The 72,089-nt window shown below is 42.6% G+C and overlaps 3 protein-coding genes and 1 pseudogene across 3 annotated transcripts in view; 3 read left to right on the forward strand and 1 right to left on the reverse strand.

Annotated features, from left to right (window-relative positions):
- The first annotated feature begins 14,311 nt into the window (after positions 1–14,311).
- Positions 14,312–56,211, forward strand: LOC123998226 (zinc finger protein 385D-like). Its single transcript, XM_046303261.1, is given in 9 exon segments — positions 14,312–14,786; positions 20,933–21,078; positions 37,964–38,071; positions 42,587–42,755; positions 51,730–52,080; positions 52,347–52,528; positions 53,751–53,852; positions 54,647–54,835; positions 54,837–56,211. Coding segments are annotated over 9 exon segments (1,326 nt in total). The 5' UTR covers positions 14,312–14,764; the 3' UTR covers positions 54,894–56,211.
- A 5,274-nt stretch (positions 56,212–61,485) lies between these two features.
- On the forward strand, positions 61,486–63,636 carry LOC123997294 (protein phosphatase 2C-like domain-containing protein 1). The gene is made up of 3 exons (XM_046301443.1): positions 61,486–61,496; positions 61,669–62,492; positions 62,631–63,636. The coding sequence occupies exons 1-3, from the start codon at positions 61,486–61,488 to the stop codon at positions 63,440–63,442; spliced, it is 1,647 nt and encodes a 548-aa protein (XP_046157399.1). The 3' UTR covers positions 63,443–63,636.
- A 1,094-nt stretch (positions 63,637–64,730) lies between these two features.
- Positions 64,731–72,089, reverse strand: part of LOC123997685 (ras-related protein Rab-5A-like) — a 7,590-nt gene continuing 231 nt past the window's right edge. The window contains exons 2-6 of the mRNA XM_046302157.1: positions 68,326–68,553; positions 67,942–68,093; positions 65,400–65,522; positions 65,167–65,260; positions 64,731–65,056 (exon numbers count right to left, since the gene is read on the reverse strand). Coding sequence (XP_046158113.1) covers positions 64,941–65,056; positions 65,167–65,260; positions 65,400–65,522; positions 67,942–68,093; positions 68,326–68,491 — 651 coding nt within the window. The 5' untranslated portion in view covers positions 68,492–68,553 and the 3' untranslated portion in view covers positions 64,731–64,940. The remainder of the gene's footprint in view (positions 65,057–65,166; positions 65,261–65,399; positions 65,523–67,941; positions 68,094–68,325; positions 68,554–72,089) is intronic.
- Positions 71,658–72,089, forward strand: part of LOC123997295 — an 18,006-nt pseudogene continuing 17,574 nt past the window's right edge.

Here is a 72,089-nt window from a genome sequence, read left to right on the forward strand (position 1 = left end):
GCTGTCATTGCTCAACTGTCGGTCCCGGTTCACCGCCGTTCACGCACCCTCCCAGATTCCATGATTCGCCTTCCCTGTGCTATCCTCCTTCACCCTGCCAGGGACGACACATCAGGATGTTTCCACACAGATATCTTGGTGATCGAGTTGGCGATGGAAAATAAGTTTGAATATCCAATAAAGTGCATCTTTCCTCGCTAACCTTGACAGAGGATGGGGGATGCGTCCATTTATCTTGCAGTGCCTTGGCGGGCCAGCACATTTATTAGGATTTACGTGTCACTCGCTGACAAGGTGCACATTCTTTCCGTGCATTATGGGCTGGATGATAGCGGTTTTATTTTATTGAGTTATATATTGTGTCGAATTTACGATTGGGACGAGGCCCACAGAGAAAACGACACAACTACAATGCCCAAGGGAGTGTATAAGGACGTGTAGAAAAATATCTGTTTTCCAGGGGGGTTCTTGTTTGGCCTGTATCATGTCAAATGTTATGAATAAATTCATGCCAATACCTGGACGTGTCAGAACAAATTCATTCTGAGTTAAATAATGTGCACTCACACTGGATTGAAATGGCTACTGTATGTTCACGCTATCTATGAATACAATAGTGACGGTATAGCACATTTAGTGATGAGCCGTGCAGCTATGGGATGTGACAATAACTCATCCTTTCTAAGGATATAAATGACCTCATGATTGAATGTTGCACTGGTGTCATCAGGTTAGACAAATAGGGTATAATATTGGGGTGTTGCATTAGTTCTACATTGGTGCACTCAAATCCAGGAATGATTCAAATGGATTAAATAAGCACAACAACCATTGTCTCGCATATTTTACACTAGAAAACCTTTACGGACCTGCCTGGAAAGTTTGTATTGGGCTAACAATATTGGGTGTCATCGATGACGTGTTTGACTGGAAAGACTGAATCCTTTAGTTTTGTACTTCCCTCAGCCAATCGGTGTTATGGACAAATATCAACAGTGGGAAATTCAAGATGGAGACCGATTGTGCAAAGTCCTACTCACATCACAGTTTTTCATGAGTAAGCAAAACTGGAATAAACGACTTGATTCTATTATAGTTCACTCTGGTTTCTGATGGGAGGAGAAGTGTAAAGAAGTGTTCCCTGCAGGAGAAGCTAGATAACTCATGCTTGGTTAGGTTCTTCTGATCAAATCCACAATGTCTCTTAAATTACTTGCCTGCACACTCAGCAACCTCCTCGGAATACCACTTGTACATTTCAGCTAAGATTCAACTCATTTCTGTGTGGCGCAAATCAAATCCATATTGACCCGGCGTCCTGAATGCTTGGTGAGCTGAGGAGGCTGCCAGTCAATAACCCCCACAGCTCAGATCGGTTTTAGCACCGAGACATCATCTGTCCGTCACCACACTACCCCTGTGATTCATAGCAGCTAAAACTCCCCACTCATGTCAGCAGCAATTAAGGTCTGGCTGTGTCAGCTGTAATAGAGAAAAATAGATGTTGAGATGAGATCCAATCACTTAAGGCGGGAGCTTTTTCTTGTAAGACACTTTCCCTGAGATGTCCTTCATGAAGCGACTGTCTGTGTCATTTGACACTGTCATGAGAATGACATAGCTTATGCTATAAGCAGCCATAAAACTGTAATCAGTGTGTGTAACAAATGATGTGGCATTGTTCTCCATTGCTGCAGTATGCAACTGATAACCATGATCAGGTGATTGGCTGTATCCCTAGCCAATCATAATTCATCATGGGCAACCACACACAGGACCCATCCAACCAATTTGTCCTGTTTGCAGTACTTGTCCTGAGTAATATAATGTAAATTTGATCATATTACTCCAGTGCTAGCCTCTCTACACTGCTGTTCAGGCTAGGGCTGATTTCAAGGTTTTACTGCTAACCTACAAAGCATTACATGGACTTGCTCCTACCTATCTCTCCGATTTGGTCCTGCCGTACATGCCCACACATACGCTACGGTCACAAGACCCATGCCTCCTTACTGTCCCTAGAATTTGTAAGAAAACAGCTTGAGGCAGGGATTTCTCCTATAGAGCTCCATTTTTATGGAATGGTCTGCCTATCCATGTGAGAGACGCAGACTCGGTTTCGACCTTTAAGTCTTTATTGAAGACTCATCTCTTCAGTAGGTCCTATGATTGACTGTCGTCTGGCCCAGGAGTGTGAAGGTGAACGGAAAGGCACTGGAGCAACGAACTGCCCTTGCCGTCTCTGCCTGGCCGGTTCCCCTCTCTCCACAGGGCTTCTCTGCTTCAAACCCTATTACTGGGGCTGAGTCACTGGCTTACTGGTGCTCTTCCATGCTGTCCCTAGGAGGGGTGCATCAGTGGGTTGAGTGACTGACATGATCTTCCTTTCCGGGTTGGCACCCCCCCCCCCGGGTTTGTGCCATGGGGGAGATCTTCAGGGCTCTACTCTGCCTTGTCTCAGGATAGTAAGTTGGTGGTTGAAGATATCTCTCTAGTGGTGTGGGGGCTGTGCTTTGGCAAAGTGGGTGGGGTTATATCCTGCCTGTTTGGCCCTGTCCAGGGGTATCGTCGGACGGGGCCACAATGTCTCCCGAACCCTCCTGTCTCTGCCGACAGTATTTATGCTGCAATAGTTTATGTGTCAGGGGGCTGGGGTCAATCTGTTATATCTGGAGTATTTCTCCTTTCTTATCCGGTGTCCTGTGTCCTGTGTGAATTTAAGGATGCTCTCTGAGGAGGACCTAAGCCCTGGGACCATGCCTCAGGACTACCTGGCCTCATGACTCCTAGCAGTCCCCAGTCCACCTGGTCGTGCTGCTGCTCCAGTTTCAGCTGTTCTGCCTGCGGCTATGGAACCCTGACCTGTTTACCGGACATGCTACCTTGTCCCAGACCTGCTGTTTTCAACTCTCTAGAGACAGCAGGTGCGGTAGAGAAACTCTGAATGATCAGCTATGAAAAGCTGAAACCAAAACTTTCGAAGGAGTTTTTCCTATCCACCGTGCTTCTACACCTGCATTGCTTGGTATTTGGGGTTTTAGTCTAGGTTTCTGTACAGCATTTGTGACATCAGCTGATGTAAGAAGGGCTATTTAAATCAATTTGATTTAAGTGTGTTTTTTGTTTGGATTTCTGTTTCTACCCAACATTTCAAATGTTGCTTTTTCTGGTCCTCATAAAGTCAATGTTCAAATAGCAAAGCCATCTTCCACAGCATGTACTGTGTCATTTATGCCGTTCTCTCTGCCCTAGATTTGCATGGGCTTCTAACAAGAGCTCCCAACTGGCTGGAATCAGACGATGTCAAGTCCACATCAGTATCCAATTAGCAGCTGTTAGCGCTTGGAACCTCTCATGTCGAGTTTGGCTCGGCTAAAAGTTCAGAACCATTGCTTTTCCTCATCCAGTGTCAGTGGAGAGGGGAGAAGAATGTTCCCCTGGTAGTCCAGCAGTGACAGAGCTGGCAGACGAAGCCAAGACGAGATTAAATTAGTGTGAAACGCCTGTTTTCAGAGATCACATCATCCCCAAACCTCTGGATGTTTGAGTCCCATGTTAAAAGGGAACAACAATATGTAAGATGTATTGTTTTGACGTGTTTCTCCTGACATAGACTTCACAACTATGTATAGTGTTGTACAGTGCCGTGAAAAAGTATTTGCCCCCTTTCTGATTTTCTCTATTTTTGCATATTTTTGATATTAGATTAAGGGAACCTGAGTTTACATATAACCTCCAAAAATGTATACTTTTATTTATGTAAATTAACAAAGTTATGCAACACCCAATTCCACTGGGTGAAAAAGTAATTTCCCCCTTACGCTCAATAACTGGTTGTGCCACCTTTAGCTGCATTGACTGCAACCAAATGCTTCCTGTAGTTGTCGATCAGTCGCTCACATCCCTATGGAGGAATTTTGGCCCACTCTTGCACAGAGAACTGCTGTAACTCAGCGACATTTGTGGGTTTTCAAGCACAAACTGCTCATTTCTAGTCCTGACACAACATCTCAATTGGGATTAGGTCCGGACATTGACTAGGCCATTCCTTTTAGACATTTTCATGTAGACTTGATTGTGTGTTGCTGCATGACCCAGCTGCGCTTCAGCTTCAGCTCACAGATGGATGGCCGAACATTCTCCTGTAGAATTCTCTGATACCGAGCAGAATTCTTGGCTCATTCAATCAAGGCAAGTCGTCCAGGTCCTGAGGCAGTAAAGCATCCCAAACCATCACACTATCACCACCATGCTTGACTGTTGGTATGAGGTTCTTTTCGTGGACTGCGGTGTTTTTAGTTTTCGCAGGTATAATTTTTGAAATGTTTTATTTCACCTTTATTTAACCAGGTAGGCTAGTTGAGAACAAGTTCTCATTTACAACTGCGACCTGGCCAAGATAAAGTGTCACGCTCTGACCATAGAGAGCTTTTTATTCTCTATGTTGGATAGGTCAGGGTGTGACTAGGGTGGGTCATCTAGGTAATTATATTTCTATGTTGGCCTGGTATGGTTCCCAATCAGAGGCAGCTGTTTATCGTTGTCTCTGATTGGGGATCATATTTAGGCAGCATTTTCCCCTTTGTGCTTTGTGGGATCTTGTCTAGGTATAGTTGCCTGCAAGCACTACTTTGAGCTTCACGTTTCGTTTTTTTGCTTTATTGTTTTTGTTCTTTGAGTTTCACTTCCAAATAAAAGGATGGAAACATACCACGCTGCATCTTGGTCCACTCCTTTTAACGATCGTGACATAAAGCAAAGCAGTGTGACAGAATCAACAACACAGAGTTACACATGGAATAAACAAGAACAGTCAATAACACAATAGAAAAAAAAGAAAGTCTATATACAGTTTGTGCAAATGGCATGAGAAGGTAAGGCAATAAATAGGCCATAGTAGCAAAGTAATTACAATTTAGCAGATTAACACTGGAGTGATAGATGGGTAAGATGATGATGAGCAGATGATGGAGTGTAAGTAGTTATACTGGTGTGCAAAAGAGCAGCAAAGTAAATAAAAACAATATGGGGATGAGGTAGGTAGATTGGGTGGGCTATTTACAGATGGACTATGTACAGCTGCAGAGATCGGTTAGCTGATCAGATAGCTGATGTTTAAAGTTAGTGAGGGAAATGTAAGTCTCCAGCTTCAGCGATTTTTGCAGTTCGTTCCAGTCACTAGAAGGAAATGCGGGCAAAGGAGGTGTTGGCTTTGGGGATGACCAGTGAGATATACCTGTTGGAGCGCGTGCTACAGGTGGGTGTTATTATCGTGACCAGTGAGCTGAGATAAGGCTGAGCTTTACCTAGCGGATGGGTCTGGCAACGAATATGTAGCGAGGGCCAGCTGACTAGAGCATACAGGTCGCAGTGGTGGGTGGTATAAGGGGCTTTGGTAACAAAACGGATGGCACTGTGATAGACTACATCCAATTTGCTGAGTAGAATTTTGGAAGCTATTTTGTAGATGACATCGCTGAAGTCAAGGATCGGTAGGATAGTCAGTTTTACTAGGGTAAGTTTGCCGGCGTGAGTGAGGGAGGCTTTGTTGCGAAATAGAAAGCCGAATCTAGATTTGATTTTGGATTGGAGATGTTTGATATGAGTCTGGAAGGAGAGGTTACAGTCTAGCCCGACACCTAGGTATTTGTAGTTGTCCACATATTCTAGATCAGAACCGTCCAGAGTAGTGATGCTAGTCAGGCGGGAGGGTGTGGGCAGCGAACGGTTGAAAACCATGCATTTTCTTTTACTAGCGTTTAAGAGCAGTTGGAGGCCATGGAAGGAGTCTGGTATGTTATTGAAGCTCGTTTGGAGGTTAGTTAACATAATGGGACCCCATGTGGTCCAAACGAGCAGTTCATGCTTGAAAGCTCACAAATGGTGGTGAGTTACAGCAATTCTGTATGCAAGAGTGGGACAATATTCCTCCACAACGACGTGAGAGACTGATCAACAACTACAGGAAGCATTTGGTTGGAGTCTTTGCAGCTTAAGCTGGCACAACCAGTTATTGAGTGTAAGGAGGGGAACTACTTCTTCACAGAGAGGCATTGGGTCTTGCATAACTTTGTTTATGAAATAAAGGAAATAAGTATGTCAATGTGGTGTTATTTGTTCACTCGGGTTGTCTTTATCAAATATTAGGTTTTGGTTGAAGGTCTGATAACATTCAGTTTCAAAAATATGCAAAAGTAGAGAAGATTAGAAAGGTGGAAAATACTTTTTCAGGGCACTATATGTCAACTGTCTTGTGCCTTTTACTGAGGAGTGGCTTCCGTCTGGCCACTCTACCATAAAGGTCTGATTGGTGGAGTGATGCAGAGATGGTTGTCCTTCTGGAAGGTTCTGCCATCTCCAAAGTGGAACTCTGGAGCTCTGTGAGAGTGACCATCGGGTTCTTGGTCACCTCCCTGACCAAGGCCCTTCTCCCCCGATTGCTCAGTTTGGCCGGGCGTCCAGCTCTTGGAAGAGTCTTGGTGGTTCCAAACTTCTTCCATTTAAGAATGACGGAGGCCACTGTGTTCTTGGGGACCTTCAATGCTGCAGACATGTTTTGGAACTTTTCCCCAGTTTTGTGCCTCGACACAATCCTGTCTCGGAGCTCTACGGACAATTTCTTCGGCCTCATGGCTTGGTTTTTGCTCTGACATGCACTGTCAACTGTGGGACCTTTATATAGACAGGTGTGTGCCTTTCCAAATCATGTCCAATCAATTGAATGTACCCCAGGTGGACTGCAATCAAGTTGTAATAAACATCTCAAGGATGATCAATGGAAACAGGATGCACCTGAGCTCAGTTTCGAGGCTCACAACAAAGGGTCTGAATACTTGAATACATTTGCGAACATTTCTTAAAACCTTTTTCCGCATTGTCATTATGGGGTATTTTGTGTAGATTGATGAGGACATTTTTTATTGAATACATTTTATAGTAAAGCTGTAACGTAACAAAATGTGGAAAAGGGGAAGGGGTCTGAATACTTTCCCAATGCATTGTATCTTGCTCTTTTCTGCACACACAATCATGCCTTTCCCCTTTGTATATTCCTCTGACAACATCACCCCCACTGTCTATTCATTTCCATGTCTCTCTATTTATCAAGTTTTCATTGGATTCAAACCAGTCAGATCTATTTGTAGTGGGAAACATTTGTCTGAGGGAATGTTATTTTTAGTGGCATGATAAGCTATTGACTGCAATGTGTGTGTTAGATTGCAGGACTTCCCTGTTCTCTGGAGATCAATACTTTCCTCATTTCTTTCCAACTACTCCTCTTACAAGCTGTAAAAGCAGATAAAGGAGAGAATAAAGGAAAAATAGAGAGAGAAAGAGGGGAACGGAGATAGTGAGAGAGAACAAGTACATTAAAGAATCTGGAATTGGTTTTGAATGCCAGAACATGTCTTGACTGTGTTCTGCCTGTGTTCTTGCCTGTGTTCTGCCTGTGTTCTGTTGGCTCTATGATGAGATAAAGTGTGGAGTGGGTGGATGAGGGTACTTTCCCCCGAACTCTATCTAACTATGTCCATCAGGGTACTTTATCCCAACAAAGTGATGTGCTTCAAATCACCCAACTGGGTACAGAGCTATAGTACACTCACCTGATGCAGAGGATGAGATGTGGTTGCTTTGTTCCTCACTGCTGAGAAACCTAGAATAAATTACTGGATGATAAATGAATTGATTGACAACTGAAGCATATTGATTAAATATGATTAGAAAAATAGTTAAAACATGTTGTGTGACAGTTTTGTTTAAATGGCCTCATACTGCTGTTGGGCTTGGCTGAGACTCAAATAGAAAATATGGAGCATATAGGGCCCAAACCATCTCTATTTTGTTAAAGGTGCTTCTGCATATTTGTAGGTGGTTATAAATGCTACTTTGCGAGCATTCTACCCTCTAGGTATGAATGGTATCTCCCTGCTGTACGCTATTGACCAGATGATGTAAAACACATGCTGGGGAAATGGTGGGAACCCAAGTTTTACTCCCAGAAGACACTGCAGGAGGGAAGCGGGCCAAATCGCCGTCCTCACACATGGAGGGATTGCACACAACTCGTGGTACCGTCTGCATGTAATGTTTCATTTCAGAAACAATGTGTAACTGTCAACTATCATCAGCGTAATACGTAGTTTACCTACCGAGCGTGTGGTTAAGTTAACATGGCCAATGGTGTTAAGTTTCCAGTGCTGTGGTTGATATTTTCTGTCTTTGAATGACTCATGTTCTTGAGAAAGAGTTTGACCTAGTACTGTTTCTACTTATTCTGCGGTTGTCATGACAGTTCTACTCTGTACCCACAACACAGTTCCAACAGCATGTTACAAAATCTTACATTACACCAAGTTTGTCAGTATAGACAGCATCTATTAATATTCACACGATGCCTAGCATACATTTTTGGGGGGGGTTTGACTAATGCTGAGACGAGGGCTTGAGTACCAAACAGTATGGCCTAATAAAGGACAGAACCAGAATGACATGCCTGAAAGGGCATTTCTCTCTGATGGGTTTATTCACTTGTAGTGTAAAGTACTTAAGTAAAAATACTTTACAGTACTACTTAAGTATTTTTGGGGGGTATCTGTACTTTACTTGACTATTTATATTTTTGACAACTTTTACTTGACATTCTTAATGAAAATCATTTTCTCTGACACCCAAAAGTACAGATGGTCCAATTCACGCACTTATCAAGAGAACATTCCAGTTCATCCCTACTGCCTCTGATCTAGCGAAATCACTAAACACAAATGCTTCGTTTGTAGATGATGTCTGTGTTGGAGTGTGCCCCTGGCTATCCATAAATAAAAAACTAAACAAGAAATGTGAAATGTATACCTTTACTTTGTGTTCTTAAGTATATTTTAACAATTACATTTGCTTTTGATACTAAATTAAATATATATAAAACAAAATAACTTTAGACTTTTACTGGGGGACTTCTACTTTCATTTGAGTCATTTTCTATGAATGTATCTTTACTTTAACTCAAGTATGACAATTGGGTACTTTTTTCACCACTGTCAAAATGTTTATGTGCACTGATCACCAGGCGTTTGAAAGGCGTCTGGCCACTGTTTCGTGAAACCATAGCCTTTATGCAACTCAACCCCCCCCCCCCTCGCACACATCTATATGTGAGTTGGCTTAATCATTAGAAATAAAATTACGGACTCATCTTTAAATCTGCGTGTTCCTCCAAAGCTCAGTTGTCCTGAGTCTGCACAACTCTGCCAGGACCTAGGATCAAGGGAGACACTCAAGTTTCTTAATACTATATCTCTTGACACTTTGAGGAAAATAATCATGGCCTCTAAACCTACAAGCTCCTTCAAGTTGGAATAGGGTCCAAACTACTGAAAGAGCTGCTTCCTGTGCTTGGCCCTCCTATGTCGAACATAATAAACGGCTCTCTATCCACCGGATGTGTACCAAACTCACTAAAAGTGGCAGTAATAAAGCCTCTCTTGAAAAAGTCCAACCTTGACCCAGAAAATCTAAAAAACTATCGGCCTATATCGAATCTCCCATTCCTCTCAAACATTTTAGAAAAAGCTGTTGCACAGCAACTCACTGCCTTCCTGAAGACAAACAATGTATACGAAATGCTTCAGTCTGGTTTTAGACCCCATCATAGCACTGAGACTGCACTTGTGAAAGTGGTAAATTCCATTACATCTGTCCTCGTGCTCCTAGACCAGTGTCCTAGACCTTAGTACCATCGATCACCACATTCTTTTGGAGAGATTGGAAACCCAAATTAGTCTACACGGACAAGTTCTGGCCTGGTTTAGATCTTATCTGTCGGAAAGATATCAGTTTGTCTCTGTGGATGATTTGTCCTCTGACAAATCAACTGTACATTTCGGTGTTCCTCAATGCTCCGTTTTAGGACCGCTATTGTTTTCACTATATATTTTACCTCTTGGTGATGTCATTCGGAAACATAATGTTAACTTTCACTGCTATGCGGATGACACACAGCTGTACATTTCGATGAAACATGGTGAAGCCCCTAAATTGCTTTCCCTGGAAGCCTGTGTTTCAGACACAAGGAAGTGGATGGCGGCAAATGTTCTACTTTTAAACTGACAATACAGAGATGCTAGTTCTAGGTCACAAGAAACAAAGATATCTTCTGTTGAATCTGACAATTAATCTTGATGGTTGTACAGTCCTCTCAAATAAAACTGTGAAGGACCTCAGCGGTAGAATGGACCCTGATCTCTATTTTGATGAACATATCAAGACTGTTTCAAGGACAGCATTTTTTCATCTACGTAACATTTAAAAAATCAGGAACTTTCTGTCCAAAAATGATGCAGAAAATGAATCCATGCTTTTGTCACTTCTAGGTTAGACTACTGCAATGCTCTACTTTCCGGCTACCCGGATAAAGCAATAAATAATTTCAGTTAGTGCTAAACATGGCTGCTAGAATCTTGACTAGAACCAAAATATTTGATCATATTACTCCAGTGCTAGTCTCTCTACACTGGCTTCCTGTTAAGCCTAGGGCTCATTTCAAGGTTTTTATGTCCTGCCGTACATACCTACACATACGCTACAGTCACAAGATGCAGGCCTCCTTACTGTCCCTAGAATTTCTAAGCAAACAGCTGGAGGCAGGGCTTTCTCCTACAGAGCTCAATTTTTATGGAATGGTCTGCCTATCCATGTGAGAGACGCAGATTCGGTCTCAATCTTTGTCTTTATTGAAGACTCATCTCTTCAGTAGGACCTATGATTGAGTGTTGTCTGGCCCAGGAGTGTGAAGGGGAATGGAAAGGTACTGGATCAACGAACCGCCCTTGCTGTCTCTGCCTGGCCGGTTCCCCTCCCTCCACTGGGATTCTCTGCCCCAAACCCTATTACAAGGGCTGAGTCACTGGATTACTGGTGCTCTTCCATGCCATCCCTAGCAGGGTTGAGTTACTGACTTGAGCTTCCTGTCCAGGTCGCCCCCCCCCCTCGTGTGCTGTGGGGGAGCTATTTGTGAGATATACTCGTTCTTGTCTCAAGATGGTAGGTTGGTGGTTGAAGATATCCCTCTGGTGGTGTGAGGGCTGTGCTTTGGCAAAGTGGGTGGGTTACATCCTGCCTGTTTGGCCCTGTCCGGGGGTATCGTCAGATGGGGCCACTGTGTCTCCCGACCCCTCCTGTCTCAGCCTCCAGTATTTATTCTGCAATAGTTTATGTGTCGGAGGGCTAGGGTCAATCTGTTATATCTGGAATATTTCTCCTGTCTTATCCAGTGTCCTGTGTGAATTTCAGTATGGTCTCTCTATTTCTCTCTCTCTTTTTCTCTCTTTCTTTCTTTCTTTTCTTTTTTTCTCTCTCTCTCTCTCTCTCTCTCTCTCTCTCTCTCTCTCTCTCTCTCTCCTCCGAGGACCTAAGCTCTAGGACCATGCCTCAGGACTACCTGGCCTGATGGCTCCTTGCTGTCCCCAGTCCACCTGGCCGTGCTGCTGCTCCAGTTTCAACTGTTCTGCCTGCGTCTATGGTACCCTGACCTATTCACCAGATATGCTACCTGTCCCAGACCTGCTGTTTTCAACTCGCTAGAGACAACAGGAGCGGTAGAGATACTCTGAATGATCGGCTATGAAAAGCCAACTGACATTGACTCCTGAGGTTTCTTCCTAAGTTCCATGCTTCTACACCTGCATTGCTTGCTGTTTTGGGTTTTAGACTGGGTTTCTGTACAGCACTTTGTGACATCAGCTGATGTAAGAAAGGCTTTATAAATACATTTGATTGAATTTGATTGATTGGGAGTGGTTAAGAGTGTCGGGCCATTAACCGAAAAGTCACTGGTTCGAATCACTGAGTCGACTAGGTGAAAAATCTGTCTGTGCCCTTGAGCAAGGCACTTATCCCAAGTCACTCTGGATAAGAGTTTCTGCTAAATTACAAATAAAACAAAAAATGTACTGTAGTGTTTTTGCGGACTGTACTTTACAATAGTATTTACTGTAATGTTTTTGCGGACATTACTGTAGTATTTACTATAGTGTTTTTGTTTTATTATCTTTGACATAGAAGTGGAGGCTTTCTCCTTCGGGAAACCTACTTGAGAAATACTAAAATAGCTTATTTTCCATAACCTGTAGGTAGGTAGGACTGGGGTCTGAATGGTTTGTTCAGAGCTTCTGCTATTTCTATAACCTGTAGGGAACAAAAATAATGTTGTATAGCCTCCCGGGTGGCGCAGTGGTTAAGGGCGCTGTACTGCAGCGCCAGCTGTGCCATCAGAGTCCCTGGGTTCGCGCTCTGTCTTAACCGGCCGCGACCGGGAGGTCCGTGGGGCGATGCACAATTGGCCTAGCATCGTCCGGGTTAGGGAGGGCTTGGTCGGTAGGGATGTCCTTGTCTCATCGCGCACCAGCGACTCCTGTGGCGGGCCGGGCGCAGTGCGCGCTAACCAAGGTTGCCAGGTGCACGGTGTACCCTCCGACACATTGGTGTGGCTGGCTTCCGGGTTGGATGTGTGCTGTGTTAAGAAGCAGTATGGCTGGTTGGGTTGTGTATCGCAGGACGCATGACTTTCAACCTTCGTCTCTCCCGAGCCTATACGGGAGTTGTAGCGATGAGACAACGAAATTGGGGAGAAAAAGGGGTAAAATTTTTAAAAATTATAAAGTAATAATAATAAGGTTGTATACTTGGCATGTAGGTTTCTCACTTATTGGTGTCATATGGGGGAAAGCAATGGGCAAGGTATATGCAAGTTAAATAATTTAGTATTTACTATGGTTAAAGTGTAGTGTTTTTGCAGATATTACTGTAGTATTTACTACAGTGTTTTTTGTGGATAATACTGTAGTATTTACTGTAGTTTTCTACCGTATACTAAAACAACAAGTACTACACATGATCGAGGGATATTACAGTGTGGTAGTATAGTATTCTACAGTACACTTACTACATTTTAATATGGAATTCTATTGTAAGTACTGTAATATTCTAGAGTAGGTACTGTAGTATTCTAGAGGAAAATGTAGTATTTGTTCATGTGGGTCTCTCTCTCTCTCTCCTGGCTCTTTCCCCTCCTCAGCCTCCCTCTCCCAGGTAGCAATTTAAAGGCTTTGAAAAGCCGGAGAGTCTGCCTGTTGATCAGATAGCCCCATAACTAATGGAAAGCGTCATGGAAGTGACAGCCAGATTAATGAAGTAACCCGGGCTGCACTTGCACGTGGTGCACTGGTGCTCCTCGGGCTGCGTCGCTGCTCTAACTGCTATTCATGGTGACAAATAATGCACCATCACTGACACCTGCGAGTCGAGGTTAAAAAATACATTCAACCAGCCACCACAGCCACTGCCAGTGAAAGAGAGAGAGAGAGAGAATGACCAAGAGAGGAGGGAGAGAAGGAGAGGCTGCCGTTTCAGATATGGAATAAACATATTTACTGGAAGTGGGCTCGGGGGTTGGGCGAGACAGAATGGGAATACAGGATTAATTGAAAACATCTGTGCGACGCGAGATGGCCGCCATAGCGGAGCCTGGGGGTATACGAGGAGAGAAATCGCAACACTTGAGAACATTGATTTCTTTTTGGGGTCTTGAGGAGACAGTTATGATGTCACTAATGGCTGGGCTGGCTATCTCGCGGTGTGTGTGGACAGACATCACTCTGATCAGGACTGTCTCATTTGTAGTCGATAGCGGTGGCCAGACTTTGGAGCGGTCAATGCTGCTGTCTGACCTTCAGAGGCATTACAGTGAACCAATCAAAGTGATTGTGTGAAAACAAAGCCAAGGGCGGTGGAGGTTAAGTGGGAAGGATGCTGACACACACACATATGCACAGGCGAACCCTTGTTGTGCATCACAAAACCTAGTTGGTATTTGTGGGTAACAGCGACCAGCCGTCTCTGTGTGGCCGGTGGCTGTCCCTTGTGCATGGTGCTGTTCTGTGTTGTGTTGTACCTGAGGAGCCACCAGAAAGAGACAGAGAAGAGCAGTGGAGCTCACACCACCAGCACTGATATCAGCCCAGCTCCGGGAGTCAGATTACAGAGAGAGAGAGAGAGAGAGAGAGAGAGAGAGAGAGAGAGAGAGAGAGAGAGAGAGAGAGAGAGAGAGAGAGAGAGAGAGAGAGAGAGAGAGAGAGAGAGAGAGAGAGAGAGAGAGAGAGAGAGAGAGAGAGAGAGAGAGAGAGAGAGAGAGAGAGAGAGAGAGAGAGAGAGAGAGAGAGAGAGAGAGAGAAAAAACAGACAGAGGAAGAGAGAACAGAGAACAGAGGAAGATAGATAGTTAAAGAAGGAAAAGAAAGGAAAAGAAAGAAAGATATAGAAAGTGTGAGAGAGAGAGAGAGAGAGAGAGAGCTGTAGCTGGAAAATGTAGATAGACACCTTGGAGAGGAGAGAAGCATGCAGAGGGGCCAGCGCTCAAGTAGAGTAGAAAGGAGATTGTACAGGAGGACGGGAGGAGAAAAGAGGGGAGGAGAGACCGGCAGAACCAGCAAGACGAGAGAGAGCAGTGTGTGTAGAGAAAGAGAGAGCGAGAGAGACGAAGGAGGGGGACACAGACCACTGTGAGAGGAGGGTGCCGGCTTTGCACGGTAACGGCTGCAGACACGACACACAGACAGAGAGACGGACTACAGAGCTGCACACACACACACTAACACAAACACACATAAAGAGTGTGTGAGACATGCCCAGGCTGCTGCCCATGGACACACACACACACAACCTGGCAGGGCATCCGAGAGGACACACAGACCCCTATGTCTAAGGAGTCATGGAGAGCAGCATGTTTTTCGGTGAGTTTGTGCCCTGTGCATGTGTTTGTGTGGCATTAGCAGTACATACATCATCTTCAGAGATGGAGCGGATGATTTGGTTAACGTAAAAGGTAGGAAAGTGTGAAGTTCCACACTTACTAGATTTGACACGGTTGGATAAGCCCTAGGCACCGTGTCTACTCCCCCTAGCCATTATCCATCCTGCCAGACTAGATCCATGTGTGGGGTTGAAAGTCCAAGGTTTGCATTTCATCTCACATGTTTTATAGAGTCTCGCTGATGTGTTTATAGCGAAGGAATTCAAAGAAGGACAAAGCTAGCTCACTGTCGGCTTTGAGAGCCACTTGATATGCTGTCTAGAATAGTTTGAGAAATGAAAGAATTAGACTTGTTCCATTAGATTTGTGTTTGATGAGAGGCTTAGGCAGACTTAAAGCAGGAGTGCTTTCCTTTCAAGTGCTCTTCACATCGCTGGCTTACATTCTCACGTTAGAAGAATAATTGCATTGATTCTTGCCGGAGCAAGGCTTCATAAAAGGGCACAGTCTTTTTTTGTGGGATTAAAATGATCTCAAATTACACAGCAACCTTATGGAGTGAGATGCTGACATCATAAAGGGTTCATTATACATCGTGCTGATGGCAAGACTTATAATGCATTGTAAACTGCATTACAATGCATTACACCTGCGGGCTTTAAGTAAAGTGTTGCAGAGAGTTTTTGTTTTGGAGCCAGGTGACATTGTGAGCAGACTGCTAATGTGTCCTTTAGGAAAGAGGTTATGATGTAGGATGTGTGTCAGGTGTGATGTATTAGCTCTCAGAGACGTGTGACTGCTGGTTGTCTGGCAGGTGTTCATCCACAGGAGTATTTTTTGTTGTATCTTATTCGGATCCCCATTAGCTGTCGCTGAAGCAGCAGCTACTCTTGCTGGGGTCCACACAAAACACAAAACATGACGCAATACAGAATATCAGTAGAAAAGAACAGCTCAAACACTGAACGACACACAGAGAATAAGAAGAATAGTACACACATTACTGACAGTTACGCACATTACTGACAGTTACGCACATTACTGACAGTTACGCACATTACTGACAGTTACGCACATTACTGACAGTTACGCACATTACTGACAGTTACACACATTACTGACAGTTACACACATTACTGACAGTTACACACATTACTGACAGTTACGCACATTACTGACAGTTACACACATTACTGACAGTTACACACATTACTGACAGTTACACACATTACTGACAGTTACACACATTACTGACAGTTACACACATTACTGACAGTTACACACATTACTGACAGTTACACACATTACTGACAGTTACGCACATTACTGACAGTTACACACATTACTGACAGTTACACACACATCCGTACATATACATATGCCTCAAAGCCTAAGTGCTGTGCGTGTTGTTTTATTTCTTTGCTTAAATAATTTGATAGAAGGGAGTTTTTGGCTCTATATGATCATGGCTATATATAATACTGTGTTTCCTTGAATTCATTCTGGATTTGGGGACTGTAAAGAGACCCCTGGTGGCATGTCTGCTGGGGTAAGTATGTCTCTCAGAGCTATACGTAAGTTGATTCTACAGACCATTTGGAATTTTCTACGCAATAATATTTCTCACAGAAACACGAATTGATGCAGTCAATCTCTCCTGTCCTGATATGCATACTGTTGATATGAGCCCTCTGTGTACATTGAAGGGCATTGAAGGGCAAGGAGTGTTGATGTAGTGGGGACGTGACTGTTCTGGTGTCCTTGGTCTGTGGAGTCCCTGGTACCAGCTCAGCCTCGTGACTCATCAGCTTTAGTCAACACACAGGCCCACCTGGAGACAGAAGTAGCCCTAGTGACGATAGGGTGGTGAAATGGAGTTTTATCACTTTTGTCAAATGAAAAAGAAGTGCATTGTGAATCAAATAATCCAAAGTATATTATGTCTGGAATTATTTTGTTCTTGTACTAATGCCTAATGTCGTCATTGCAATAATGGAGGAAAAGGGAGGAAGGAAGCTTGTTAGGTTTTGGCTGTGGAGAACGTGCGTTGCTTAAGCTTAAGCATTTGTGGATGAATATATTAATATAGTTTGCATAACGTTAGCCTATAAACACAGCTAATTTAGCCGTTGTGTCAGTGATAGAATCATTTTAGAATAAAAATCCAAGTTTGTGGTTTTCCTCAAAGATGTTTTTGGTTGAAAAGTTTTTGAATATGCATGATATATGAATGATATACATTCTCCTGTCACATAATACTTCTACAAATCCCTACGAATTTGATCCCTTAGAATTTCTGATGGGAAAAAAAAGAAACACAGATCAAGGGCGAGAATTCCCCATGTGCCCCCTATGCAAATAACCCTCTTCATGAACTAAATGGATGAAGAAGACCAATGAAAAGACAGTACCTCAGCAGGAGTAATGTCTCCTAGTGTGAGCTGTAATCATAAAAGGGATTAGTGTTGAGTTGGAGGCCCAGAGCACGTATCTGGTGTATCTGGCCTGGCGGTTGGAGTTTAAGAGCACGTAAACATCTCTTTGGTTAACCTCAGATTACAGAGCACAGTGGAAGTGATTGTTGGATCAAACTCCGAGACAGCTGTGTTTATTAGAGGTTACACCGCAAACGTCATGACAACCGAGCGGGTTACGTCGGGAGGGTGGGGTTCTAGTGTTAGCCAGGCTATTCCAGTCGGAGCCCGGAGCTGAATGCTAACCGTTAGCAATGCAGCGGAGAGCTTAGTGAAATGGATACAAACATGTAGCCTAGGGGTACATTGGTGTAAATCTGTTTCTAATTGACCAATCTTCAAATGTTATGGATTAATAAGAGATTTGAATGTTTCTGCATGTTTGTTGTTTTTGTAAATGGGGTGAAACCACTGTAACCTCTGCATCTTAATTACAGTGATTGATCCTGAGTGTAATTATGGTCATGGAATACAATCAGACAGCCCCTAAGAACACAATGCTGTGAAACACATCTGAATAGACATCATCAGGATATGAATGTTTTTGACACGCACTTGACCTCATATTTCCCAATAATTGGATTTATATTTGCTCTGTGAAATAGTAGACCTTTGCATCATAGATTCTATATTCCATGACAGCAGTTTTCCGGCTATGTGGGATCTCCGGCCCTTTGGACAGATCTTATCGGAGAGCAGTCGGGATCAAGACCAGGAGAGGCGGAGGTGGGAGAGAGCAGTGGAAGACGATTCATTATTCACGTTAGTCTGTGTCCTTCAGACATCTTTACTCTCGCTCGACACACTGCCGCAGGGTTTTAGTCCCAGATAAAGACATTTTTAAGAGGGCCGATATGCAAGGCGCCCACACGCACAGACATGCATGAAAAGACGTGTGACGCACAAGACGTTGACAGATACACATTAAACAAACTTACGAGGACACTTTTACATGTATTTACGAGCAGCACACATATCTATTTTACACGTGTTTCAAAACACACCACATGAAAGCACACTTGTACACTCCCCATAGGAGAACCCTTTGGTGCCAGGTAGAACCTATTTTGGGGTTCAATATAGGACAGTTTTCAGAGAGGGTTCTTTCTACCTGGAACCCAAAAGGGTTCTCCTATGGGGATAGCTGAAGAACCCGTTTTTTCTAAGAGTGTATTATACACAGCTAGAGAGTCTCATACCTAGAGACAGGACTTACTCAAGTCTACAAGCTCCACTCTTAATACTACAATGAGCCATGCTCCAATATAACGTTCAGGTCAGGGAGTTGAAACACTAGCCTTACATGAGGCAATGTTAAAAGATGGAATGTCTCCTTGTGTGTTTGTGCATGTTGGGAGATCAGTGTTGCTTTGTTACCCTTCGGAACGGAGGAAGTGAAAATGAACGCATGAGGTTAAAGTGTCTTCTCAGTACGCCATCCTGAAATGGGGATATTGTTTTTTGAGTTACTGCACTCTGTTAGGGGAGACTAAACGATTGGCTAAAATATTGACCGATGTAATTTGTTTGTTTTTTGTCATTCAGTAGAGCTGAGATGCTGGACTCCTATGTGCCTCTTGTAATTTACTGTATAACAATTCCATCACAACCAGATCCATTCTTTCCTTTTTTTTCTATGGACACGTTTATATTTGAAACACCACAATGGATACTGTAGCTCACTCCTCACCCCTCAACCAGAGTACAGTTCTGGTTGTTTGAATAGGCTGTTTTGACTGCACGTTGCATTTCTGGTCGGCAATCTGGCTTGTCGGCAACGTGTTTCCAGGGTGACGTCAGGCAACATGTCAGCGGAGGATCCTGCAGGGATGATGGCTGCAGAAGGACATGCTTTGTTAGAGGAGAACTGGGACGTGTCTCCACATGACCATCGGCATTTGCTGCTTTCCAACAGATGGCAGTGCTCCTCCGAGCAGAGGGGGGAAAAAAAGACTTGTGGTTTCCCTCCCTCTCTCTCTCTCCCTCTTTCTTTTTTACAACTGTTTCTTTTTATTCAGCCTTACCATCGCCTGGGGACTTGACGTGGCAAACAAACATTTTATTTGTCTCAAGCCGGTGTTTTGATATGGTATCTGCGCTTTTAGTCATGCTGGCTCTGAGTTCGTCATGTTGTTAAATGTGCTGTGGTAAAAGTCATCCCTGGTTCTAATTAATGGGTATGGAATGGCTTTCTTTAGTTCCTAATGTTTTGGAAAGCTGCTTTCTAATCCCCCGGTGTTGAAGAAAGGCTCTGCTGGTTGTAATTCATGGCTTATAAAGCCCGCTCTGGCTTCTCTCATGTAGATGACAATGAACATATTTACTTTGGTTTTTCCAGGCCGGTTTGCCGTTTTGTTATTGAATCTTCTTCGTTATTGATCTGTCTGGTCTGGTGCACTCATTTCATATTTGTGACTAAGAGGATGGTTTCAGCATTAAGACATTTCTCTCTTAAAGATGCACTATGCAGAAATCGCTTCACCCTTTCCGGGTTGCTAAAATTCAAATAGTTCGCCTAATTTCAGTTTCCCTGACAAAACAAGCAACCATAGTGTAGAGAATCATTGTACCATCTAAACAGCTGTGAAATATATTTTCCATAACCAAAAATACTGTATTTTCAGCTGTTTGAAGCTGGTGTACAAAACCGAAAGTAGAAGACGCATAGAAATAGTGCACATAGAACATATCTGCCTCTTCTTAGACTTGGTTTCAATAAGAATGACCGATTTATAACTTACATTTATTTCGATGTGAATTTGGTCAGGTCACCCAAAAAGTTCCATATATTGATTGCAGCTTTAAACAGTGCTGACGAGAAGGATTGTTAAAGAGTCAAATGCAACTGGATAAGGCTGACATGGCATTCCCATGATCCAATTAACATCATACTGTATTTGTCTCTGTAGGCTATGTCTGAATTGTCTCGGTTTATCTATAACTTGTTCAGACTCAGTCCAGAGGGCTTGTTTTCTTTAGAAGAGAGGTCATCATAATTAGAGAAGGCAGACCAATATCAGATTTTTAAAATATTTTATTTAACTAGGCAAGGCAGTTAAGAACAAATTCTTATTTACAATGACGGCCTACCCCGGGCCAATTGTGCACCACCCTATGGGCTTCCCAATCACGGCCAGATGTGATACAGCCTGGATTCAAACCAGGGACTGTAGTGATGCCTCTTGCACTGAGATGCAGTGCCTGTACATGACCATCTGATCATTTATCACTCCAGTGTTAATCTGCAAAATTGTAATTATTGCACACATTGTATATAGAATCCCCTTTTTTTCTACTGTGTTATTGACTTGTTAATTGTTTACTCCATGTGTAACTCTGTGTTGTCTGTTCACACTGCTATGCTTTATCTTGGCCAGGTCGCAGTTGCAAATGAGAACTTGTTCTCAACTAGCCTACCTGGTTAAATAAAGGTGAAATAAAAATACATTTTAAAAAAAAGACCGCTGTGCCACTCGGGAGCCTCCCAGATACAAGTGCTCTCATATTTCATCTCATTTGAATCTTACTTTTTTGGTGGTTTTGTCTATGAGACATTGTTAATTTTGCTCATAATATCATACTCTTGTTTAACTGAGAACCACCACAGCACAGACCCTTGAACACTGCCCATTCTCGTTCTTCTCCTCTACAGGTAATGCATGTCAAAATGGCCTCCTGCCGACGCTGATACGTCCTGCTCTACCCACCATCCAGCAGTCTCTGGGCATGAAGCAGTTCCAGCTCCCGTTTCCCCTGGATACGGCCTCAGCAGTCAGCCTCTTCCCCGGCTTCGGCATGGTAAGCCCAGGGTCATGTGATAAGGATCAGCTCAGGTCATTGGGCGTTACGATCCAGGTTAGGTCTGGCTAAGGTCATAAAGTATGGTATCTGATATCGTTGGTGCAATGGTTTAGATTTAGTATGATGACATTCATGTTAGAGGGCATGTGATTTGTCTTTTGAAGTGTGAGCGTCTTTCAAACATTTGACCATACATTTCTAATCATTTCAGCTGCTGATGTAAACAATGATATAGGACAGTCATAAATGTGTGCACTAAACCAGAGCAGGCAGTCAACCAGGGTAATTTGAAAGAATATATTGGGACTCGTTAAATACATTGCATGTGAACAGACTTCACACATATCCAATGTGCACTTATTGTAGAAGTTGACTGTAGTCTCTTGCACTGTTTTCTTTGTACGCAGATATAAAGTATAGGCAAATACTGCATGTGGCCTCATCAGGTTTGAATTGAGCAAAATCATCACAAAATGATGACTAGTGGAAAATATGTGACAGATAAAAGTCTACGGCTTGAGCTTTTTGCCTTTGAATTACGGGGGATAGCTCAATTTAAAGTCTGCTTGAAACAGAACCAGAAATATGGAGCACAGCTGCAGGAAAACACAGGAGACAAGTGGGGACATCATCACGGAACAAGGCTTGGATAGTCCAGTTGAAAGCCAGATAGTATCAGGAATGGATTTCGTGAGAAAGTTCAAGTTTTGCCTCCATTCCTCTTCTCACCCTCTAATCTGCATTAAACAGACCGTTCAGCATGTAATGAGTAACGTACTGGGAAGCCTCCAAATCACAGAAAGCTGATACTGGATTAACATGGGGTAATCACCTCTCCCATACACTCTCTCTCTCTCTCTCTCACTCTTTTCATTCTCTGTGCCCTTGACGTTTAATCACTGGCAGAATTAATGTAGGGTGATTGTAAAAGCTAGCGTTGGCACGATCAACAGCGCTATAAAAGTGTTTATGCACAAGTTATTGTTCCATGTTTGGTTGTGCTGCTTACACTTGCATAACTTTTGTATTGGTTTGGTTTCAGGGACATAACAAAGTGGTGATGTCTGTTTCTTGCATGTGGGATGGAGCGCTTTTTTATGTGTGTGTCCATTTGAAATGATCCATGGTTAGTTGTGTGTGAAGACGTTTCACAGCATTGTTGTAAGTGGGATCAATTCAATGTTTTGAAGGAAGAGGCGCGACTCTAACTCACAATTGAAAACGCAACGCTTTATTGATTTAATTTGAGTTAAAATCGTGACGTTACGACCGTCAATGCCCTTCATCAGAAAGAAGGGATCGATTCAATCAAATGATTGATGAAGTGGGTCAATAACATGTGTGGTAGTGGGTTCGATTCCCGGGACCACCCATACGTAGAATGTATGCACACATGACTGTAAGTCGCTTTGGATAAAAGCGTCTGCTAAATGGCATATATTATTATTATTAATCATGCAATGTTTTCCAGTGTAGATAGAGAGATATTAAATGTTATTAAATGTACTATACAAGGTTTAGCTAAAGCTACTTACCATCATCAGCTATTGGAAAGGTAGCAGTTTTATCAGATATAATGTCAGTTTTGCTTATGCGCCTCTAGAGCACAATAAACATTTATGCACTCTGATTCGCAAAATGCGAAATAATCATATAGACTACGATGACGACTGCAGTTTTCCGTTAATCTACTCCGGTGTAATAAAGTGTCAGAGTTCTGGCGTGATATTCAGCAGACACGTTCCGCACCTTCTTTCGAGAGGCGGGGAGATACGTCCATGACCACACCTGCATCTGATGAGATAGATTCCTAGTCTCCTTGCAGCTCTCAGTCAATGTTGTTCTGTAATACAGTGTGTGACTCACATAAACAGGATACGTTTCCCCAGAAGGGATAGCAGGAATCTTTTCTCGATGTTTTGTTATACTCCCCCTTGGTTGCTATTCCTTCTTCCTGGGCTGTGCTACTTCTCATAGAATAGAAATGTGTCCTTGTGTAATATGACCGTGTATATATAATATATGGCATAATACACGTTTTTTGACTCATTTGCTGTATAGAAGCTGTGCAACACCCCGCTAATTTCCTTTGCATATTCAATTCTGGGCATTGTGCTGCAGTATTTTATGTTAGAAAGAATTGGTTTGTAGAATCTCCTCTTCACATTTCCTAGAAAACATTCGGTTTATTTGTCAGGGTGAGAAAGAAAGTTTTTGTAGCCGAAGAAACAACAGAGCAGGAAGGCCGTTCACAGCTAAGGTGAAACCAACTGTGAAATAGGTGTAGAACTTTAGATTACAGCAACTGCAGTAGTGATATTGAGCTGGCCAGAGTGAAGGAACAGAAACAAACCAAATAAAAAGAGTAAGAGCTCAACACTCAGCACAGGCAGGTGTTGGTTTGGGGCTGTAATGAAAGGAGTGAATGGGGGAAAAGTAGTTTCCAGTTAAGGAAGGCTTTCTTCACCGCTGAAAATACCATTTATCTTGCCAGGGGCCTACATTTGTCTTGAAGAAACAATACAAACTCTATTTCCTCTGTAGAGTAATCAGGAATGTGAGATATTGATTCCTTCTTACCGATCTGCAGGCTGGAAAATTGCTTTGTAGTCCCGGACTGAGAATGACACATGGGTTTCAGCCCGGAGTCCCTCAAGCATCACAACCCATTTCAATCCCCCCCCCCCCCCCTCTAAAAGTCAATTATTCTATCAATACCAGTAATGGAAATGTAGGTTTCGAATGCACTTGCGTATAAGCATACGGCTTTATCTGTTTTTGCTTTGGATGATAAATGATAGCGGAGGAGCGCTGCGTGATTTGAAAAAAGAACAAAGGGCGGAGACTATTTGAGGATTTTTATTTGATTTACGCAAGTCTCTTAACAGCTAATGGATTCTGTCAATTGTATTCCCATAAGGATAGCAGCCGAAACACCAAAGAGGAGAACACAGTGGAGATAAGGACCACCCTGGTGGTGCGCCCTTGCAAATGCCACCTGATGTAAACGCGCAATACAGACTATATGGTTATTGCAATGGTTGCTATCAGTTAGCACCCGGTGCTTTTTAACCTCTGCCCCTAACAGTAGCTTTATGTGGCGAGCGCTTTCTTGACGGTCTCTCCCATGATAACATTTCACTCCCCTGGGTAGCAGCCAGCAGAGCTCTCTCAGTAGGAATGCAGAGATAAACTGTGGAGCTAAAAGCCAATTCTTTATGGGGATGCTCTGTGCCACAGCTTGCCTGGCATAGTATTGTTAATACTCTTGTACTACTTTTGTAGTGCTTTCTCTCGTCTTTAAGATTTGCAGTGAGCCCTCTCCAAAGTAGAATATTCACAAAATTGATTTAGATAGGACAATTATGTACGTTGTTAAATGTTGTGTGAAAAAGTTGACAAGAAATCATACTGTACTGTATGTGTTACAGTGCATTCAAGGGTCTATGTAGCCCCATAGTCTATGACACACAGGTTGATTTACAGTGGCTCAACCAATGAACCCTCGAGTTCAAAGTCTTTCATAAGAAGGAAACGTGATTCTGTTGCATTATTAGTTGCTCTTCAAGTGGGCCAAGATGAATAAGAAAAGTTGACAATATATCAATCTTAAACGGTTCATTCTGTGTATTACCCAACTGCTCTTTCTCACACCCCAGGTAGAGGCATCTGTCCATTGTGGGGATGTGTGCGTGAGGTTCAGGTCTGCACGGTACCATGTTTCACTGCTAAACCTGAAACAGCTGGGGAGTCACGCAAGCAGTTTGCACCTGCAACACTGATTGTTCCCTAATGTTAAGCACACGTGCCATGTACGGTCCCCGGGAAATATTTTCGCACCGAGACAAGATTGACCCAGTGCATTTACGAGACTGACAATCTTTCAAGACTACATCATCGTTTAGATTGTTAGCCTAGAGCGGCTAGAGGGCTGAACGTGCCTATCGTAGGAGATGTTTTGTGGTCTTTTGCCACACCCTACTTCGAGCTGGGATTCTGTGAACATTTATACTTCCCTTCTGCTGTTATGTGAAAAGTTTATGATATGTATTTATGTCTTCCTCCACGGTTATCCCCCTGAGACTCTGAAACATCCTCTTATTTGTACACAAACTACAATATCTAGAGCTCAGTAGTATTACAAACTTCCAAAGATATAATTCATTGCATTCACATAAAAAAATGACCATATCACTTCAAGCCAGTGCCGGCCCTAACCTTTTGGGGGCCATAGGCGAGAATCTGTTGGGAGGCCCCTCCACCTCGCGGGCAAAAGTAGTTTTACAATTAGATTTAGTTTTAAAGTTCATTTCCTGCAATTCTACACATTTTGCCATGAGGCGGAGAGAGAAAACGTGCAGTTTTACAGATAATTTCCTGCAATTCCATATATTTTGCCATGGGGTGGAAAGAAATTTGTGCCGTTTTGAAACTAATTGAAATCCATGTCTTAAACATTGCTACGTTAATATTATTTCAGTATTCCTCTATTATGATAAAAAAAATATATCTATCTCGCATAGTTCAATAGTACACCCTTGTGGTTGAATATATGTGTACGTATTGCAGGTCCCAGGATACAACAATGAATAATGTTGAACTAACAAATATCATCAAGGGATACCTTAAAACAACAAACACCTGTGAAAACCAACCTGGCAATATTTTAAGATTTAAATATATAAACTCTGATATTTTTTTTGGTACAGTTGTGTCATTCGTTTATTTTCACCAGATGTTTTGGAACACCCACGTGGCAGTCATAGACTGAAATACTGAATTCTGGTGTGTGGAATAGAGAGGATGTGGGTGCTGTGTGGAATAGAGAGGAGGTGGGTGCTGTGTGGAATACAGAAGAGGTGGGTGCTGTGTGGAATAGAGAGGAGGTGGGTGCTGTGTGGAATAGAGAAGATGTTGGTGCTGTGTGGAATAGAGAGGAGGTGGGTGCTGTGTGGAATAGAGAGGAGGTGGGTGCTGTGTGGAATAGAGAAGAGGTTGGTGCTGTGTGGAATAGAGAGGAGGTGGGTGCTGTGTGGAATAGAGAGGAGGTGGGTGCTGTGTGGATGGGAGGTTCTACCTGTCACCTGTTCTCATCAGGCAGCCAGTCTCGGGAGGGGGACTTGAAGAGGGAGACTTCAAAGTCCAGGCACTGCTGCTCTCTTTATTCTGTGTTTGCAGTGCTAGTGTATTATGTGCCCAGTGTGATGGAGCAAGAAAACTTTCTTAACAGATAATGACAACAACAGTAGCAACAGTAGGGAGGACATCAGGTGGATCCCCGTTTGGGTGTTAGGCAGAACCCCTAGGTCCTGGAGAACAGGAGCAGAGTAAAGGGAACAGGGTAGGAGACAGACGTAAACAAGCAAACACACAGGTTACATTTAATGTGATGGATGAGTGCAGTGTTATAAATGAAATAAATATAATTTTAAACAGTTTTTGAAGGTATAACCTACCTCAAGCTGGTCCCCCTCAAGCTGGTCCCCCTCAAGCTGTTCCCCCTCAAGCTGGTCCCCCTCAAGCTGGTCCCCCTCAAGCTGGTCCCCCTCAAGCTGGTCCCCCTCCGACTCAGAGCACAGAGAATCAGACTGATACGAACTCAATGGCTCCGTTGGGTGAGATACCTCCTGGGTATCGATAATCGATAGTTCTATAGTCATTTGGAGAGGTAAATTAAGGAGGTACATTTTTTGTAAGCTTTCTCAAATGTCAACCAAAGCTTAACATACTTTGTCTCATGGGCTTCACCAAAGTGTAGGGCGTCAGGGCTTTCAGTGGTCGACCATCCAACCACTGGATTGTTGGCTTCCACCGAAGGTAACTCTAGGAAGACAAAGAGAAAAAATCTGCGTCAGGTTATTTTGTGTGCAAATGCAAATAGTTATTATCTGAGATTTTTATATTCACCTTAACAGATGGTGACCCCAGCGAGGAGCGAAAGAGCAATGAGGTTTCCCAGGTCTCGTCTTCCTTTATTTTCAGTGATCTGAAAGAACATTCTAAAAAAATAGCAATAGACAAATAACACTAAGTCAATCACAAATTTTAAAGACTACATTATATGCAATAACAGTATATACAGTACTATTGCATTGTTTACCTCAGTCAACAGCTGCCGCTCCCGTCCATACATCAGGCGATCGGCGAGTACTCTGTGGAGGCCTGGACGCTGCTGTTGTGTGCAAAGAGAATTACCTTCAGGTTGTCCTCCCACCATTCCTGGTACCGTCAAGGGATTTCCCCATGGCAGTCCTGAGGGTCTGGTTGGTCCATTCATCCAAAACCTGGAGAAGGGAGTAGGAAAGGGATATCTATTGACGAATGTGAGATATTGAAATATGTCTTATGTACCATAAAATGTCAATAAAAAAAACAGAATATAACCAATAACATTGTTTCACTCAAGATGGCCTCAGGAGAACTGTGGGTGTTGAAGATGTCATCATCACCTTGAGGTGGCCTCGCCAGTCTCGTTCTTGATTGGTATCATACAAAACTCAAATCTATTTTTGGTTCCAAGCACGCTTTTTAACAGGTTACAGAAGGGAATTTGGAGTAAAGCACATTCTCTCCCGTTACTGACCTTGATGAATATTGCTTCCACCCACTTGGTGAAGTGATCGGTCGCTGTCAGACAACAGCTGTTGCCATTCCTGGATTTAGTGAAGGGTCCGATGAGGTCCACCCCTAACATTTAAAGTGTTAGAGAGGTTATTTTAGTCATACCCGTATCTGTGTCATGCAGTATGCAGATGTTCATATTTGTAAGAATACTAACACACACACATACACACACACACACACACACACACACACACACACACACACACACACACACACACACACACACACACACACACACACACACACACACACACACACACACACACACACACACACACACACACACACACACACACACACACACACACACTCTATAATTATTCAAGCAAGCAAGCATTACAAAACAACTTATCAAGGCAAAAATTGTATTGTTACACTTACTGATCATGGTGAAACAACTTTGATGGGCTTGTCATGTCTCTGACTTCTTTAATGAGATGACATGCTATTTTCAAATTGATTACCTAACGTGTAATTGATTATGTGATTGAATTAAACCATGCAACAATTAAACCATTAATAACCTGGGGCACCACAGAAGCATTAGTTTATATAGAGTGGCTATCTCCCGAATCCACTCCTAAAGATCTGAATATCTTTTATATCAATAGCAGTCCATTAGTCATTCATTTTTCTTGACCAAATATCAGTCTCATCTGAACGTCATAAAATTCTTGATTATCTGCACAACCCCAGCCTTTGCTTATGAGTCATCCGTACACAAATTGGCTCAATTATTTATTTACGAACTAATTAAACAATTACAGAATATACAATACATAATAACATTATACAGTAAATACCGTCCCTACTGGACTAAACAAAAACAGTTTGGTTATAACACAATAGATTCAGAGAGAAGAGAAGGGGTTTTTGGAAAGAAGACTAAGGACCATGGGTCTCTATCAGACCTGGGAAGCTATTCCCACATAAATACATATGTCACTTAACGATCGCTCATTTGGAAAAGCAATGCATTGTATTTACGTGAAGCTGGCTTCGATAGTTGATCTGGTGATGTGAGGCACTGGTTTGCCCATTCAATGTCACCCTCGTCCTTTGAGGAATCTTCAGTTTCATCATGTGAGAGGTTCACGTGGCCTGAGAGGTTCATCTCACTCTGGAGATGCTTCCTCGTCGGTCAGTGTTCTCGTACTGGATTTGTGCATATGTTCAGCTGCAGTCTAATATATGCTTGTTTAGTATGTGCTTATTCTTTAAGTGATCAATAGTTCAGAGTTCATACCATTTCACGTGTGGAGCAAGCTCTCTCGTTTCCTGGCCTATATAGTTGAAATTGTCCCTTTTCAACGTGGAGAACATGTCCTCCCATTATTTGGAACTGAGGGAACTTTTCGTCAAGGAGGCTTTTATTCAATAGTGGGAAATGTGTTTGTTCATCATTTCCAACCAATGTCTATTCACTTGTGTGTGGCTACTGAATTAGTTCAACTTTATATGGAAGGCCAATTCTCTCATTTTAAAGGTTAACATCACATTACATCATTTCGCTAATAGTTTCATCTTTACTCATTCATTTTATACAAGAATTAGATGCAAGCCTTGTAACTGAGGAACCTGTATAAACAGAGTTAGGGTAATGTGGCTGTATTTTCTTTCATGAGGTCACAAACATGAAACAAAACGGACCGGGTTGTAGCTGGCTTCTCCACCAATCGTTTACACATTCTCCAAAATAAGAATATTGTTAAATTCTCAAATTCTGGGATGTAGTAGAATTTGGCGGGAGAGTTCCTTTGTTCTACTGTGACCCTCTCTTTCCCATATTGCATGGTCATGAAGACAAGAGTCTCTGCATGGAATTTGGACCTGGTTGTAAAGTTGTAAAACTGCTAGCCAGTTCACTGAATGGGCTAGCGTCATGACAGGCTTCAACTCTGGCGCCACAGTCTTCACCCTCTCAAACTTCTGGCAGGCTGACCTTTTAGTCACAAAAAGTCACAAATTGAAACGCTGTGTGCTCTCTGATATGACGTTCATTGAAATCACAATAATTTCTGATATAATAGAATTCTGATTGATAAACAAAAGGTTATTTCACTTGCCCAGATGTCTGTCTGTCTGTCTGGATGTGTTTGTCTAGCAAAGGCACCTAGTTAAGTGCAGTTGTAATTATCATAATTGCTTATACCTATCCATTTGATTGATCAGGGTTAATTATAGCTAGATACCTCTTGCGCCTCTTGTCGAGATCAGTAGTGCCTTCATAGTGCTTTGCCTGGTTGGAAAGATAAAATAAAATCTCTTTGAGGGATGCCATTGAAATGCAAACTACATACAAACAGAATACTACAATAGCAGGGGCACTCTTTGGCAGGGGGACACTATTTGGCATGACATGCCTCCTGGAAGTCAGTGCCTCTGGACACCCTAGGCCCTTCGTGCCCGGTTGGTAATTCAGCCATGATTACTACAAGTTTAGATAGCTGGGTAGACTAACTTACCAATCTAAAAAATATTAGCTAACATGGGCTAACGAAACAGTCACTGAGTTTATCAAGAAGTGTATAGGAGATGTTATATCCACTGTCACTATTAAAACCTACCCTAACCAGAAACCATGGATAGATGGCAGCATCTGCATAAAACTGAAGGCACGAACCACCGCATTTAACCATGGCAAGGTGACAGGGAATATGGCAGAATACTAAATAGAGTACACGATCACTCCACAAGGCAATCAAACAGGCAAAATGTCAATATCGGGACAAAGTGGAGTCACAATTCAACGGCTCAGACACGAGACGCATGTGGCAGGGTTTACAAACAATCACGGACCACAAAAGGAAAACCAAGTCTTGCTGCCAGACAAGCTAAACACGTTCTTTGCCCGCTTTGAGGATAACACAGTGCCAACGACGTGGCCAGCTACCAAGGACTTTGGGCTCTCCTTCTCTATGGCCAACGTGAGTAAGACATTTAAACGTGTTAACCCACGCAAGGCTGCCGGTCCAGACGGCATCTCCAGCCACGTCCTCAGAGCATGCGCAGACCAGCTGGCTGGTGTGTTTACGGACATATTCAATCAATCCCTATCCCAGTATGCTGTCCCCACATGCTTCAAGATGGCCACCATTGTTCCTGTACCCATTAATGCAAAGGTAACTGAACGAAATGACTATTGCCCCGTAGCACTCACTTCTGTCATCATGAAGTGCTTTGAGAGACTAGTCAAGGATCATATCACCTCCACCTTACCTGTCACCCTAGACCCACTTAAATTTGCTTACCGCCCCAATAGGTCCACAGACGATGCAATCGCCATCACACTACCTATGTAAGAATGCTGTTCATTGACTATAGCTCAGCATTTCAACTCCATAGTACCCTCCAAGCTCATCATTAAGCTTGAGGCCCTGGGTCTCAACCCCGCCCTATGCAATTGGGTCCTGGACTTCCTGACGAAGGGTGGTTCAGTCTGCACAGCGCATCATCGGGGGCAAACTACCTGCCCTCCAGGACACCTACAGCACCCAATGTCACAGGAAGGCCAAAAAGATAACCAAGGACAACAACCACCCAAGCCACTACATGTTCACCCCTCCATCATCCAAAAGGCGAGGTCAGAACAGGTTAGGTACATCGAAGCTGGAAGCGAGAGACTGAAAACAGCTTCTGTCTCAAGGCCATCAGACTGTTAAACAGCCATCACTAGCACAGCGAGGCTGCTGCCTATATACAGACTTGAAATCATTGGCCACTTTAATAAATGGAACACTAGCCACTTTAACAATGTTTATATATCTTGCATTACACATATTGTATGTAGAGACTGTATTCTATACTATCTATTTCATCTTAACCTATGCCGCTCTGACATTGCTCATCCATATATTTATACATTCTTATTACATTCATTACTTAGATGTGTGTGTATTAGGGTTTTGTTTCGGAATTGTTCGATTTTACTTGTTAGATATTGCTGCACTGTTGGAACTAGAAGCACAAGCATTTTGCCACACTCGCAATAACATCTGCTAACCATGTGTATGTGACAAATAACATTTGATTTGATTTGACTGTCGGTAAGAAGAGGAAAACTGCTTGATGCACCACTAAACTTAGAAATGGTGTTTTCCACTATTCTAACTCTCAACAGTAAGGGGGTCGGGGGCCTAGGCCAGAGTTGCCTAAGCAAGGGTTTCCCAAACTCGGTCCTGGGGCCCCGTCCGGGTGCACGTTTTGGTTTCTGCCCTAGCACTACATAGATGATTCAAATAACCCTCTCACCATCAAGCTTTGATTTATTTGAATTAGATGTGTAGTGCTAGGGCTAAAACCAATGCGTGCACCCAGAGGCGGCCCCAGGACCGAGTTTGGAAAACCCTTGCTTAGGCGACCGCCTATGTATCTTACAGTATGCCAAGGGCCGGCACTGCTTCAAGCAGTGTAGGCATGTGTGTAAAACCCTTGAATTCATCGATATTAGAGTGTTCACCATTATTATACTCTGTGTTTGCAGGTAAGCCATTCATTTCTCATTTCAGGGCATTGATTTGGAAAAGAGGAATTCAAATGCAATGTAGGTATTTCTTTCATTATTGTGAATATCGTTCTTGTTTGATATTCATGGTATAATATTATGCAAAGATAAATGGTTTCATCTTAGATTTCATTGAACCATGTCAGGAGAGAACAACTCCCAGTGGGGTGTTGCCAGAGAGAGAGGTTTGATAGATTGATCGATTAGAAATCGGGTTACGGAAGAATTTAGCAAAACACTATCGAACCACATCAACTTGACCTCCAGTACACAGATTAATTGTGATGTATATTCGAATGTATACACCTTATTATTGTGGTGAGTTTGGCTCAAGAGCTGTGAAGACATTATATTTTAGTAGTAGATGGATTAATTCAAATAAGATGTGTGTGTGTGTGTGTGTGTGGGGGGGGGGTGCAGTTAAATGTATTCAACCCCTATTTAAGAGTTGTTTCATAACGTTCAAAGTAACTTTTTTAGGTGTTAGGGCTTTTATATCATGTCACGCTTGACAGTACTACAGATAAGGACAATTTGATGGAGCTCAGATGTGCTTTGTTCTGAGGCAAGGGGTTGGCGTGGCAGGGGCTAAGGGGTTAAGGTGTTACATTTTCATCTGAGCAGGTCGCGGACAGTGTGAGGCAGCCAGGTGGCTCTGGGGAGCAGAGGAGACACCCTAGATCAATATTTCATCCTAACAGATCGTGATGGTGTGAGAGGGGTCAGCGGTGAAGACCGATGGGAAAGTTCTAAAGTACCACTCATACTGGAGAAAATACAATTTGAGACAAGAAGCAGAAAGCCGAGGGATAGATAAGTGGAACGAGAGGCGCAATGGAGAAAAAGAGCAGAAAGAGAGGGGGAGAAAGAATGGGTTATAAGGAGAGAGGAGAAATAGAGAGGGAGAGATAGAATTGTACTTGTGCTTGCTCTGTGTTCGTCGAAAGTAGTCCATTCAGGTTCTCCCCCCCACCCCCACCCCCCCCCCCCTCTCTCTCTCTCTCTCTCTCTCTCTCTCTCTCTCTCTCTCTCTCTCTCTCTCTCTCTCTCGCTAACCACTTACATTTTAATCATTTAGCACTCTTATTTAGCGTTACTGACAGTAAGTGCCTGCATCAAGAGGAACAACAGCATAAAACTTAAATCCTTTTATAGAATCCAAAACCCCTTAAAACCCCTTAAAAAGCAGCAATATCCACAGGAGCAATGTGCATAATGAACCCCCACTCCAGCCTTCAGTCTGGTATATTGAATAAGAAGCCCAATTGAAGAGCTCAATAGTACTTACTGCCCCTTTGCATAGTAATGATAAACACACACACACACAAGTACAGTACATACACAAATTCCACTGAGATTCACTAGACCTATTTTCCTCTATACATGGGGAAGAAACACATGTGAATCCCTTTCAGTTTGGGATGCTTCAACCTTAAGGAGGAGAGATAAACAAGTGCAACAATAGAAAGAAAACAGACTGTTCCCTGGGGCTTTTTGAGCGAAAGTTAACACTTAGAAGAAGGTCAAGTTGATCTGCAGTAACGGACTCATAATCCTATTAGAATATTAAATTGAATCAAGATTCTATGAGTTTCATTCTATTCACGGTCACTGTGAATTTTCCTATCCAGTGACCCACTCAAGTACACTATGGGGAAATTCTTCTTGTCTCTCTCTCTTCTCTCTCATTCTCCCACTCTCTCCTCCTGTTGCAAACAAATCCATATCACACCAAACATATTCACTTCTCACAGTATATGATTACGAAAAAGAACTCAAAGTTTAACAGTTGTACTAAGACGGGGGGAAATGGATTGATCTTTCTCTATCTCAGTCTTTCAGCATCTTCAGGGGATACCTCCACTAGTAGTGCACTCAGTTCACAGCAGACACTCTGCTCTTCACCCCTCAGACATCATTGCTTCCTCTCTTCCCCTCTCAACTTCCTCTCATGTGAGGGTCTGTGTTTTTATTAACACCTGGGAAGCTTGTTGTTTCTCATTATAAGTTATGACCGTCCCCCGCATTTGACTTGCAAATGTTTTGGTGTGGCAACAATCTATAGCGGCATGTCTGCTGATAACTAACTGACTGGCCTAGGCAGCGAGGTAATTGGGAAACGCATAGGAGGGAGGATTAATTTTGACAGGTCATTCATCCCACTTTAGTTAATGGTAAGCGTGCGTGGTGGCCGTGAATGGAACAGTCAGACCACACGGTGGGAGCTAGCTCAGTTTGTTGACCAGTCATTCATTCATTCTCTCTCTCTCTCTCTCTCTCTCTCTCTCTCTCTCTCTCTCTCTCTCTCTCTCTCTCTCTCTCTCTCTCTCTCTCTCTCTCTCTCTCTCTCTCTCTCTCTCTCTCTCTCTCTCGTTCTTTCTCTCTCTCTCTCTCTCTCGTTCTTTCTCTCTCTCTCTCTCTCTCTCATCTTTCTCTCTCTCGTTCTTTTTCTCTCTCTCTCTCTCTCTCTCTCTCTCTCTCTCTCTCTCTCTCTCTCTCTCTCTCTCTCTCTCTCTCTCTCTCTCTCTCTCTCTCTCTCTCTCTCTCTCTCTCTCTCTCTCTCTCTCTCTCTCTCTGTGTGTGTGTGTGTGCAACTGGGCAGCATTTGAGCTGCTGGCCACAATCTTTTACTACATCTATAAGAACACAAAATACTATAATTTTTATTATAATTGTGACACTTTGCAAAAAGGCTGATCTATGGATTCATTTGACCTCATGTTTTATGCAGTGATGTGTGGGCCTTGTATGGGCATATAGAAAATATAATGTTGGTAAATTAACAAAAATAGTGCTCAGTGTTGTGTTTGTCCAGTTTATCACGGTTAGGAAGTGAAAGTCACCCACCCACACACAGCCACCGCGTCTCATCACTGTCTAGTTTTGTTGCATTATCTTCTGCTCTGAGTGAACCGGTCTCACGTCCGACGTGGTGAACTGTATGACAGACAGGCTGCTGTCGGCTGTCAGATAGTATCCATTAAAGGAGACACTCGCTCGGACGGAGAGACTAAAATAGGGAAAACTACACGTCCGTGGGCTTTGATAGCAGGCATGCGACTTAGCATAAAGATGTGTGTGTGGATGGGGAGATATCTCAATTGAAGCCGACTCCCAGCAGGAGGTTCTCTGTGGAGTATGTGGCGCAGTGGGTGGCTGATGAGAGAGTATGGTGGGGGAATAATGTGCTGCTAGGAATGCAGCTGTGCTGGCTAAGGCCCTGTTCACACTCAAGTGTGAGCTGATTTACAACACATTTGTTTAAACGGTTGTGATACAACAGAGATAAACGGTTGTGATACAACCAAAATAATTACTCAAGCGCTGTGGAGAAACCGTTAAAAAAAAATCAGGTTGTATCACCATCGTGTCAAATACGTTGTACATCAGTTGTACAACCGGAGTGTGTACGGGGCCTTAGACCGCAGCTGAGTGGTGGAGGACTGTGTAATGAACCGATTTTATACAGTAGATCGAGAAGAGAGTTCTGTGAACTTTATGTGATGAGGCTATGTGAACATTTACTGAATATACACCGAAACACACCAAGGTTACTTGTGTGAGGTACTTCCCTAGTAACCTTGGTGTATTGTGTATTATTCTAAGTCTACATAGCCTAATATTAATTTGACACTGATTGTGATGGCATTTCTGACACTCAAGCCAAGTGCGTGTTTTAAGTCGAAGGTCATCCTTTTTCCGTGGCACAGATGTTTCTCACACTCGATACGTTTCCAGCCCTCCATATTAGCCTATTTCCCAGCAGGCTGTAGCTAATGTATCTGTACTTAAGCTTTCCCTGCCAGGGACCTGTGCCAGGTTCATGTGTCATCTTCTCTCCGAAACTTGGGTGAGATTTACAATGGAAGAATGTTGCATACCACACCTGTTCCTTCAATTCACCCACAGTTTTGCTCTACTCACAAACTTGTGCAAACATTTTATGAGTGCGTTAATCCAATGTGTTAATCCAATTATGTTCTTGTAGAAAGTTCCCTTTTAATAGTATAGTTATAGCCCTATAGATCTAGATCTATATACAGGTGGGATACTTAGCAATAAACCCGATGCGTGTGTAACTGTGGAGCACAACAGGCAGGGTTGGCATAAAATCAAAGGATTGTTGACGACATCGAAACTATATTTCCTCTCCGTATCTTTATTGAAAACATATTGTCACTTATTGTTACTCGTTGTACACTCAAATACATCGTTACAGTAGTTGGTTAGCTAGCAAGCCCATTTTTGCAGCTTCTTGTCATTGTTGTTAGCTATCTGACAGTCCAGAATCAAAACAACACACAGACGTCTGCTGTGGACCCGCGTGCATCGTTTTTGTGACATTGTCAGCTAACCCGTCTATGTACACTATCGTTCAAAAGTTTGGGGTCACTTAGAAATGTCCTTGTTTTTGAAAGAAAAGCACATTTTTTGTTCATTTAAATAACATCAAATTGGTCAGAAATACAGTGTAGACATTGTTAATGTTGTAAATGACCATTGTAGCTGGAAACGGCTGATTTTGAATGGAATATCTACATAGGCGCACAGAGGCCCATTATCAGCAACCATCACTCTTGTGTTCCAATGGCACGTCGTGTTAGCTAATCCAAGTTTATAATTTTAAAAGGCTAATTGATCATTAGAAAACCCTTTTGCAATTATGTTGAACACAGCTAAAAACCGTTGTGCTGATTAAAGAAGCAATAAAACTGGCCTTCTTTAGACGAGTAGAGTATCTAGAGCATCAGCATTTGTGGGTTCAATTACAGGCTCAGAATGGCCAGAAACTTTCTTCTGAAACTCGTCAGTCTATTCTTGTTCTGAGAAATGAAGGCTATTCCATGTGAGAAATTGCCAAGAAACTAAAGATCTGGTACAATCCTGTGTACTACTCCCTTCACTGAACAGCGCAAACTGGCCCTAACCAGAATCGAAAGAGGAGTGGGAGGCCCCGGTGCACAACTGAGCAAGAGGACAAGTGCATTAGAGCGTCTAGTTTGAGAAACAGACGCCGCACAAGTCCTCAACTGGCAGCTTCATCAAATAGTACCTGCAAAACACCAGTCTCAACGTCAACAGTGAAGAGGTGACTCCGGGATGCTGGCCTTCTAGGCAGAGTTCCTCCGGCCAGTGTCTGTGTTTTTTTGCCCATCTTAATCTTTTCTTTTTATTGGCCAGTCTGAGATATGGCTTTTTCTCTTCAACTCTGCCTAGACGGCCAGAATCCCAGAGTCGCCTTTTCACTGTTGACATTGAGACTGGTGTCTCAACGTCTAACCCCCGAAGAAGCTTTAAAGCATCAACTATATTCAGCCGCAGGCCAATCTTTTCTTGAGCAGATGGTCAGGGGGGCGGGAACATAATTACAAATCATTTGTAGACAGCAAATTGGCCTGAAGAAGCCCAAACAGATCTAATATTTGACTAACACATAATCATTTTAAACATGGCGTTGTATGCGATCACATATATCTCTACTGTGCGTGGGAATACTTTGGAACAGGTTTCCAAAATTAAAATCACTTGGAGCTGATGATTTGCTGGTGTTTTTACAGTCTTTAGTGTTCAGAAGTAGAAGAAAAGAGAAAATCCATATAAAGAAAACAAATCACCTGCCTGAGTTAAGGAACCCTGCTCTAAAGAAAATCATTTTCTCTACCCACCACACCAAAGGATGTAACGTGGTTGATTTAGAGGTCCGCTCTAACACTGCATCTCACTTAGATTCTATACTCTCCTCTCTCCCCCCAGATGGACCCAGTTCAGAAAGCTGTTATGCATCACACGTTTGGAGTTCATCCCTTGACGAAGAGAAGACACGTCTCGTGCAGCGTGTGCCAACTGAGATTCAACTCACAGGTGAGGGAGCTTCTGGAGATCACTCGGGTCCAAATGCCCTCGATGAACCTGTGTTGTGTTGAGTCGTATTAGACCGAATAACAAAGCACGACGGTCCACTCCTACTTGTTCAACCCATATTTACAGGATCCCAGAAGATGTTGATGAGGTCATACTTCCAACAAAGTCTTACTTGAAACATAAGACATAACGGGCTCATGGATCTTCAAAAGTATATGTCATTTGTTATTAAAGGGGACACATGACATCCTTATGTTAGATGTCAGTTGTGAAATAGCATACGATGTTGCTTGTCTCATATGGGGATGTGTCCTGAATAATATATCCAGCACAACATGCCGTCTTTGCAATCTAGGGCAACTTTCTTGTAAAGACTAAAGTTGGGGTAAGCAACTGTTATCTTGCAATACATGACAGCAGTTGTTTTTAATAATAAACAAAGTCGTTCTGATATAACCCTCATTACTAAAATGCATGGAATCTGACTGTTCAATTTCCTTGTTCTTACCATCAAATCACATTTTCTTACAATTGAAAACACATTTTTGAGCCAGGGGTAGTTAATTCAGTAGCATTACAAAATGGCATCGTCATACTTCCTCCAATAAGGAAGCTAGCTATCTATTCAGGGCCCCAATGTGCGAGTGATTTCTCAATGCGGCGGTTAATATTTCTTCAACATTGAGGTCTAGCTCTGGATAATCATCATGCATCCCAGCCATCAATCACAACTCCTGAGCAAACAGATAAAGATGATGTTTACCTATCAATTCTCCGTGGTGCCGAGATAGCGAGAAGAAATTTCAGTTTGATGTCACTTGGACATCAAAAATACTTGATCATCTTTGCAGATTGACTATATAGGACTTTAAATTGGATGGAGAAACCTGGTGGACTTGGAGGTTGTTCGGGTGGTGGATGGGTGGCGTGTAGCTTAACTTACTTTAGTGAAGAACAGAATACCTGGACTTTTGAGTGGTGAAAAACAACTACAATACATACAATATGATTTAATTAAAGGAGTCTTTCCATTGTACCATGCTATTGGGATATTCACACCCAGTTTTCCTCTGCACTAAGTCAAAAGCACCTCAATAAACTGACACAGCTCCCAAATGTCTTGGTCAAACAGTAAAACCATTTTTACCTCAAGAGTCATTCTTTAGAGGAGGATGTCTCCTCCCATTTCAACCTGAGGAGAGAACCACTGATGTTCTGATTGGTGACAAGTAAAACACAAGCCACAAACACACTCACTACCACCAAACCAGTCTCACGCCGTGGAGAACTTCACACGGATTCTCTCCACCTCTTGCTTGGCTGTTGACAGACAATGTCAGTCTATAAAAAGGGCCTGAAGTATCTGCTTTTCTTCTTCTTCAACTTGCTGCCCTGGATCGATGAATGCATCCTTATGAGTGTCTCCATCTACCAAAGTGAATTGCAGTATTGCAGATGAAGCATTTCCAGCTCTAAACCTGAGTCATCATCATGGTGTTTGGCTTCTTGGGTTAGTGTTGGAGCTGTTGTGACAAGGTAGGGGTGGTATAACAGAAGATAGCCCTATTTTGTAAAAGGCCGAGTCCATATCATGGCAAGAACAGCTCAAATAAGCAAAAATAAACCACAGTCCATCATTACTTTAAGGCATGAAGGTTAGTCAACCCTGAAAATATCAAGAACTTTAAACATTTCTTGAAGTGCAGTCGCAAAAACCATCAAGCGCTATGATGAAACTAGCTCTCATGAGGACCGCCACAGGAAAGGAAGACCCAGAGTTACTTCTGCTGCAGAGGATAAGTTCAATAGTTATCAGCCTCAGAAATTGCAGCCCAAATAAATGGTTCACAGAGTTTAAGTAACAGACACATCTCTAGCTGGGGCGGCAGGGTAGCCTGGTGGTTAGAGTGTTGGACTAGTAACCGAAAGGTTGCAAGTTCAAATTCCCAAGCTGACAAGGTACAAATCTGCCATTCTGCCCCTGAACAGGCAGTTAACCCACTGTTCCTAGGCTGTCATTGAAAATAAGAGTTTGTTCTTAACCGACTTGCCAAGTTAAATAAAGGTACAAAAAATTAAAAATTGTTCAGAGGAAACTGTGCGCATCAGTGCTTCATGGTCAAATTGCTGCAAAGAAATCACTACTAAAGGACACCAATAAGAAGAAGAGACTTGCTTGGGCCAAGAAACACAAGTAATGGACATTTGACCGTTCCTTTGGTCTGATGAGTCCAAATTTGAGATTTTTGGTTCCAGTTTTGATGTCTTTACTATTATTCTACAATGTAGAAAAGAGTAAACACAAAGAAAAACCTTTGAATGAGTAGGTGTGTCCAAACTTATGTCTGGTACTGTATATATATAGAAATAATTCCAATGCAAGTCATTGGAGAGTGAGGCCTGCTACAACATTCTCCCTCTTCCTCTCCCTCTTCCTCTCCCTCTCTCACAAGCACATAACTCTGTTATGCCTTTGTTTGGACCTCTTTGTCCAGATTGGAATCTTTTTCCTTACACATGGTTTTATTGATCTAATTACACTGCCAGCAAGATATTTCCATACAGCCACCCATATACAGTAACATAGTGACTATAACCCAACCAAAAAATGTCAAATTTGCTATATTTTAAGCATGATTTAAAGAATGCACAGAACATTAAATACCACGTGGGAATGGATTTTAATTTCCTGTGCATTGATTGACTGACTAAATGGCTATTTGCCAGTCTTTTTCCATAAGATGTCTTTCTCACTTATACACCATCCAAAAACGAATTACCTCCTTCCCCACCTTAATCAGGTCTGTGTCAAACCGCAAGTATCATTAGGGCAATTTTTCCACATCATTACTCTAATGAAAGATGAATTATGGTCTTGATTACACTAAACACTCATCCATATCACTTGTGTCTTCTGGCAATAAAATCTACTGATGGCTTGGATACCTGGAGTATGATATAAGGAAGCAATATATTGGAGTAAAGATAACATAGACATTAACCAGATTTCCATCTGACCTTTTTATGCGTGTAAAGAACATGTCGAATTAAAAATGTCATGACAGGCCTGATGGAAACAGCACATTTTATCGGTAAACTTTCCAAATGTCAAACTTAGAAAATACGCTAGACAAAGTGTGATATTTTTTGTTTCTGTAAAATATATAATGCGGTGGAAATGCAATTATGTGCACATATTGATAGAATAACCATCATATCGAAGTCAATGTTAAGTCACGCGATGATATTGTGTGTTCTTTCCACTACGACTCGTTACAGCAGGCTGTATATTAGGCTACAGATGAAATAAGTGATGATGAACATTACAGGGTGGTAAAAGTGCAAGTTGATGAGCTTGATGCTCCTTTCCAATAAATATCTAGCGTCTTATTCTGATGGCATGATAATCGATGCTTGGCTGCCGTTTGAAAAACAAAAATAATCTTGCTCTCATCGTGTAGGTAGCCTACCCGCACCGCACGTGCCAAGACCAAAGATTAGCTATAAAACGCAACATTTATTCTGACAAAACGATCACTAGAGTTGAAAATGCGATGGAAATCCATGTAATTTATATTTTACTGCAATAGTATAACAAAATATGTTTATATGTACTACGTCATCATGCACAGATCTTTGGTGGGAAAATATCCTAATTCAGATTTTAGAATATTCGCATGAAAATCTGTTGCCAATTGGATGGAAAACTAGCTAGTGCCATGTTTGGCTTTTTTTTGGTTCCTTGCAGCAGAGGATTAGTATTTTATGCATTTTCCAATGCCAATAATTGTCTATGACCTCCACAGACTAAATCAATTTAGGTTGAGTGCAGAGAAAAGGAGTTTTATCTGGAAATTTCCATTTTGTTGATTTGCTCTAATTGGCATGGAGAAAGCTCATTTTCTCCTAAAAATTGCAAACAGCAAGTAAGAATTCTTTGTCTCAATGGTTTTTACAGACGCTAACAATGCCTTACTGGGGATGCGGTTGGCACAAAAGGCAATACCATTTTTCCTAATACCTTCCTTTCCTGCCACGGGCAAAGTCAGCCAGGAAGTATGTGGAGGTAAACAAGGAGGACTGAAAGTTTTTGCATGTGATCCAGTCCACGAGTCTGGGTAAATCCGTTGTGAAGGTAAATCTTGGACAAATCGTGTCTGGACTCTAAATTCAAACAGCTACATAAATAATACATCAGACTATCACAGATTCACCCATCACATGGCCATTGATACTATACTGAGATGTGAGATAAAGAAAAAAAAATACATAACAGGCAAAGGTGCATGGATAACATTGTAAATATAATTGGACTAAACTGGTCTTTGTTATTGTCATGGATGTTCTTTTGATGCTGAAGCCCTTTAAAGTTTGTGTTTAATCAGCACTATAAAAGGCAATGCTTTGTGATGCCTGCTCACTGTGTTGTATATTTCATGGGTCACTGATTTGAGTTTGTTTTTGCTCATAATTTGGCCTGGTTTAAATTGAGCCTGCTATTTGGTCTTCTCACAGAGCCAAGCTGTAGCCCACTACAAAGGAACAAAACATGCCAAGAAGCTGAAATCTCTGGACGCTACCAAATGTAAGCTCAAAGGTACAGTGGTCACCAAGGAAACCACCAACCAGGAAGTCCCTAAGAGCATCAACCCTCCAGCAATGTGCTACAGCACTGGCAGGAAAGGTTGGTAATTTCCCTTTACTTTCCTTCCGTATCCGCTGTTTTTACCAATCCCCATCCACTCTCTCTTTGTGTCACTCTTCTTTGTCACATCCATCCAACAAATTTCAAAAGGTGCCGAGTCTCCCGAAATACCTGACCAGGACCCTTTGGTGTAAAGGTTGCAAAAGAAACTGTGGGAGAACAGAAACGGTGTGCTGATAGTTCTCTTTCTCCACATCCATTTGTTTTCACCTGGATAACATTACTGTAAATGTTGTATACAGTGGGGAGAACAAGTATTTGATACACTGCCGATTTTGCAGGTTTTCCTACTTACAAAGCATGTAGAGGTCTGTAATTTTTATCATAGGTACACTTCAACCGTGAGAGACGGAATCTAAAACAAAAATCCAGAAAATCACATTGTATGATTGTTAAGTCATTCATTTGCATTTTATTGCATGACATAAGTATTTGATACATCAGAAAAGCAGAACTTAATATTTGGTACAGAAACCTTTGTTTGCAATTACAGAGATCATACGTTTCCTGTAGTTCTTGACCAGGTTTGCACACACTGCAGCAGGGATTTTGGCCCACTCCTCCATACAGACCCTCTCCAGATCCTTCAGGTTTCGGGGCTGTCGCTGGGCAACACGGACTTTCAGCTCCCTCCAAATATTTTCTATTGGGTTCAGGTCTGGAGACTGGCTAGGCCACTCCAGGACCTTGAGATGCTTCTTACGGAGCCACTCCTTAGTTTTCCTGGCTGTGTGTTTCGGGTCGTTGTCATGCTGGAAGACCCAGCCACGACCCATCTTCAATGCTCTTACTGAGGGAAGGAGGTTGTTGGCCAAGATACATACTGGGCACCATCCATCCTCCCCTCAATACGGTGCAGTCGTCCTGTCCCCTTTGCAGAAAAGCATCCCCAAAGAATGATGTTTCCACCTCCATGCTTCACGGTTGGGTTGGTGTTCTTGGGGTTGTACTTATCCTTCTTCTTCCTCCAAAGACGGCAGGTGGAGTTTAGACCAAAAAGCTCTATTTTTGTCTCATCAGACCAGATGACCTTCTCCCATTCCTCCTCTGGATCATCCAGATGGTCATTGGCAAACTTCAGACGGGCCTGGACAGGACCTTGCGTGCGCTGCAGGATTTTAATCCATGACGGCATAGTGTGTTACTAATGGTTTTCTTTGAGACTGTGGTCCCAGCTCTCTGTCAGGTCATTGACCAGATCCTGCCATGTAGTTCTGGGCTGAACTCTCATTGATGCCCCACGAGGTGAGATTGCATGGAGCCCCAGACCAAGGGTGATTGACCGTCATCTTTAACTTCTTCCATTTTCTGATAATTGCACCAACAGTTGTTGCCTTCTCACCAAGCTGCTTGCCTATTGTCCTGTAGCCCATCCCAGCCTTGTGCAGGTCTACAATTTTATCCCAGATGTCCTTACACTGCTCTCTTGTCTTGGCCATTGTGGAGTGGTTGGAGTCTGTTTGATTGAGTGTGTGGACAGGTGTCTTTTATACAGGTAACGAGTTCAAACAGGTGCAGTTAATACAGGTAATGAGTGGAGAATAGGGGGGCTTATTAAAGGAAAAACTAACAGGTCTGTGAGAGCCGGAATTCTTACTGGTTGGTAGGTGATCAAATACTTATGTCATGCAATAAAATGCAAATTAATTACTTAAAAATCATACAATGTGATTTTCTGGATTTTTGTTTTAGATTCCGTCTCTCACAGTTGAACTGTACCTATGATAAAAATAACAGACCTCTACATGCTTTGTAAGTAGGAAACCCTGCAAAATCGGCAGTATATCAAATACTTGTTCTCCCCACTGTATCTGATCATGGTGTCAAACTAGAGGAAGTTGGGAGCAGGAGGAAGTAGATACAGGAGATGTCGTGAAAATGTACATTTACTACAGGAGACAGGCACCAGGACCAGATAAGCTTGACTCTCCTTTATCTTTCTAAAATGTAGTCAGTGGAGGCCCGGAGGCTGACCTCTGTCAATTCCATTAGTCTTACCGCTAAACCCATAGGACCTGGAGAACCAGAGTGCTCTCTGGGTTACCTCTGTCCACTACTAAAGTCTTCCTGTATCCATCTTTAATTGCCTCATAAAATGGCACCAATGAAACCTTGGACCATGGCTTTCCAGGATTAGGTCTGAGTGCCTCAGTCTAGGGCCTACAATCCAATGTTCCATGAGTAAGCGATTTTAAACCAGGAGCACATTTCTGGAGCACATACAAGCATCCATAATTGAGCTCAGGTTCTGCGATTCCTGTTCTCACTCTGAAGGCACTGCATTGTGAACCATCTGGTCTCACATGCTCACACCTGCAGAATAGGATCATTCACAATTTACAGAGAGAGTATCAACATATTTCAAAAGTCATAAGTTATTTATTCCAATGGGATGTTTTGTCCCCAAATTCTAGTCACTTTACCCCTACCTACATACAGTGCCTTGCGAAAGTATTCGGCCCCCTTGAACTTTGCGACCTTTTGCCACATTTCAGGCTTCAAACATAAAGATATAAAACTGTATTTGTTTGTGAAGAATCAACAACAAGTGGGACACAATCATGAAGTGGAACGACATTTATTTGATATTTCAAACTTTTTTTAACAAATCAAAAACTGAAAAATTGGGCGTGCAAAATTATTCAGCCCCCTTAAGTTAATACTTTGTAGCGCCACCTTTTGCTGCGATTACAGCTGTAAGTCGCTTGGGGTATGTCTCTATCAGTTTTGCACATCGAGAGACTGAAAATTTTTCCCATTCCTCCTTGCAAAACAGCTCGAGCTCAGTGAGGTTGGATGGAGAGCATTTGTGAACAGCAGTTTTCAGTTCTTTCCACAGATTCTCGATTGGATTCAGGTCTGGACTTTGACTTGGCCATTCTAACACCTGGATATGTTTACTTTTGAACCATTCCATTGTAGATTTTGCTTTATGTTTTGGATCATTGTCTTGTTGGAAGACAAATCTCCGTCCCAGTCTCAGGTCTTTTGCAGACTCCATCAGGTTTTCTTCCAGAATGGTCCTGTATTTGGCTCCATCCACCTTCCCATCAATTTTAACCATCTTCCCTGTCCCTGCTGAAGAAAAGCAGGCCCAAACCATGATGCTGCCACCACCATGTTTGACAGTGGGGATGGTTCGTTTAGGGTGTTGTTTTTACGCCAAACATAACATTTTGCATTGTTGCCAAAAAGGTTCACCTTCTTCCACATGTTTTGTGTGTCTCCCAGGTGGCTTGTGGCAAACTTTAAATGACACTTTTTATGGATATCTTTAAGAAATGGCTTTCTTCTTGCCACTCTTCCATAAAGGCCAGATTTGTGCAATATACGACTGATTGTTGTCCTATGGACAGAGTCTCCCACCTCAGCTGTAGATCTCTGCAGTTCATCCAGAGTGATCATGGGCCTCTTGGCTGCATCTCTGATCAGTCTTCTCCTTGTATGAGCTGAAAGTTTAGAGGGACGTCCAGGTCTTGGTAGATTTGCAGTGGTCTGATACTCCTTCCATTTCAATATTATCGCTTGCACAGTGCTCCTTGGGATGTTTAAAGCTTGGGAAATCTTTTTGTATCCAAATCCGGCTTTAAACTTCTCCACAACAGTATCTCGGACCTGCCTGGTGTGTTCCTTGTTCTTCATGATGCTCTCTGCGCTTTTAACGGACCTCTGAGACTATCACAGTGCAGGTGCATATATACGGAGACTTGATTACACACAGGTGGATTGTATTTATCATCATTAGTCATTTAGGTCAACATTGGATCATTCAGAGATCCTCACTGAACTTCTGGAGAGAGTTTGCTGCACTGAAAGTAAAGGGGCTGAATAATTTTGCACGCCCAATGTTTCAGTTTTTGATTTGTTAAAAAAGTTTGAAATATCCAATAAATGTCGTTCCACTTCATGATTGTGTCCCACTTATTGTTGATTCTTCACAAAAAAATACAGTTTTATATCTTTATGTTTGAAGCCTGAAATGTGGCAAAAGGTCGCAAAGTTCAAGGGGGCCGAATACTTTCGCAAGGCACTGTATACAAATGACCTTGACTAACCTGTACCCCTGCACATTGACTCGGTACCGGTACCCCCTGTATATAGCCTTGTTATTGTTATTTTATTGTGTTACTTTTTATCATTTTTTACTTTAGTTTATTTGGTAAATATTTTCTTAACTCTTTCTTGAACGCATTGTTGGTTAATGCTCGTAAGTAAGCATTTCAAGGTCTACACCTGTTGTATTCGGCGCATATGACAAATAAAGTTTGATTTGAGTTGTGAAGGTAGAGTATACCAGGTAACTTTTTAATATAACTTTTGCTCCACAAATGGGGGATTTCGTCAATGTATGTTTTGGTCCTCCTCATGTTAGTTGAATTGAAACCCCCTCTAACGAGAGCTGATATCACACTTCAGTCTGGTACAAACCTAATGAATTCCAAAACAAGCTTTCGTTTATTCATCCGGTATGTCTTTGAGTATTTATGCATATGTTAGAGAAATGCAGACCAGAGCTCACTCGTAGGTGTGTCTCAAGAACAAGCCCACGTCTCACTATGTGGAAAATATTGTTCGCAAAATAATGTTTAAAAAAAGACCCTGAAAGGCCTCAAAGACAAACCATTAAACACTGTATCGGGAAAAGGAACAAATAGCCATAAATCATTGTCATCACTGACCTCCCAAAACACAACAAGCAGTTTTCTCCTCCACCTCACTATCGTGTCTACAAAGCGTGGGAGCGTCAGTTTGTCAAAAGTGGTGTTGGGTAATGAATATGAATGGGCTCAGATGTCAGGGAAATTAATTGGTGAGGCGGATAAACGCCACATTATCTTTGGGGCTGAAGTATTTAGCGGTATATCAGTGCCCATGAGCTCCTCTAATGAAAAGCGGAGGTCAGGGAAGAGAAATGGCTACTGAGAGCAGATATGAAGAATGGGGAGAAGAACTGCAGTCTCTTTTGATAGTGGGCACTCAGTGTTGATGCAAAACTTCTGCCAAATAGCCATTATAACACACATTCTGTGTACATGTGAGTTCATGTATTTTCTGTATGCATTTTGAGGATGTGTGTGCGTGCGTGTGTGTGTTTTAAACTTGTGAACTTGTGTGTGGCTTCGAATGGACAGCCGGCCACAGTGAGATTGCATGGATTAGCCAATGGTTTAGCCACTGCATGTCAAGCTGTGTGCCTGTGTGTGTGTCTGCGTGTGTGCCTTTGTGCATGTGTGCGCATGCACGTGGCTAAGAAAGAGAAGAGTTTGCCCATGACGCAGTCGCCATCTCTCAGTTCCAGTCCAGTGCCTGAGGAAATGTACCCTGATATTAGCTATTAAAGAGCAGATTGTCAGGGGAGCTATACCTCATGCACTGACAGCAGCTGCACAATAGAACAGGCATGGGGCATGGGGGCGTGCGTAGGCTTGTTCAGCCATCAGTTAACCACTAAAGCTCCCCATGCACGTCTCCTAACCAACAAGGAATTCAAAGATCCAAATCTGTATGCACTGGGTTGGAAAAAGCCCTTAAACACAGACATGCATCACAAAGTGGCAAAGCTGATGACTCTGTGCATTAAACCCGCTTTTCACTTGCGTGGAACTAGGATTTCCTGTAAATGCCCTCATTTACAGGAAAGTTCTGAGGAGGTTTGAAGCTGTAGAAACTTTCCAAAAGGATTTTGTCTGGAGAATGAATTCCAATGAGGAAGGAGGGGCTGAATGAGTCAACGTAAGTTCTATGATCCCTGCTGTGAAATATCTCAAAGATAACTTTGCTCTGTTATCCAAATGATAATCACGACCATTATAAATACACTTCTGTATCAAAGCTACTTTATCAAGATTCCAATCACAGTAGATTCAAAACTGCCTATGTCGTTGGCCTGAAATTCAAAATGAAGAAAGGAAGGAATGCCTCACAACTGCAGGGCCTTGAGAGGTTTCTGTCCTTTAAGTCATGGTGGCATATAATGGGGCCCAATCATTTTAATTAAAGAGCTTAATCCAGCATCATTGAGAAAGGTAATCAGATCTCAGGGGGAGCTCTGTGATTGCCTGGAAGCCTAACGAGAGTGGAAGGATTTGAGAAGAGCATTTCTGCTCTATCGCCAAAGGAAATCTCCTGGGAAAACTGAGAGCTATAGTGGGCCTCCCGAATGGCGCACCGGTCTAAGGCACATGGCTCATCGCTCCCTAGCGACTCCTTGTGGTGGGGCCGAGTGCCTGCAGCCTGATGCCGGTCGCCAGTTGAGCGGTGTTTCCTCCGACACATTGGTGCGTCTGGCTTCCGGGTTAAGCTGGCGGGTGTTAATAAATCCTCTCTGGTACACCTCGACAACCAACCAAGGAGAGGTGTCACAAAAGTCAGAAATAGCATTAAAATTAATCACTTACCTTTGATGATCTTCATCTGATGGCACTCCCAGGTATCCATGTTAGACAACAAATGTTTGTTTTGTTTGATGAAGTTCATCTTTATGTCCAAATACCTCCTTTTTGTCCTCGTGTTTAGTCCAGTAATCCTATTGCACAAGGCGAGGGTTCTAAGTCCAGAAAAGTTCCATTACAGTTTGTAGAAACATGTCAAACGATGTATAGAATCAATCTTTAGGATGTTTTTATCATAAATCTTCAATAATATTCCAACCGGACAATTCCTTTGTCATTAGAAATGAAAGGGAACGGAGCTCGTGCTCACGGCCGTGCACGTGACCAAACTAAAGGCTTTCAGCCTGACCACTGCTCGCTCCCCTTTCACAATAGAAGCCTGAAACAACATTCTAAAGACTGTTGACATCTAGTGGAAGCCTTAGGAAGTGCACATGACCCCATAGACACAGTATATTGGATTGGCAATCACTTGAAAAACTACAAACCTCAGATTTCCCACTTCCTGGTTGGATTTTTCTCAGGTTTTCGCCTGCCATATGACTTCTGTTATACTCACAGACATCATTCAAACAGTTTTAGAAACTTCAGAGTGTTTACTATCCACATCTACTAATAATATGCATATCCTAGCCTCTGGGCCTGAGTAGCAGGCAGTTTACTCTGGGCATGCTTTTCATCCGGATGTGAAAATACTGCCCCCTACACCAAAGAAGTTTTAACTCTACCTTCACCTGACTCTACCGTCGCCTCTCCCAAGCCCATTGGGGAGTTGCAGCAATGGGAGAAAAGGGGGGAGAAAAGGGGGGTAAAAAAGAAACAGATGACAAAAAGGACGGGAAGCTCTCCAAGAGGGTCATGATAGCTGTCTCTTTTTCCCAATCATATCCCCTCTTTCTTTGAGGCATATTCTCTCTCTCTCTCTCTCTCTCTCTCTCTCTCTCTCTCTCTCTCTCTCTCTCTCTCTCTCTCTCTCTCTCTCTCTCTCTCTCTCTCTCTCTAATTGAGTCCCTCTCTTTTGATTTTATTTCTTCTCTTCCCCCTTTCCTTCTGGGGCCCCTGCACCTCCTCATCTTTCTTTCACTTACTGTATTTTTCATTCCCTCTTTCTCTCTCACTGTTACATTCCTCTCCCTGCTCTCTTTCCCTCTCCAATCTCTCTTTCTCGTTCCATCTCCTTACTCCTTTCCTTATTTACTCTATTACCCCTTATGTCCCATTTTCTCTCTCTCTCTCTCTCTCTCTCTCTCTCTCTCTCTCTCTCTCTCTCTCTCTCTCTCTCTCTCTCTCTCACTACCCCCCCTCTCTTAGCCCATAACTGTCAGTCCCCACCCGCTGCCTCTCTAGATTGATCACAGTCATTACCTTCATTAATGAGAGGTGATTGAGTTCTTAACAGAGCCAGTTAGGTCACAGCGAGTGGGGATATGGATTACTGGAGCCTTCCCAGAGTAGAGGGCGTTTTAGGCCAGCCAAAGTACACTATAATCACCTGCTCGCGAAAGGCAAATGGCTCTTTAATGGCATTATGGAAGATGAGTGCACTGCAATGCAAGAACAGACACATGTATGTGCCTACATTGCCTTTTGAACAGGTCACCCTTGATTGAAATAGAGGTGGGTCACTGAAATGGGATTTCCAGTTTAAAAGATGAAGCAATGAAGAGACACATCCATGCTTGTGTGTGAACAGTACACAACCACACACATACTGTATATACTCACCACAAAAACACAGTGTACATAGAGAGAGTACATACTCAAAAGCACATGTATAGAGACACGCATGTGCGCATGCAAGCACAACACATGTATGGTGACAGACAAACTACAAAAACACATTTAACCCTGCTTTTCAAGGACAAATCAAATCATTATCTCGTGCTGAAAACCTGCCCACAGAAGGAGGTAGGTTGACGGCTCTTGGTCTCCAGTGACTTGGCTTTGATTGAGGGATTGGCATAGTGTGACTGCGGGGTGTTTTGATACCTGGCACTCAAAAGAAGGCTGGGAGTAGCTGGATAATAATTGCAGGGGGGTAATGGGGCACTGTTAATGTTTTCCTCTTAGCATAAATAGTATTCATCAGAGACAAGGTGAGGCGCACCATCAATTGCCATCCAATTAAGGATTCACTCAAATGCTAATTATGGTGGCTTTATGCGATATAACAGAAATATCAAGTATCAAAGGTGTCAACTAGAGTTAATGGTGTATACTGTAATTTGGATATTGTAGAGTATTGTAAATTAAATGAATTCACTATTGATTCGCTCTCTTGGCTGGCGATCTTCACTCTGTGTCATTGCAGTAGAGAGAACTGAGAGGAATTGACATCGATCAGGGGATGCTGCCAAGACTAACATTTTATTTTGGTAAATGAGGAGCCAGTTCACAGTATTTTTTTATACCGTCTTGTGTTGTTTCTCTCATCAGATCTCATTGATCCATAGATGACTTTGATCTCCATACATGAGACAATTATTTTTGGTGCAGTAGTCGTCTTGTAACAGGTTATTTCAGCAGGGAAGGTCAATTAACATATCTATTGCCCTCTGCAGATGGCTTTCCAGGTGCATCGCCACTCCCACTATCTCCTGTGCTCACACTGGCTCCAACCCTGGGATCCCTGACATCAACCCTGGCACCCATGACATCAATGTTACCACCCCTGGCACCTACGCTGGCATCGAGTCCCAATTCATCCACAGGGACAGAGACTACCTCAGCTACAGGATGGGATGACAGGGCCTCGCCCAAATCCAGCTCACCTTTAGAACCAGACATGGAGGTGGAGCAAGAGGCTGAGACAGACCCGGAGACAGAGGAAGAGAAAGCCAGGCGTCTGCTCTACTGCTCGCTCTGCAAGATGGCCGTCAACTCGGCATCCCAACTGGAGGCTCATAACAGCGGTGAGAGGACCTGCCCTCCTCTCAGTCCCTCCTGTCCCTAGGGGCTCAATCACTAACCCTGAATAGTAGCTCTTAAATAGAGTTCACTCTTCTGTCAATGTGAAGAACACAGCCAATCATGTCCATCATTTGATTGGTAGGGTCTATTCATTGGCAAATAATGTCAGTGCCTCTCAATGCTGTTAACATAATAGTGGCAAATGACTGTGGATGCAAATGCCTTATAGACCTTATTGTGACTCACTTTTTCCTATTTTATCATCCAGGTACGAAGCATAAGACCATGCTAGAGGCCAGGAGTGGTGTGGGCTCCATCAAGTCCTTCCCCCGGCCAGGGGTCAAGAGTAAGCTAGCTCCGCCCACCAAGGCAGCCACGGGCCTGCAGAACAAAACATTTCACTGTGAGATCTGCAATGTGCACGTCAACTCCGAGACACAGCTAAAGCAGGTGGGATACACCAGGGTGTTACATGAACATTAGCCATTGTATATTATCACAGTTCCATGAGTGAACATTGTGAATTTGTTTCATGGAAATTGTTTGAATTCCCTAAATTTAAATGTCATGTTCTTATCAGTGGTATAACTGTATCTGTCTCTCTTGGGTTTGTTGAAGTAGTGTCTAATTAGAAATTATTACTAAGCCTACGTAATATACCCTTGAAATGACAGAGAACAGTTTTCCGGCATTGATTACACTAAATGAATAGAAACAAATGAGTAGGTAGGCTTTCAAAACTGGTTGAATGGAACATGTCTTAAAATTGAATTGGCAAGTTTTTTTATATATATATGTGGACTTTTAGAGTGCTGCATTGATCATGCAATTTTGACATATTGCATTTACTAGCAATTTTCTTGTTTTAATTTCTACCTCTACGGCTGACAACCCTTCCGAATCAATTAGTGGTGTTCTGTACTCCTTGGTCTTTTTGAGGCCTCTTAACTCTTAAGGATGTGCCCTTTTTTTCTATTTCCGCCTAAAATGACATACCCAAATCTAACTGCCTATAGCTCAGGACCTGAAGCAAGAATATGCATATTCTTGATAACATTTGAAAGGAAACACTTTGCAGTTTGTGGAAATGTTAAATTAATGTTGGAGAATATAACACATTAAAAGATAATACAAAGAAAATAATGCGTATTTGTATTGTTTTTTTGTACTGTCATCTTTGAAATGCAAGAGAAAGGCCATACATGTATTATTCCAGCCCAGGCACAATTTAGATTTTGGCCACTAGATGGCAGCAGTGTCTATGCAACGTTTTAGACTGATCCAATGAACCATTGCATTTTTGTTCAAAATGTTGTATAAAGACTGCCCAAATATGCCTAATTGGTTTATTAATACATTTTCATGTTCATAACTGTGCAATCTCCTCAAACAATAGCATGGTATTATTTCACTGTAATAGCTACTGTAAATTGGACAGTGCAGTTAGATTAACAAGAATTTAAGCATTCTGCAAATATCAGATAGATCTATGTCCTGGGAAACGTTCTTGTTTCTTACAATCTCATGCTAATCACATTAACCTGCATTAGCTCAACCGTCCCGCGGGGGACCCACCGATCCTGTAGAGGTTTAAGTAAATCTCGGACCAATCACTTGTGGTCTCACTCTTTCTTACTCTATAACCTTACTGTCCTCTCCATCTCTCCTCCAGCACATCAGCAGCAGACGTCACAAAGACCGAGCGGCGGGCAAACCGGCCAAACCCAAATACAGTCCCTACAGTAAACCCCCAAAAGTCCAGGCCACACAGCCAGTAAGTCCCTCCTTGTCTCAATACTGACAAAATACAGAATCATAGGAATCACCTAAACAATCAGAAAGTCTCCACAAATCTATGTCACCAAGATGTGAGAGACACGATTGAGGGTCTCTTTCTTGTTTTGTAATCTAAAACGGTGTTCTTCATTATTCGTTTATTTAATAACCCCTGTATATGAAGTTGATACGGTTTGTGACTTTACAGGCCTACTACAAATTAAGGTCTGAGACCGACATGCTAAAGGTGAAATGTATTGGGGATTCATCTGGGGCCAAAACAAAATGAATGTCGAGTTTCCATCACGGGTCTCATAAAGTGGCAGACAGAGATAACTTGCGACCAGGCCCGGGGGTTGACAATCTGTGGGAAATGACACATCTAAATCCCATCATCAATTGTATTAACCCAGAGGAGACACTTATATATGGAAAGAGCAAAGATTCCTCCCAGTAGGTTAGAATACATGAGTCAGTTGATTGACAGCACATAACAATTTCCATCTTGGTGTTCAGAGGAAGCTCCATTTCCCTATCACTAATACAGAAGACAATTTCAAAGGGCTCCATTGACCTTCAAACCCATACTCTCAGACACTGATTGAGTTTTTGTTCTGTCTTTCTCTCTCCCTGTCTCTCTCTCTTTCTCTGTCTCTCTCTCTCTCTCTCTCTCTCTCTCTCTCTCTCTCTCTCTCTCTCTCTCTCTCTCTCTCTCTCTCTCTCTCTCTCTCTCTCTCTCTCTCTCTCTCTCTCTCTCTCTCTCTCTCACTCACTCTCTCACTCACTCTCCAGGTGAAGCTGACAGTGGGGAAGGAGTTGTGCCAACCTCAGATCACCCAGATAATTCCCGCTCACCTGGCAGCATTGGCATCAGCAGCAGCAGCCATGGGCTCGGCCTTCCCTGGCCTCCGCTCCACCCACGCTCACTCCCATGGCCCCACCCTTTTTCAGACACAGACCCTCCCTGCGGCCCTGCTCCGCCCCTGCTCCCGGGCCTGTCAGGACCTCCCATACACAGTTACTGTTTGCCCCCTACTGACTCACAACCCCACCCTATAGACTCTATGGACTTCCCATGACGGCCGTGCCACGGAAGTTGTTATGAACCAGAGTCCTCTTCCCTCTGCTTATCCCTTTATACATTTGGACCATAGGCCACCTTCACCAGAATATGGGGATAATAGGCACACAGGTATTGTTTAACCCATACTGCCAGATAAACCCTACTGGGCTGGCCAGACCTCCCGTTATGGATTTCCCAAGGAACCCATCAATGGCCTAGAATTGATCAGTGTCCCCCTTCCCTCTGCTGTTCCCCCTACATTCAGAGAAGAACCACACCGGAACGAATAATGGCTATAATAAACAGATGGGCGCTGTGTTTTTAGCGATCACCTGCTGGGTGTGAACGATCCAACATGTAGAATCATGGGGAAATAACCTCAAATAATAGCCGATATTCTGGTCAGTGGCGATAGGACGGCCACCCGCGGCTTTTAACCAACCGTTTGTCGTCCTGGTGTGTTTCCTCTGAAGACTACGATCTTCACCAAAACATATGGACTCCAGACAACCTGAAGCATTACATCTGGACTACTGCTCTACAGTATTAACCCTGCATTTCCCCTTCCACTTGACTACAGGCCAGTCTCTTCATTACGGTAGAACCACCCTGGCGAATCTACTCGTTCATCTTCACAGAGTCATTGACTCATCACAATTCCCTCCTATAGTAGCTAGTACTTAGTCGTACCCACACAGACACCCCTTCTAGTATTACAGGGCTACTTAGCCCCAAATGTTCCTGTGCCATTCTCTTGCCCTTGAATCATACCCAAGAACAGGACTTGGAGTTATATTGTACTGCAATAATGTATAAGACAAACCAGTGAACTATGCAGTGTCATTTCTGTCTAATCCGAGGCACAGTTTGAGCTATAAATGTGTTGTAGGGATATCATATTTGCAGAGATAGTGTCGCACTAAGATCATTGCTTCAGTGGAGGTAGTTATCACTCACGGCTGATACGGATCTCCTCTTTTGCTGTATGCACTTTAAGGCCCCCCTCTGCAGTGCATTAGCTGGCTAGAGTACGTGTTGTAGTTCCTCTTGCATTACGTGTATGTGTCTGTTGGTGTGTAAGTGTTTGTTTCTTTGTGTGTGTGCGTATGTGTGTGGGTGTATATGGGTGTTTGTGTGTGACCTTGCCCTCCACCTTAAAGCCATCCCAGCTGACACCCAATAACCATTCTGAATGACCACGTCGCGGTTTAAAGGGACCACTAATGCTTGTGTATAATATCTGTTAATGTGTAAAAGATGAACAATTTCAAATAAAAGAGTCTTACTTTGTTAACTTTGTTGATGCTACAATTCACCAATGGGCCTGTACCGTTGCACATGCATGTAGAAAAATGTACGCACTACAGTAAGTCACTCTGGATAAGAGCCTCTGCTAAATGACTCAAACGTCAAATGCACACGTTATAGTGTCACATAAACATACAACACAATTGAAGGCTCTCAGCTTGCGCGACGATTGCCGTTGTTTGTCATGAGTCTTTTTCTGGAGGCAGCGCAGCAGAGTGATCACTAGCTGGCACAGCCACAAAGTCATACAATCTGATGTTTTACCTAACCCTAATGCCTAAACCTAACATTTAAATGAAGACCTAAAAGCAACAAAAAAACATGTTTCTTTTTACAATATAGTCAATTTAAGGGGAAATCATCCTGTTCTGCCTCCAGGACAAGACTCATTACAATAAACGTCAACCTGCAGATTTGCTTCCCATCAGGAAGTAAAATCATTGATAAACAGGTTTTGGCATTAGCCATTTGAGCTAACCAAAACACTATAAGTCATCAGGTACATATCGTAGACATTTGTTCAGTCTGTCTGTGGTCCAGTCCATGAACCCATAAGGCTGTGGGTCAATCCCCAGTCTGTAACATATCTGCCCAAAGACTCCTGATAACATTCCTGACACACACAACTCCCCTCTCCAGCCAGAGGGAGCTTACTTCCAACCCTAATCCAACTCCAAAAACAACAAAGCAGGCCGCCTTACAGCACCTTACATTTATCGCCTGTTTATTAGGACTCCTGAGAAAACCACAGATTGGATTGATGAATTGCGTCCTACTCGATGTACAGGCAGGAGGATGTGTAGTAACACAGTTAGGAACATGCTCTGAAGTCGGATACCCTTGGGACACAAGGGCAGATTCCGACAGCGTGTCTGTCCGTGTTCACCTCGGATTCCACAGTATGATAAGTGCCTCGATTAACATTCCACGTCCATTACAACTTCATATTTCTTCCATCCGGTTTTATACCGTTTTGAAACCTGGTGCTGTTATCTTCGACTGAACACCTGCATCACATGCCAGTTGGTTTTTACAGTCTCATGTTTCAACAGACTGCTTTCATGCCTTGCATGGTTGAAGTTAGGATAGGGATTTGATTAGTCCCAGTCAAATATTTTTGTGAGAAGGTAGAATTATTGGAGTGCTCAAAACAACAAATGAAATCCAAATGAAATCCTAATGTAATCCTAGTCCAAACATAGGTCAGAACACAGAGTTTTTGAGGTTTGGTTTCGAAATTTGTCTAAAATGTGCCGTTTGCCTTTTCTTTTTCTCAGTCTTAAAGAGCTATACAGTACCTTTGACCTTGGCACTAAAGTTAGCCTTAAAAATGAGAGCAAAGCCCACAAGCTTCGGCTTGTTTAGAAGTCTATGGGTACCATGCAGTTCAGATCGACCAAGACACAACAACATTACAAACATGTTTCCCCAAATGTATTGGAATGAGTTTGTTTGAATGGAACTGAGATCCAAACATAAGTTAAGGAAAGCATTTACATGCAAACAAATAGCCCAACTAAGTTTTCTGCTCTCCACATTGTACAGTATAGCTATTGTTGACATCTCCCATTGGCTCCAAATCCACCTTCATTCCGAGGCTTTGTCATGTCCAATATCAACATGCGGAATCACTGAGTCAGAGGGAGAAGAAATTGGCACAAATAGTATACAAATAAATAAATAATACTAGCCTTGATTACTAATGTTTGTCATGGATTCATTGCATGCATACAGAAACCCTTACTCAGTTAGCTCAGATTACTACTGGCTGACCCCTCACACTAAATTAGTATATTCAGTTATATGACCCGCCCTTGCCTTGCTCTCCTTGGCCACATCAATTATTGAGACATTCATTATTGGCTCAAACAGATGTCACTCAAGTGAGACGGAGACTGTGACCCTAATGAATAACCTGCCGCCATAAACACACAGAGAGAGTGTTGGACCAGTCTGAACGGATCTGAGAGGTGCTATTTATTACAAGGAGAAAGAACTAGTAAAAGGGAATGGTTCCATGTCAGTGATTGGCCAATATATCAGCCAGTATGATGTTATAAATGCTTATACTGCTCCATGTCTCTTCTAGGAACCAAATAAGCATTCAAATAGAACATATTAATATATATCTAACTGATGCAATATGGGAGGAGTAGCCTACCTATAAAAGGGCAGTATGTGTGCAGCATCTACTTGGCTACTGCACAACATTCTGAGAACCATATGTTTCTTAGAGTTTGTTGTGAGCGTGGTTGTCTTATGATTATTTTGCATACAACATTCTAGGAAAGGTGCAGGATATCCAGCTAGAGTGAAACATTCTGAGAACCATATGTTTCTTAGGGGTGAATTTCAGTACTTCAGCATTGCATTTCCTAAAGGTTTCCTCATTGTTCTATTTAAAATAAGGTTCTCAAATTGTTCCCGAGAACGTTAAGAAACAACGTTCTTCTGTGGGAATTTCAGTACTTCAGCATAACGTTTTCTGCAGGTTTCCTCATGGTTCTATTTAAAGTCGTGTTCTCAGAGCATTAAGAGAACTTTCCATAAAAACCACAAGAAAACACAAGTAACATTCAAAGAACATAATAAGAATATACACTCCGTTCTCTGGGTCAACAAAACTCTCTCCATCCTCTGTCTTGTTAAGTGTGCTCAGATGTGTTGGCCGCACCCACTAATTGGCCACACCTGATCTTAATGAGTGAGTGTTTTGTTTGAAATGGGGTTTGTTTGAATAGACAAATATGTAAAACTTTGTATGAGTAAACAGGATTTAAAAATACATTTAACCAGTAAGTTGACTGAGAACACATTCTCATGTAGAGCAATGACCTGGGGAATAGTTACAACGGAGAGATGAATGAGCCAATTGGAAGCTGGGGATAATTACATGTCTATGATTTGGAATTTAGGCAGGACACTGGGATTAACACCCCTACTCTTATGATAAGTGCAATGTGAGCTTTGGTGACCACGTCGTCCCATCCGAAAGACGGCACCATATACAGGGCAATCCTCAATCAATGCCCTGGGATATTTGCTTTTTCTTCAGACCAGTGCCTTCTACTGGCCCTCCAACACCACTTCCAGCAGCATCTGGTCTCCAATCTAGGGACCGACCATGATCAACCCTGCCTAGTTTCAGAGGCAAGCCATCAGTGGGATGCAGGGTGGTATGCTGCCCACTTCTGTTCTCAGAATGTTTAAAAAACATTCAGTTTTACCAGCCAGGAAACTTACAGTTTAATTCCCAAAACCAATGGGAAACCAAAAATGTACATTCCCACAACTTCCAAAGAACCTCCAAAGAACCAAATGTCAAAACAACCATGCTGGGTATGATCTAGAAGGCAAGGTTATACACTTTATAGAGTGCTTAAGAAAATGAAAGTGCCCCTGGGCTGAGTGTAAGGTTGTGTAAGGTCTGCAGAAAGGTTGTATAATTGTGTGCGCGTGTGTGTGTATGTGTGTTCAGTGTTCTCTATCAATGTCAAGTGCCTATCAAGATTTAGTTGACAGGAAATATTCAAGCTATGATGGAGATAATGTAAACTGTTTACCAATGACACATTTTGGTTAGTCATTTTTTGAAACAACTTACTGTAGATGACATATCCCTGCAGGCAACTGCCTAGTTCTGATAGTTGGGAATTTGTGTTATAGTTTCAGTGTCGCTGTCTCCTTCTCATCACCTGATATAGAAATATAGCAGTAATGTATGCAGTCCAGGAGAGTTATCATGGTAATAGAACTGCCAGGGAAGTGACATCTCAGGGTTACGGTGATGGCATCTAGAATAGGTGATGCAGGCTGACAGCTAAGGAGATCACACCAGATAGCAGCTGTGACTTTCAGGAAGTGTCACCTTGTGTTTCATGTCAACTGCAGGTTTTATTTTTTATTATTTTTTATTTAACTTTTATTTAACTAGGCAAGTCCGTTAAAAACAAATTGTTATTTACAATGATGGCCCACCCTGGCCAATTGTGTCTTGCCCTATGGGACTCCCAATCACGGCCGGTTGTCATACAGCCTGGAACCGAACCAGGGTCTGTAGTGACACCTCTAGCACTGAGATGCAGTGCCTTAGACCGCTGCACCACTCAGGAGCCCCTAAAGGTAAGAAGGAAGTGAACACATTCATGCATCCCACTGCTTCCCTAATGATCTATTAACCATGTGTCATGCAGTAATGTCTGTACATTACAGCAGTATGTTATAACAACATTTTCACCAAGGTACACTATATATACAAAAGTTAGTGGATTCGGCTATTTCAGCCATTATTGTGAAGTGGAAACGTCTAGGAGCAACGTCAGCACAATAACTGTTTGTTGGGAGCTTCATGAAATGGGTTACTACGGCTGAGCAGCCCCACAAAAGCCTAAGATCCCCATGTGCAATGCCAAGCATCGGCTGGAGTGGTGTAAAGTTCACCGCCATTGGACTCTGGAGTAGTGGAAACACGTTCTCTGGAGTGATGAATCACGCTTCCTCATCTGGCAGTCGAAAGGACAAATCTGGGTTTGGCGGATCCAAGGAGAACACTACCTGCCCTAATGCATAGTGTCAACTGTAAAGTTTGGTGGAGGAGGAATAATGGTCTGCGAATGTTTTTCATGGTTCAGGCTATGCATGCCCCTTCATTCCAGTGAAGGAAAATCTTAACATTAGATCATACAATGATATTCTAGACGATTCTGTGTCCATATACTTTTGGTTATGTAGTGTGTTTGAGGTGCCTTTAATGATGGTATGGATGTAAAATTCTCATTCTAATTGTTTAAGGATTATTTCATTTAACTCCAAGTATGAAATTATAGATTTTGTCAACATTCCAAGAGTAGTCTATAAGGTAGGCTGGCTCACACTGACTCTTATTCCATGGTCCCCTTTGAGATGGTGTACTACTGCTGCCATCTGTTGGATAAAAGAGGGGCTTACAGGTGCACAAAGCCAGCTCTTTAAATACTATAAGTAAATTGACAAGCCTGTACTCATTTTGTTGTTGTCCCCTTTCACTCAAAACTATTAATCAGACTACTACTTTACTCTAAATGTCCATAATGAACAAAAGCCTACCAAACATCTTTCTTCATTTGATTCCGGAAAAAAAAAAACTTATTTGGAAGGCTCTGGCATAAGATGCACAATGTTGTCATAGTGCCTTTAGTTGCCAAGGAAACTGTTTCTGTGGAAAGGCCAGTAAACAGCTGAACTCAATCTAAAGTACTGCCATTACTTGAGGCGAGCATAAATGGACTCATGGTACACCCCTTCACATTATGTCTGGAAATATTCACTAGGCTAGTTTGAGAAATAAGTCATTATTTGTTACTAATATAATGGAACTTGTGAAATGGAAAATGAAAGGGTGACACATTTCAGCCCTGATTTGTTTGTGTTTGTATTCCCATTCTTTGAATAATTCTCACTCCAGTAATCACATAGAGGGGCTCCCTGGGGAATCCTTTGACTCCAGTCCTGACACAGGAAGCCCGTACCCTTCCCAACACCATGCCCTCCACCACAGTGGGAGCAATATCCATGGCAACCCATCTTCCAATTTGGAGAAAGGTAAGAGCCCCTTCAGCGTCAGGGAGCAGTGTGTGGACTTTGTCCAACTTCAGCGCATGGCAGAATACAGCGTTACCACGCACAAAGGGAGCAACCCGTTCATCCGTGCTGTGGCAGTGTGTGAGGAGAAAAACTCCACATGGAAAAAGAACATGGAGGATGTGACCATTTTTCATGAGGGGTATGGAGGCAAAGAGGGGACCAGCTTTTTCGGGGTCTTTGACGGGTTTCACGGACAGATTTCAGCAGTTACAGCATCTAGGGAGATGCCTGTTTTAGTCCTGGAGCAACTCTCCAAACAGGACCCCTTGCTCTCCTTGGAGAAGGACCAGGTGAAGCTACTGTCACGCTTTGAAGCCCTGTTCCAGAAAGACTACAACAGACCTTACCCAGGCCAGGCCCAGAACATTGGACTAGGCCTAGGCCCTGAGCAGCTGGAGAATCTGACCAATATCGAACAGGTGAACCTAGCCTTCACCACAGCCTTCTGGAAGATGGACCGGGTCCTGGGGCTTGGCAAGAACGAGACCTCCAAGATCCGCTGGAGTGGCTGCACAGCGCTCCTCTGCCTGATCGACAGTGGGCAGCCCTCCTCAGACGGGAAGGAGCAGGGAACAGGACAGGAGAGTAATACACCAACCCCCTCACAGGAGTTACAGGGTGGAAGAATTCTCATTGCTAACTGTGGTCAGTATTTTACTAGCATACTGATTATACACTGAAAAAATGATACAGAATAAGTCTTATTCATTGAATACTATAGATTTCCAAATCTCTTGTTGATTCACATTTCTCCTAAATCTCTTGTTGATTCACATTTCACAGGTAATGTCCATGCGGTGCTGTACAAACAAGGCAGGGGCTTTCGTCTGACCAAAGACCACAGCACGTCCAACCCTAAAGAGCGCAAACGCATCCTCCAGTCCGGAGGGGCAATCAGCGTCAACAAACAGCACGGTCTGGTGGAGGGGCTGACCGAGGCCACCCGAGGGCTTGGTCATTATGGCGATCGCAAGCTGAAAAAGTCAGTCATCCCTGTGCCTTACTCTGTGTCGCTGCCCACAGACCCATCCTTCCAGATGCTGGTCCTAGCGTCCAGTGGCCTCTGGGAAGTCTTGGATGAGCATACAGTGGCTGAGAGAGCTCTGGCTGTCATTGAGTTGACTCAACAGAAATTAATAGTGAAGACCCTGTGCCTCATGCAAACTGTTGAGGATTCGTCCGTTTCAGATTCTCAAAGTTGCATACAGTCAAGACCAGGGTCATCTATTTTTGATAGTGAAGAACCTTCCAGTGTCAAGGATGAGGACAACCCACCAGAGTTGGACATGCCAGAGCCTCTGGGGGTACAAGCTAGAGATATTCAGAATGCAGAGGCGACAGAGAGACATCAATCCCTAATCCTGCAGCAGGAGAGTGAGGTCAATGTGAAGGGAACTATGGCTGACAGTCTGAAGAATCTCACCTTGGACTACGAGCGCCTTGCAGCTGACATTTGTAGAGAGCTAGTGGACACAGCGTTGGTTTCAGGTTCAAGGGAAAATATTTCAGTCATGGTCATACTTCTGCATGGGTTGGATGTGCTCAGAGAAAACACTATCAAAGGAGAGTTGACAAAGCAAACAAATACCATGTAATTATAACTTCAGGACAATTGTTCAAGTTTTGCCAAGAATGAACAGCTCTTGCAGTTCTTGTGATATTGAAAACATAAAAAGGCATGCAATATACCTCATTTATTGAATTTATTGACTTGTACCCTGATACTCAAACTGATCAGTCCTTCACTAGTCATGTTTTACATTGTTAAATCCACCTGGCTTCAGAAAGACTACCAGTCAGATAGTGCTACTATCGGTTGTTTGAGGCAATAGGTTAGCAAGTCCGACACAGTGCATGAGTTTTATAAAACGTAATGGCCAGTCATTAATTAAACTATAACCAACAATTGTGCAATGCAATAGTCCTCTGAAATATGAACAGACCATTGAGAAAAGTAACAAGACACAGGTGAATTGCAATTGAATTGTTAATAACACTACATATTTAAAAAGACCACCATTGATTAGCATTTAACCAGTTTGTGACAAGGTAAAAAACACATAGCTGACCTAGAGCTACATTGGTGTACTGTACAATTGTTCAAAATCTCTAGACATTTTCCTGACAAGCTTATGCCCTCCAATATGCATTGGTAGGAGACAACATTGCAACACCCTATATAACAGTAGAGTAATATTCCAGACTGATGATAGGTAATAGTCAAGACTTATGTTGGTGCATGTTGAGGCCTACATTTTAAACACCACTAATTCTGACAAGTTGATAGCTGAACAATAGCAGTTTGGGGAAACAAAGGACTTGTCATATGGTAGGTCTTAACAAGACAATTTACAAAGCTTGTCTGAGCATGTCCAACTGTCTCAGTGTTCTTCATTAAATCAATGCATCACCCAGAGAATGTTGTGATTTCAAGAGGGACTTCCAATGATGCACAAGCCAGTCATCATAGATGTGACAAACTTGCAGAGTCACCAGCCATCCAATCACAAAACCACCCTTAAATCCTGTTCAACCGGTTGGATGTTCTCGCCAAACTTCTCTGCAGATGAAGATGTTGTCATCTGGGCAGCAGGTGCAAGGAAGTGGAATGCTTGGTTTGACAGTCCTTGCCTGACACTGCTTCAATAATGTTATTATACTCAGTACAAACAGTAATAGCCTCCAGGCATTTAACAAATGGGGGAATTTGGTTTGTTTTGGTTGGAAGGACACAACTTACTTTTATCCCCAGTCCACTAACCCTATGACCTAGGTTACACTTTCTCTTCAGGGAATCAGACACACACACCTTTCTCTCTCTCTCGTATGGGTTAGTATTCCAACTGAATTAAGTAAAAAATATATGTTTTAGGCCTTGTAGTGATACATGCATACATTATACTGACACTTAAAAAAAAAAAATGAAAGTAAAAACAAAAAAAGTATTAAATGCAGCTATACAGTCTTTAGCTATTCCGGGGAGAAAGGACGAGAGGTGGAAGGTCTGATGTCAGAAAGGGGAACACCATGTCCAGATGTTATTCAAAGTTAGGAGGAGAGGGGGAAGGTGCATGTGGGAAGAGTGGGCCAGGTTTAGGTACTGCAGCAGGAGCGACTGGCCGGCTGAGCTGCCTCCGTAAGATCCACTCCCCGGTTGCGCCCACTGTACGCGCCGTCAGCTTGAGGCTCGTTCTTGGGTAATTTCTTTGCTATGAAGCGATAGGGAAAACGTTTAGGACCTGTGTTTCTATTATCAGATTGATAGATGCTTTAACATCTTCAAACTAAGTGTAATGAACATGGAACATAAAACACTTACCAATAGCCATGAACATCTCATTAACGTTCATAGAGGTCTTTGCTGATGTTTCCATGAACAGTAAACTGTTATCATCTGCGTATGACTGGGCATCCTGGAAGAAAACCACCAAAATCAGTCAATATGCAACAAAGGTTGTGTTTAACTGCCTTATAGGTCAAATTGTATGATGACTCCACTGAGAATAAAACGAGCACAATGTAATGTACATTGGCAAATTCACTGGCACAAACCTGAAAATCCAATGCTCTTTTGTTTGCAAGGTCAGCTTTGTTCCCAGCTAAAGCTATTACAATATTTGGACTGGCTTGTCTCTGAAGCTCCTTAACCCAGTTCTTTGCTCGTGCAAAGGACTCCTGGCAAACATCAGAGGACGAGAGATTAAGTCAGACAATAACAAGGTCCTTGTGGAAGAATGACAACACAACCCCTCCCTTCATTCCCTGGTTATGCTATTGGCTTTGCAGAATATCCAAGATGTGGTCTCATTAAAGGCGAACTTCTATAAAATATGACAATTAAGTATAATGTTCCCCAGCTTACATGTATGGGGAGTTTGTCAACAAGATGTATCATATTGCTGAGTTGAAGTCATGCTCTGCTCCAAACATTGGCTTAAGCTTTGTGTACAAAGCATTGAGTTAGAAAACCAAGCTCGTTTGACAGCTTATTTCCATGAAATACTACGTTCTAACAACTTCCCAGCAAACAGCTTAGCAAATAAAGCAAAAGCAGACATGGGGATCAACATAGAATTTCTCATTGGTTGCTCTTTTTTAAATTTATTTTTTACCTGGTTTGTTAATCTCAATGAGACTCTTTTACAAGAGAGAGACCTGGCCAAAATTGCAGCACAAAGTATCAGAAACATTTACAACATAAAAAGATAAATTTACACATTGAACAGAAAGATAGTTTGGGAAAGTGTGGTGCAACTTAGGGTAAAAACAATGACAGCCCCTCAATTCATTTGTTAAAACAAAAGTGCTAGATGTTACAAGTTTGTTAGGACCAAATTAAATTAATAGGGATATTTTAGAATTGGGTCAAATCTAAGGACTACAGAAAGATGCTTGAAAACATGTCAGCAAAACGAGGCTACCCTTTTCCTCAATATTTTCTTCAGATTCTCAACTAGGCCTATTAAAGATGGCCTAATCACCAAACTCCTGCTAAATTTTAACAAAATGTCTTCAGCTGTACCTAATGCTATACAGTCCATTCGGAAAGTATTCAGACCGCTTTACTTTTTACACATTGTTACGTTACAGCCTTGTTTCTAAAACGGATTAAATTGTTTGTGCCCCCTCATCAATCTACACACAATGACAAAGCAAAAACAGGCACAGACATTTTTGCTAATGTATTAAATATATGTGAAATTTGATATTTCAGGTTTAGAAGTATTCAGAACCTTTACTCAGTACTTTGTTGAAGGACCTTTGGCAGAGATTACAGCCTCGAGTATTCTTGGGTATGACGCTACAAGCTTGGCAAATCTGACTTGAACCCTCTCAAGCTCTGTCAGGTTGGATGAGGAGCTATTTTCATGTCTCTCCAGAGAAGTTTGATCGAGTTCAAGTCTGGGCTCTGGTTGAGCCACTCAAGGACATTCAGAGACTTGTTCCAAAGCCACTCCTTCGTTGTCTTGGCTGTGTGTTTAGGGCCATTGTCTTGTTGGAAGGTGAACCTTCGCCCCAGTCTGAGGTCCTGAGCACTCTGGAGCAGGTTTTCATCAAGGATCTCACTGTACTTTTCTCTGTTCATCTTTCCCCTCGATCCTGACTAGTCTCCCAGTCCCTGCCACTGAAAAACATCTACACAGCATGATGCTGCCACCACCATAGGGGTGGTGCCAGATTTCCTCCAGACGTGACGCTTGGCATTCAGGCCAAAGAGTTCAATCATGGTTTCATCAGACCAGCTTGTTTCTCATGGTCTGAGAGTCCTTTAGGTGCCTTTAGCAGGATGTCATGTGCCTTTTACTGAAGAGTGGAGTCTGTCTGGCCACTCTCCCATAAAGGCCTGATTGGTGGAGGGCTGCAGAGATGGTTGTCCTTCTGAAAGGTTCCCCCATCACCACAGAGGAACTCTGTCAGAGTGACCATTGGGTTCGTGGTCACCTCCTTGGCCTAGGCCAATCTCCCCCCATTCCTCATTTTGGCCGGGCGGCCAGCTCTAGGAAGAGTCTTGGTGGTTCCAAACGTCTTCCATTTAAGAATGGAGGCACTGTGTTCTTGGGGACCTTCAATGCGGCAGAAATGTTTTGATACCCTTCCACCAAATCTGTGCCGACACAATCCGGTCTTGGATATCTACGGACAATTCCATCGACCTCATGGCTTGGTTTTTGCTCTGACATGAACTGTCAACTATGGGACCTTATATAGACAGGTGTGTGCGCCTTTCCAAATCATGTCCATTCAATGGAATTTACCACAGGTGAACTCCAATCAAGTTGTAGAAACATCAAGGATGATTAAAGGAAACAGGATGCACCTGAGCTCAATTTCGAGTCTCATAGCAAAAGGTCTGAATACTTCCCTTATTTACGTATCTGGTTTTTATTTTTAATACATGTCTAAAACCCTGTTTTTGCTTTGTCATTATGGGGTAGTGTGTGTAGATTGATGAGGGGGAAAAAATATTTAATAAATTTTAGAATAAAAATGTGGAAAACGGGAAGGGGTCTGAATACTTTCCAAACGCACTGTACCTAATTTAAGAGTCTCTTTTAATGTGTGACAGAGTACATAAACCCGGCTGCTGACTCACTTTGTTAGTGATGTCGTAGACCACGATTGCGGCCTGGGCACCTCTGTAGTACATGGGTGCTAAGCTGTGGTAGCGCTCCTGACCAGCTGTGTCCCAGATCTCAAACTTGACTGTTGTGTCATCCAAACATACTGTCTGAGTCAGGAAGGCAGCTGAGAGGAGACAAACAGTCAAAGCAGCATTTAGAATTTTGTTTGCAGTAGGCTATAAGAAAAACATCTGGCTGTCCAGTTTCCAACAATGGACTATATATACACACACATCATGGGAGATTGCATAACCTACAGAATGTAATCAGAATCACTACAGGACAAAAAAAGATGGTGGAATGGACATAACCCAAAACCACTAAAAACATGAATAGAAGATGTCAAATCAGCCAACCTCCGATTGTGCTCTCTTGGAATTCATGAAACTGGCCCTTGACGAAGCGAAGTACAAGACTGGACTTTCCCACGGCGGACTCCCCTAAGAGTACTAATTTGAACTGGGAGATCTTGTTGCCTGTGTTCGGCCCATTGGGTCGTGTTGCACCACCCCTACTTGCCATGTCCTACACCCCAGTCTCTTGCTCTGGATGCAGAAGTACCGCTTGAATGGTTACTCCTAGAACTGCCAAAAATGAGATGTCACATTACTTAAATTGTCAATAGATCAGTGAATAAAGTAGTGGGGGAAAAAATAAATACAACTACAAAATAATCCTAATTATCAACTTTGACATTTAATTGGTTAGAAATTGTTAAATTAGCTTTGTCTCTGATCATCATTGTAATATCATTGAGTCACAGGATGTAGCTAGCTAGTTAACTACAGACAGTATTTGGAAATGTGTGACAACGACTTTCACTTGGCAATTAGCTAGTAACATTAGACTTGTTTACAAAGAGTATATTACACACCTGTTTCTTAACTGTCTCAACTAGGGTTGTAAACCTTCCGGGAAATTTCCCGGAATTTTCTATGGGAAGTTAAGCCCGGGAATTTTGCTTAAATTCTTTTTTTTTTTAAGTTAGCTTTTTGAACCTTTTTTTTGAGGGATACACAAGGCAATTATAAGTCTTATGGCATATTTTGGTTAAACTATCCCCAATTCAATGGAATTGCAACCCTCTGCATGCACACTGCATTATTCCATCACATGTACAGCTGATTCTCAAGATCTTGCACACTAATGAGATGCTATTGAGCCCACACTACTACACTGTCTGAGCCAAGGACTACATGCTTTCTGGTAAGTTTTGATTACAATACTGGGCGAATATATTTTATAACATACATGATTTTGTTAGCTAGTAAATACTAGCCTACAGCAAAGTGTTTAAATCATTTCTAACTTGTTAATCATTTCTGCTAGTTTTTGTTAACATTTGGGTTTTAGCTAGCTTGAGCCTGCTAACTGAAGAGTGTTAATTTACCTGTTTCCATACATGTTTAATTTTTTTAATTTTATGTATCACAAAAGAAGTTGTTTAATCTAACTGCTTAACTATTTATCTGTACATGAATTGTATTCTGGGTTTTTTTTCCACTTTTTTTCTAATCTTCACAGGAAAATGCCACAGGCACTATCTGATGTGTGGAGACATTTCACTGCAGCTAAAGTAGAAGGAAAAGCTCTGTACATGTGCAAATACTGTGCCAAATCATATGTGAAGAATGCAACAAAGATGCAGAATCATCTTGCCAAGTACATAATGTGCCCTCAGCGCTCACAACAAGCAACCTCATATAGAAGTAGAGAGACTTTTGTCAGAGGTGAAAATGATGAATCAGACACCTTATCGATAGCAACAGCTCATGGTCCTCCTGGAATCCGAAGTTTTTTTTGACTCAACGGGGGAACGAAGTCAGAGAAATGCTGATGAATGTCTTCTTCGAGCTGTGTATGCTATTGGAAGACATTTCTGAATGTTGTTTACCCAGCATAGATCCCGCAGAGACCAACCAGACATGCTTTATCTACTCATTTGCTGGATGGAGAGTTCAACAGAGTGAAGGTCAAGCAAATCATAGACAAAGCAGACTGTATTGCAATCATCTCTGATGGGTGGTCAAATGTTTGTGGGCAAGGAATAATTAACTACATCATCTCCACCACTCAACCAGTATTCTACAAGAGCGCAGACAAGGGACAACAGACACACGTCTCTACATTGCAGATGAATCTGCTCCTCAAGAACATCACGGCACTGAAAACAATGGATACACTCAACAAGAGAGCCAAGGGAATGGCTAGGTATGTGAAGGGTCATCAAGTTATAGCAGCAATCTACCTCACCAAGCAAAGTGAGACGAATAAGAGCACCACATTGAAGCTGCCCAGCAACACCCGTTGGGGTGGTGTTGTCATGTTTGACAGTCTCCTGGAGGGGAAGGAGTCTCTCCAAGAAATGGCCATATCACAGTCTGTAGCCCCATCAGCCCAATCAAGAGGATCCTCCTGGATGATGCATTTTGGGAGAGAGTGGTATGCAGCCTGAAACTCCTGAAACATACAGCAGTAGCCATTGCATGGATTGAGGGAGACAATGCCATTCTGTCTGATGTTCAGACTCTGCTTACAGATGTAAAAGAAGAAATCCGTACTGCCCTGCCCACTTCACTGTTGCTCCAAGCAGAGAAGACTGCACTTCTGAAATACATCAAAAAGCATGAAGACTTCTGCCTGAAGCCCATACACACCACAGCATACATGTTGGACCCCAAGTATGCTGGCAAGAGCATCCTGTCTGGTGCAGAGATCAACAAGGCCTATGGTGTCATCACTATCGTGTCTCACCACCCTGGCCTGGATGACGGCAATGTTTTTGGCAGTCTGGCAAAGTACACTTCCAAGCAAGGGCATTGGGAAGGAGATGCAATATACCAACAAATCTCATCAGCCACCTGGTGGAAAGGACTTTGTTGATCTGAGGCTCTTTCCCCTGTTGCCTCAATCATCCTCCAAATCCCACCAACATCAGCCACCTCAGAGCCCAACTGGTCCTTGTTTGGGAACACACACACCAAAGCACGCAACAAGCTGACCAATACAAGGGTTGAAAAATTGGTGGCCATCCGGGCAAATTTGAGGCATTTCAAGCCAGACAATGAGCCATCCTCAACAAGGTTGGAAAGTGACAGTGAAGATGAGGCCTCAGAGTCTGATGTACAAGAGGTGGACATTGGAGTTACAGAGAGAAGACATGGACACCTGAGAGGAAGACAGCCAAAGCTTTATATTTTAGAATATAATTTTATAGATGCATGTTGAAAACGTTTTTGCGAGATGCAATGGATCATTCAATATTCCCTTTCTTTTGTTCAGTGATATCATCCCATGTGAAGAGTCAACTCATTTAGTTAAAGTTCAACTCGTAACTAAATAGTTTAGTTTTTTTATTGGAAGGATTTAAATCATTTGCATTCATGTATACTTATGATAAGGTAAAATGTTTGTCTCCATATGATATGGTAAATATATCAAATGCAAAAAAACATCTACATTTAAATGTTATTAATAATAATATATGCCCGTTAATTCCCACGGAAAGTTTCCACATCTGAATATTTCCCAAAATGTGCAACCCTAGTCCCAACAAGTAAACACAACAAGCCATTGTGTCTAGTCTAGTCAAAAATAATTGCAGTGAAGACATGTGGGTCGAAATCGTGTTACGTCAGTCTTTAACCACAAATAACCACTGTGTTGACTAGCTAGCTAGTCAGTCATGATGGCGGATAAAACCTATCAGGCACTGTGTCCGTCAAAAATAATTATTAGCTTCCTCAGTCCCACCCATTGGTCCAATATTGTCTACGACAAATTGGTTAGCTAGCCAGCCAGTTACAATTAGCTAACGTAGTTAGCTATAATTATTTAGATTAGGTGGCTACTGTTATCGAGCTCGTTTACTTTATCTAGCTAACTAACTACAGTATATAAAGTATATTGAAAAATGTGCTAGTTCGTACACGAAAACTATCGGTCTTACTGCTAGCAAGAGACATAAGGTTGAACCACACCTCACCCTGCTTCACGCAAATACATAGAAGCTGGCTACATACATACATTTCAATGGTCAACTCACAACAGTATATTAAGAACGGGTCAACTGTTGGTGTATTATTTGCTGTGAGATAGCTAACAAAACATAACTTTCGGC

Source organism: Oncorhynchus gorbuscha, linkage group LG15 (assembly GCF_021184085.1).
Source record: "Oncorhynchus gorbuscha isolate QuinsamMale2020 ecotype Even-year linkage group LG15, OgorEven_v1.0, whole genome shotgun sequence".
NCBI lineage: Eukaryota > Metazoa > Chordata > Actinopteri > Salmoniformes > Salmonidae > Oncorhynchus > Oncorhynchus gorbuscha.

Coding starts and splice junctions, on each gene's coding strand:
- LOC123997294 (XM_046301443.1), top strand. Junction 62,493..62,630: donor AATTCTCATTGCTAACTGTG/GTCAGTATTTTA, acceptor CACATTTCACAG/GTAATGTCCATGCGGTGCTG.